Source organism: Gossypium raimondii, chromosome 9, assembly GCF_025698545.1.
Source record: "Gossypium raimondii isolate GPD5lz chromosome 9, ASM2569854v1, whole genome shotgun sequence".
NCBI lineage: Eukaryota > Viridiplantae > Streptophyta > Magnoliopsida > Malvales > Malvaceae > Gossypium > Gossypium raimondii.
In genome coordinates this window covers 45,989,957-46,060,013 of record NC_068573.1, presented here as the reverse complement: position 1 = coordinate 46,060,013, position 70,057 = coordinate 45,989,957, and the positions used below count along the sequence as shown (strand labels likewise).

The window sequence follows — 70,057 nt, the reverse complement described above, 5'->3', positions numbered from 1 at the left end:
AAGACTCGCACCAACGTTCTTCACTTTGTCTTTGAATTCAATACTCTTTGCAACAGTGACACCATCTTTAGTCACTTTTGGAGCACCGTAGCTTTGTTCAATAACCACATTCCGACCCTACAAGTAGGTAACATTATTTCTTCTATCTATCAATATCTCTACCTATAAATATTAAGTCCCTACTTCTTGTTCAATATAGAAGAGAAGGAATAAACAGTTCCAGTGAATGATTAACCTTGAAACAGAACGAGTACATAAAAGAAAATAACTCAAATGAAATGGCGAATATTGGATTTACCTTAGGACCCATGGTTACTCTAACAGCATCAGAAAGCTCTTCAACACCTTTAAGCATCAAAGCTCGAGCTTCAACCCCAAATTTAATATCTTTTGCAGCATAGTTCCTATTCCAACTCAACCTACTACCAATCTAACACGCACCCAAAGAAAAACAGAAATCAATTAAAAAAGATCTAATCAAACATTAATAATAATAACAATAATAAAAAGAATGTAAGTACTGGTCACTAAACTACCTGATATGTAGTGTTCCTAGCAGCCCTGAAGCCAAAGATTGAAAATGAAGAAAGGGGAATAAGTTAGTTAATTCCAAATCGACAAAAATAAAATAAAATGACAAGTAAATGAAGTAATTGCAGTGAACGTAGTACCTAGCTTTAGAAGCAAGGCTTGAAGCAAAACGATACATGGTTATTTTGGGAGGGAAGAAAAGGAGGAAAATCTTGAGTAAAATGTTAACAGTAAAGCTGTTTGTGGGTTGACAAAAGACACTGGGTGGGTTTCAGGGGTGGGTTTTAAAAGAGGGAAAAGGAAACCCAGAAAGAGATGGGAGAGAAGAAGGGTCTAGAAGCAGGAGCAGCAGTTTCTTAACCCTTCTTTAGGGTTTAGGGTTTTATCATTCCAACTTCATTTTTTTAACGTTTCTTTTTCTTTTTTAAAGAAATATTAAAATAAAAAACTCTTCAGTTTTTTTTTTTTAGGAAAATTTATTTGGTGAAATTTAAGTTATAAACTAATTATTAAATTTATCCATTTATAATATTTTAATCATTTGTCTGTTATCGGATGTCGTGTTAATCCTTTGATAAAATGATACCTCAGAATTTATAGGTTAATACTTAATTTAACCCTAAATTATAATTAAAATATCAATTTCATCCTTTTATAATTTTTCTTAACAATAATTTTAAAATTTTAAAGTTATCATTAAAAATTTAAATGAATTCATTTTTCATAGAGATAATTCTAATCTAATGCATGTAGTAACTTAAATTAATAATTAGTGAATAGAGAGAGTTATTCAAATAAAATTTATTATTTACTACCCAAATATTCAAACCAGGTGAATTTTATGGGTGAATAGTTATTGACCACTAAACCAATTACGAGAGTTTAACTATAATGATCTTTGATCAAGTAAATTTGGTTTGTGGCTAACATTAGAAAATAAGGGAATTTTTTGTCGCAATGCCTAAAACTATTCATAGTAGCATTTCTTCAACCCATAAATAGAAAGATAATATACTTTAATACACTTAAACTTACATCCTCGTGCATTAATAATAATACGAATGTTAATTTAACTAAGACTCAAATCCACTCCTTTGACTGAATATTAAATGTTGTATTTTAGAAAGCTAGGTAGCTAAGTTTGGACTATAATCATCTTACTTGAAGCTTCCAATTTCTTTCATTTTCTAACATATTCTAAATAACAAATAATTATAGGACATTACCCATAAAGTTTCAAAATATTAATAATAAGAAAAGTAGGAAACGTCTTCTCAAGCAAATCACGTCTATGTTTTATACGGTAGTGTGGTGTTATACGTCTATGTTGCAGTATTGAATGAAAATTTTAAAATTGGATAAGTTATCAAATAGATTATGAATTAATTTAATTATCTATCTAATAATCATTAAATAAGTAATTTTATCAAAAAACAAGTAATTAAAGATCATAAAATATTTATAAAATCAGTTTACTTATTATTTTATCCTAATATTTTATTTTATCAATTTTCAACAATTCATTCAGAAATTCAGTCCTTTTGCCTGGACTGGTATGTTAGTTGATTTAATCTTATTTGAATAACACTATATTCAAATATGTATATGTATTTTTTATTTCGTCGGATCTATTAATTGTTTATCTATCAATAAAAATATATTATTACATTTCGTAGTAAATTTTATTTTATTTTATAGATTATCCATATAATATTATTAAAATTTTGAAATTAGTAGCACATAAAAATAAAATTTAACTCAAAAAAATAATTAACTTTAAGGTATTATTAAACTTTTGATATCAAGAGATATAATTAATCGGTAAATAATCATAAAAAACGTCACTTATTATCATTTTAAACCTTCTACATTAAAAATTGTCAAATATATTTTTATACATTATAATATAGGTGTGTAATATGATATGTTAATAATAATTTTCAAATATGTACCGAAAATAATTTTAAGAAAAATAATGTTCTTTTAACACTATAAAAATAATGTTAGATTATATAAACAGGTAAAGAAATACTTACGACTTAATATATAATAATTTAACCAATTTTTAAAATATATCCATTGAAATAGTAAAAATACTAGAAATATAAATTACCCTTTTCAAAAATTTTCAAATTTATCCAAAATCCTTTAAAAATAAAATATTGTGTTAATAAGAATAAAACTGCGAAAAGATAAATATTTAATTTATACATAAAATTTGAAAAATATGTAATTTGACATATTAACTTTGTTTTGATGCAATTATTCACATAAAACTTAAATTTTAATTAGTATATACATATACATATAAAATTTTAAATCAAGTATACACTTTAAAAATAAATACATATATTTATTTTCTTATTAAATTAATATAATTATTTTTATATGTAATATATCAGCATAAAAATAGTGCTAATTCAATAATGTTAAGAATTTCTAAAACTCACAATTTCATGTATAAGAATCGCATAAAATCAAAATTTATGTACAATTACACATTAAATTAAATTTCATATATAATTTTAAACAATTTATTTTTAAAATGCATTAGAGTTTAAAGTTGGTGAAAAATTTTATACAACAAATATGTAAAAAATTATAAAAATTGAATGCGACTTCAATTAAATGATGTAACTAAGAAAGTACAAATTATAACTACTTACATGTATTTTGATAATTTTATTTAAAAATATAAAAGATAAAAATACTTTCAAAATGATTTTGTTGTTTTGTAAAACTATCTTTTGATATTTCAAAATAAAATTAGTACCTATCAATAGGTGGTTGAATATAACAGATTTATAAAAAATTGATATAAAATTTAAATGAAACTTAAAGCGAAAATGGAAAAATGAAAAGAATGTTCTATATTCAAATTTAATAATGTTCCATATCAGAATTGTATTTTTCTCTGGATGTTATATATGAAATATAAAATAAAACGAAAATAATATTTGTATTATAAAACTTTAAACAATGTTAAAAGTTAAAAGTTAAATTTGAACATTTAAACCCAAAAATGGGGAAATTAAAATTCAGTATATTTTAGCATAATAACTTAATTGCCCCCCAAGTAAAATTTTCCCACGTTTCCATTAAACATGTTACCACTCAGGTTTTTCACCTCAGGCTGAAGAGAACAAAGCTAAAGCTTTAAATTACACAATGTAAATACCATTTACAGACAATACATATCCGAATAAACAACAATAAACAATAATCAATAATCGGAATATATTCGGAAACCAAAATAACAATGAAAAAATCCAATATGATAGAATTTAAATAAAGTAAAAATTGGACACAATCCAGCACGACAGGAAAGACATCAAAATCCCATCCCAGGACCTCGGCCTCATTGATAGCACTACTTGAATAAGTTTATCTAAACTAATGTTAAACTTTATATTTAAAATGATCATAGCACCGAGCCAAAAAAAAAAAAACCCCATGCTTTGAACACTACAGCATAAGAATAATCAAAAGATTCTTTGCAGAAACTCATATCGATCACAGTCGAAAGTGAAAGTTTTTTTTTTCTTTTCATTTTTTCCATTTATTTCAAGATAAAATGGCCCAATACAAACTAGTTCGTTCTTTCTAGCAACAACAATAAGAGAGTCCTGTTGACCCTTTATCACCAAAACCACCACCAAGTAGCTCTCAATTTATGATTTCATGGAAGCCTTCCAACTTAGACATCGAGACTCGGATATTCTTTTTCTCACAGATGTTGAGGAAATGGAAATAGATTAGATGAAAACACTTACAATCGGTGCACTGTTAGGGGGAATAACCTTAATAATCCATGCCACCCATACCGCCAGGCATTGCCGGAACATCCTTCTCATCCTTTGGAAGTTCGACTACAACAGCTTCGGTAGTTGTCATCAATGATGACACGCTGCATCAGAAAGGAAACATACTCAGCTTGTTACTTTTAAGATTTTAAGTCAGGGCCCAAGCAAAACTACCGATTTACACTTACCTTGCAGCATCGACCAAAGCAGTTCTAATTACTTTCAATGGATCAATGATACCAGCCTTTACCATATCAACATATTCACCTGGTTATATACCAAACATAGGAATATAAGCTGTGTTCATTTCATTAGAACAGGAAAAACTACGATGAAAAAACCTTCCAAGAGATTCACAAACCTTTGGCTGCATCATAGCCAAGATCAGGGTTATCCTGCTCCAACAGCTTACCAACAATGACAGCTCCCTCGACTCCAGCATTTGAAGCAATTGTGTGTACAGGTGTCTGCAATAAATTCAATTATGAGGAAGATTGTAACTTCACACATCAAAATCACCAGCATTTTGAACTGTATAGTGGAAGAGCTGTCTAGACTTTCAACAGTATATCAAGAATAGAATTTTCAGAATTTGAACCTATCTGACATGCAGAAAAGAGTTGCAAACCTTTAGAGCATTCTGGATAATTTGAACGCCAATCTTCTGGTCAAAGTTAGCTGTAGGTAGCTTGTCCAACTCTTTCGATGCATACAACAGAGCGACACCACCACCTAGATGTTTCCATATATTGAATTATATTCCAAGATTAACTGAAACTTAATGAAAAACCATTAAGACTAAAAGTTTTTACCTGGCACAATACCCTCTTCTACAGCTGCTTTTGTTGCATTCAGTGCATCTGTAACTCTATCCTTCTTCTCGCCAACTTCAGCTTCACTAGCTCCTCCGATCTGCAATTTCCAATGAATTCTTCGTTAAATTGCATTCAAACAAAAGCAAATAGGAAAGGAACAGCTATTGCCACTCGAAGTTGACAAGCTAAAAAATGCCAGTAACTGTAAGGAAACTATACCTTCAAAACAGCCACACCGCCAGAAAGTTTTGCCAATCTCTCTTGCAACTTCTCCTTATCATAATCAGAGGTGCTCAATTCAATTGCTGATCTAATCTGTTATCATGAAAGACATTATAATCAGAATTATTAATAAAAATCATGCAGAGTTCAAGAATCATAAGATGGCTAAACAATTGTTTGTAAAAGAACAAGACCTGTTCGCATCTTTCCTCAATGGCTTTCTTGTCACCATTCCCATCAAGAATAACAGTGTCATCCTTCGAGACAGTAACCTTTAACACCCAAAAGGAGAAGAATCATGCATCAAAAAAGAAAACCACACGTAAAAAGGGACTAAATAAAATTGTTTTACCAAACTCGAGAACTTCCTGCTTATATAAGAAAATATCACATTAAGTAAACACTTTCATGTCCAAAATATAGAAATCATACCTTTTTGCAAGTGCCGAGCATGTCCAGATCCACCTTTTCAAGGTTCATGCCAAGTTCTTCTGTTATAACCTACAGTAGAGAAGTAACAGATACCATCATCAAGAGGTCATGAAATTTCATGTCTGAGGAACTGTAGGCTACGAACAAGGAAATATCATATAGCAGAAACACAAAATTGTCCTACCTCTCCTCCTGTGAGGACAGCAAGATCATGCAGACTAGACTTCCTGTTTTCTCCAAAACCGGGGGCTTTGATGGCACAGACCTGCACCATAAATAATCCATATAGATTAGCAAGCATTCCTACAAATGAGGACATTAACATAGGACAACAGTAAAAAGGATTCATATCAGACTGAATATCAAACCTTGATTCCAGCACGAAGCTTGTTAAGAATGAGCGTAGCAAGTGCTTCGCTCTCTACATCTTCAGCTACAATCAGCAAGGGCCTTTGTCTCTGAACAAATATAGCATAGAAGATGTTAATGGTACAAATCAAGTGTAGAAGTTATTTTAAGAAATTTCATACCGTTTACTGAGATAAACAATTGTGATGAATGATGATTAATCAAAATTAATTCAGCCAGAATGTTCATAATGCATGATTTGTTCAAAATTTGCTTACCTTTAAAGCTAACTCTAATACTTTTACAACAGCATTCAAGCTTGATACTTTCTTCTCATGAATTAGGATAAGAGGATCATCTAATTCCTGCCATAACACGGTGAATTGAATCAGAGCCATAGCATGGTCAAGACTCAAGACTCAGAGATTTTCCAGTTTAACCAAAGGAGAAATCAGTTACTTACACATTTTTGGGTTTTAGTGTTGGTGATGAAATATGGGGATATGTAGCCCCTGTCTAGCTTCATGCCCTCAACAACTTCCAACTCATTATATAATGTTTTACCATCCTGCAAAGGTTTAACGTGCAGGAATAACCCACAGTATGACATCAATCAGGTATAAAATAGTTCAAAAATTATATGCCAAGCATGAGCAACAAAAACTAGTAAAATTACAAGAAAACAGGAATATCCTCAAGCTGATATGATATGTCGGTACTGATACCTGAATTGTTATCACCCCTTCTTTGCCAACCTTCTCCATGGCCTTTGCAATCAACTCACCAATTTCCCTCTCTCCATTAGCCGATATTGTTCCAACCTATTGCAAAATATTTAAGATGAAGACTTAATAGATTAAAAGTTTACCAACATTTTGGCTTTTTATTCTAAAGTACTGTATGATTCTGACTGCAATAAGCTTTTGATAGAAAAAGCTCAGATAGTAAAACAACCTGAGCAATCTCTTCAGATGTGCTAATCATCCTTGCCCGGCTTTTCAAGTTTGTTACAACGGCATCAACTGCCATTGTTATGCCACGCCTTAGGTCCATTGCATTCATTCCTGCAGCAACAGACTTGCATCCTTCGGTAAAAATTGCTCGTGTAAGCACCGTTGCACAGGTGGTTCCTGCAAAAATGTCAATGAATTTCACAACTCGGCTTTCTACTAGATTAGAAACAGATCCAAAGGTTTCAAGTGAATCTAGTAGATTAGAAAAGGCGCTTGTGCCTTACCATCACCAGCTACATCATTGGTGGCATTTGCAACTTGTTTCACAAGACTCGCACCAACGTTCTTCACTTTGTCTTTGAATTCAATACTCTTTGCAACAGTGACACCATCTTTAGTCACTTTTGGAGCACCGTAGCTTTGTTCAATAACCACATTCCGCCCCTACAAGTAGGTAATATTATATCTTCCATTGATCAATACTCTACCTCTAAATATTAAATCCGTACTTCTTGTTCAATATAGAAGAAAAGGCATAAACAGTTCCAATGAATGATTAACCTTGAAACAGAACGAGTACATAAAAGAAAATAAGTCAGAAATGAAAATGGTGAATATTGGATTTACCTTAGGACCCATGGTTACTCTAACAGCATCAGCGAGCTCTTCAACACCTTTAAGCATCAATGCTCGAGCTTCAACACCAAATTTAATATCTTTTGCAGCATAGTTCCTATTCCAACTCAATCTGCTACCAATCTAACACGCGCCCAAATAAAAACAGAAAATCAATTAAAAATATCAAATCAAACATTGATAATAACAATAATAATAAAAAAGAATGTAAGTACTGGTCACTAAACTACCTGATATGTAGTGTTCCTAGCAGCCCTGAAACCAAAGATTGAAAATTAAGAAAGGGGAATAAGTTAGATAATTCCAAATTAACAGAAATAAAATAAAATGACAGTTAAATGAAGTAATTGCAATGAACGTAGTACCTAGCTTTAGAAGCAAGGCTTGAAGCAAAACGATACATGGTTAGTTTGGGAGGAAAGAAAATGAGGAAAATCTTGAGTAAAATGTTGACAGCAAAGCTGTTTGTGGGGTGACAAAAGACAATGGGTGGGTTTCAGGGGTGGGTTTTAAAACAGGGGAAAAGAAAACCAGAAAGGGATGGGAGAGAAGAAGGGTCTAGAAGCAGGAATAGCAGTTTCTTCTAGTTTCTTAACTCTTCTTTTGGGGTTTTAGGGTTTTATCATTTCATTTTATTTTTGGGTAAATTATAGAATTAGTCAGCCCTCTATTAGTTTATTGTTTTTGGTCATTTAACTATGAAAACTTTCAATTTAGTCACTAATATTTTATATTATTTCTATTTTGATCACTCTCCAATCTCGATTAAATGGTTATGGGAAATGATGTTGTGAAATTTTTCTAACTGGTATAATAAGACATTCAGTCCTAAATACTTACATATTCTTTTAATTTGATTCTAATTCTAAATAATTCAATAAATTTAACTGCACACATTTACAAATTTCATCATTTTGATCCGTAAACACATATAATCTTAATAAACTTACATGTAAATTTGTGATTTTGATAACCCAAAAACTCAAAACCCCAAAACTCATTAAATTTGTGATTTTTATAAACTTTATTCATGATTGTGTTAATAGCATTCTAATAGAAGAACCCAAACTTTCCTATGAAACCTAACAAATACTTAACAAATAAAATGAAAATGCAAAACTTCCTATAAGCCTTTTTCAAATCATCATCTTTGCATTTTTAACAACTTGAAGAATCACCTAATAATTTATGCCCATCTCTAAGCATAAATTTTATTGTAAAACTTACCTTCATCTATTTTGTTTGCAATTTATTTAGAAAAGGATATAAACTTTTGAGTTTTCGACATTTCTAACTTGAATTTTATATTTTCTTTTATTTTGTAATATTTATATTTTAGATGCATATATTTTATAACTTAAAATTTCTTTTATACTTAAAAAATCATATGATTTTTATATATTTTCTTTTAAAATTTTAAATACTTTTATAAAAATAGATTATGACATCATCAATATTACGTGTCACAATCTAAGAGTGTCATGTATCTTATATTTAACATCGTTACAAAAAAATGTCAAAACCCTTGATGGAATGAAAATTCAAGTACTAACTTGGAACAAAAAATAATAAGTATCGACTTAGGAGAATGTGTCAAGTTCAGGGGGCTAAATGCATTTTTATATAAACATGTATAATTAATATTAGATTTTAGATTTTTTTGTAGTATATAATTTGTATTTAATTATCTGTGTTTGAGGGTTAAATTGGTGGAACTTGTAAGTGTGAAGGGTTAAATTTATTGAATTATTTAAAATTATGATCAATTTGATAGAATTTGTAATTATTGAGGATTGAATGTCTTATTACACCAATTAGAAAAAGCCACATCATCACTTCCAATACTCCAAGAGTGACCAGAATAGAAACAATCTAAAACATTAATGACCATAATAGAAATTATGTAAAATGATAGTAATTAAATTGAAAATTTTCATAGTTGAGTAACAATATCAATAATACACTAATAATGGGATGACCTAATTTTATAGTTTACCTTTTTTCCTAAGATCGTTTTCTAAATTAATATATATACTGTTTATTTATTATATTTATAATACATTTCTTGAATTGATGTCATCTTTAGTCGAGTGTCATCAATTTAATTATTAAAATTATAAAATACCTTCTTTTAAATTATAAATAATATTATTATAATGTCATTCTCGTCTTTTATAATTTTATACAACCTTTATAAAGTTCCAAATGCAAAGGATCCAACACTTATATTAAAATACAAACTTATTAGCACTTCACCTATATTAGAGTGTAACAAAATCTAATTAAAATAACTATTCAGTTTATGTATATATATATATATATGCTTGAAGAAAATTTATTCGGTGAAATATAAGTTTTCAGCCTTGTTTCATATTAAGTTAATTACATAGTAGCATCAAAATCAATTAAATAATCTATAATTAATTATTAGCAAATTTTATTTTAATCATTAAACTATAAAAATTATAAAATAATTATAAAATATATGAATTTATAATATTTTAATAACTTATTTATTAATTGTTGTAGTGTGGATTCCTTGATAAAATGATTATATACGTCAATACTTAATTTAGCCCCTAAATTATATTTTAAATATCAATTTCGTTCATTTATAAAAATAATAAAATAATTCCAAAACATTTTAAAATTACCATTAAATTGTTTTTAAAAATATTTTTAAAATTATAATGAATATTTTTAAAATATCATAATTAAAAAATCGAAAAAAATCACACAATGATTCTAATCCAATGCATGTAATAGCTTAAATAAATAAGGAGATTTTGTATGTGTTTCAATATTAGTTTTAGGGTTTAAACAAAAAATAGGTGGAAGAACAATAATAATGCCATTCATGAATGCATGTACTACGCCTAAAGAATGAGACTTGCTCAAATAAAGATTTATCATTTACTCCTAAAATTTAAACTCAAATGACCTTTGTAAGTAAACAACTTTGATCGAATACCAATCACGAGAATTCAAGTTATAATGCCCTTTGATAAAGTAAATTTACTTAAATTAGTATATACTTGGGGTTTATATTTTTATTGTCATACTTGTCTTTCCTAAAAATTCTCAATAATTAAAAGTAAAATATCATCAACAAAAGATTAAAATAATCATTTAATTTCCTCTCCAAACATTTAAACTAAATTCAATTTTAAAATTATTATTATTGAAAATCTTTTATCCAGCTTGGTAATTTGGCACAAACAAAAAAAAGTTTAATACTATTTTCATTATCTAATTTATTGCTGATATGTTTAACCAAATTGTTAATATTCATAAATTTCAAACTTAGATGAAAAATTATAAAATATTATTATTTTTATTTAAAATCTAAAAAACTATACTTGCATAATAAAAATTGAACCTTTTTTTCAATTTAACCATTTCCTTTGTTAATTTTAGTCATTTCCTTAACCTCTTTATTATTTTTTTAATTTTTTCCTTTGATTATTATTTTTTTAAATCAATCGTAGTCCCTCTTCAATCCATAAATAGGAGAATAATATGCTTCAACACACTGGAATTCACGTATTACTACATTGGTTACAATGCCTAGGAGTGTTAAATCAGTTAATCTAATCGAACTAGCATTAACTAAATTAATTGAACCGAATTTTTTTCAAAACAAATTAACCGAAATGAACTATTTTGGTTTTAACCAATATTTTTATTTTTATTTTAGGCTAAAACAAGTATAAACCATATAAAAAATCGATAATGTTCATTTAACCGAATTATCAAATAAAATTAACCGAATTAACCAAAATTAACCGAATTGGTAATAATATATTGATTTTTGAAAGTTCGGTTAATTCGGTTAATTACTCGATTTAGAACCGAATTAACTAATAATCAAACTTTCAGAAAATCATTAATCGATTTCCGATCGAATTAGATCGAGTAACTGACTGATTAACCGAATTAGTTTAATTAGATCAGTTAATTCGGTTTTAACCGAAATTTTATGACTCAATTAAAGTTAAAATTTCATTTAAGCTAAGATTGATATAACTTGAATTAAACAAATAGATTAATTGATTTTGATAATTATATTTTTTGGCACTTTTTTTATTTATCAAAAAATATATTATTTCACCATCTTTTATTTTTGAAGTATCGAATTTATTTCTTTTTTTTTTAATTTTTATTAAAAGAAAAGAAGAAATAGGGTTTCAATCAAGCAGGAAAAAAAAGGAAAACTGAAGGAAAGGAACTGAAATGGATGGAATTAACAGTTTAATCTTTAAAGTGGTTATAAAATTTGTTGAAGGGTTTTAGAGTAAAAAAAGCATTGGAATTTCAGGAAAAAAATTCAGGTGAAAAATGAGGTGAAAAAAGGGAGAAAGCGATCGAAAAATGAGAAGAAAGTGTCGGATTTGGTGGCCAAAGCAGCTATCTTCTACCCAACCATCTTGCTGTAAATTTCTGTTTGGTTGGTTCGTCACTTGTTCTTCAGATTCTCTTGACATTGTCGTCGCTTTCGCTTCCAATCGGGAGTCTTCTTCGAATCTGCAATCTTGTCTCCAGGTAATGCACTAATTCTGATTTTCATTTTCTATAACAGTTTTTATGAATTGAAATTGCTTAGGGAAAATGGCACTTGGACATTTTAAGAAATGAATATTAGTTGTGTTTTTGAAGTTATTTCTCGCTGAGTTTGTAAAGCTTAGGTAAAGTACTTTTTTCCCATTTTTTTAGAAGTTTATGTATGATTATAATTGCTTAGGATAAACGGTACTTTGAAATTAAAGAAATTTATTATTGTGTTCTGGAACAGTAATCTTGCTGAGCTTGTTTGGCATTTGGGCATGGTTTTAATTATTGGGAGTTCATTTCAAAATGTTTGGATTTTTTTTTCTTGTAAACAGGAGATCCTCCATTCTATCAATGGAAATATGCATGTATCTCTTCAAGATAAATCAAATTTTTCTTTGTTGGGTCAGTATGGAGCTTGTATTAACTATGGTCAAAATGGAGTAGAAGAGGATGATCTGAGAAAAACCTGCACTCACGGTGTAGATAGAGTTTGCAAATGCTATGGACAATGGAGCTGTGGATGCCTTAAATTTGATGGGTTTTTAGGCCAGTGTAGACAGGTATCTATGGAAAGTAATTACTGGATCGAGCTGGCCTATGATTCTCTTCGTCTTCAAGCCAGGGGAATTCATTGGGTTCCTAAATTGCACCATCTTCATTGGAAGAAGGAAATAGTGTCTCAATGTGATGTCCATGTACGAAATTCAGATTGCTTCTACTGTTTGGTTTATCATTTGGGTTGTGTTTGTCAATGGTGATTAATCCATGGCTCTTTGTCTGAACAAGTTTAGGTTATATTATACGAAACTCCAACATACGGTGCTCACCATTTCTCATTGCGATACTGGAATTCTTCTGAGCATGGGAAAGCTTCTCCTAAGAAGCCTCAGTGGGTTGATGAGCTTCAACAAAAGCAACCTTTAAATGACATGGTAAAAATAGTTCACAAGTACCTTCTTGTGGAGCTAGGACAGTTTCTATATATATACTCTTAATTTTAAAATTTTGAAAGCAGGATACAGTTGTTTTGGCGATCAACAGTGCTAGTGCAGCTCAGAAATATTTTGAGAGACATGATAGCTTCAAACAATCCTCTGCAAATATTCCCATAATTTCCATGTAATCTCACTCTAACATGATTTACCTCATGCTTTTTCCATGTATCTCTCTGCATTTTCTGATATACCACTATGTGGCTTTGCAGGTTTTGTACCTTCATGTGGCATATATTGGCCATGTCATTGGCATCATTATCTACTCTTTTTTATATTTTTATTCAGTTTTTCCATAGCTTTTTGAACTTTGAATCACAATCATGGGTATACTCTGCATCAGCAAAGGCATTTAGCAATACCTGGATAAATTTCCGAATTCGTTCTTGTCAGATCTTATATTGGCCAATCTTCCTTCAGGACAATGACCTCAGGTGACAATTTTGTAGAATATAGTGAATTCATTTAGTGATATTTCAAGTCTCAGTCCATATTGAAGTCCCCTCATTATCCTCATAAATAATATAATTTTTTTACTAGGTCTCAAACAAGTGTGGAATGTGCAGAAAAAGTTGCATTACATAAGCATTCCTTGTGGTCAAGTTTGGTTGTTGATATCCTTTTGGGAGATTTGATTGGTTTGGCACTCTTATTTCACGCAGAATCTGTCTGTTCATGGGTTTCAAATATTGCCAGTAATTTAACAAATGAGTTGTTGAGGTCAGGTTCTGTGTGGTTGATGGGTGTTCCAGCTGGTTTCAAGTTGAACATAGAATTGGCTGAAGTTCTTGGCATGATTTCTCTGAATACAATTCAAATTTGGTCTACTCTTTGGATATTTGTGGGTTCTCTCTTCATTTATTTCATCAAAGGACTTGCTATATTAGCTATTCTTTTCGGGGTGACAATACCTGCTGCTTTGGTCATAGACATGATTGTGATAGTAACATTGCATGTGTCAACACTTCATTGGTTAATCTCAATTCTCTATTCACAGCAGTTACATGCGCTAGCCGCTTTGTGGCGTATTTTCAGGTACCACTTCAGCATATCTTATTTTGGATTTGATTGGCTCCTCTAATCCAGTAAATGCGATTATAAACTAAAATCGTGTCGATTGTGTTGTTATAATACAAATATAGTAGTAACATCTGTGTCATAATGGGTTATTGCTACCTTGTCGTAGAACAAAAAACTCAAAGTAGATTGAACATATTTATTAATCATTCCAGGTCCAACAAAAATTGATCTCCACATCTGGTAGTGCTGAAATATGAATGAGATATTGATTCATGGATCCTATTTCAGAGATGGGAAAAAATGTGCTCGTGAGGATTTCTTTTTCATGTTCTGGGAGAATATACCGTACCATCTCATGAGCTCATGACATTCCATTGCAATTAAAGTGTTTCCTCATATCATTAGGTCTAGAATTCTGTTTCAATGTAAATTACTTGGAGAAGGGATCCAATGTTCTTAGAGGCTGTGTTTTTTCTTTGTTATATACCCAGATAATATCAATGTTATTATTTTGTTATGCATCTGTTATTGCTGAGCAGCATTAGCTGATAGAATCTGAAAGGCGTACAAAAGTTATCCTTTTTATTAGAAGTAAACTATTAATAAATTTTTTTAGTTGTTTCTAACTATTCTAAGAGCTGCTGTATTATTGTCAGGGGACGGAAGTGGAATCCTCTTCGTCAAAGATTAGATAGTTTTGACTATACTGTGAAGCAACATGTTGTTGGATCTCTTCTATTTACACCTCTTTTGCTTCTATTGCCAACCACATCTGTTTTTTATATTTTCTTCAGCATTATGAACACAGCCATCAGCCTTAGCTGTATGTTCATTGAAGTCATCATATCCGTTATCCATGCTACTCCTTATATTAAGATCGCCCTTCGGTTGATAAAACCTAGAAGATTTCCATTGGGGATATGGTTTGAAATCATAGCCTGTCACAATAATAGCAGCCATTCTCCCTGGAGTGCTTATATTGATAGAAACAGTTTGCCAGTTGATGAGGCACCACGAAAAGAGGATATAGATAGAACGGTGTCTAGTGTATTGATTTCAATTCTCCACAGCAATTATTTGAGTATAGGTGAGGCCTTGATCAGTTGTTCTTTGAAACTCTTGATATTCTTGGGATGACATCGGTTTCTTAAAAAGTTTGTAGTATACAATATTGTCTGGAAAGAATAAAGGAGCTAATGCATGAGAAGGGCTTATTTTTCCCTCTAGGGTTTCTCTCGGCTTTAGTTGAATGTGTAAAAAAGTTAAATTCTCACATGATGCATTAAGCTAAATCTTTTAACTTCTCCGTTCCATAATTTTTCATCTAGCAACTGAATATGAGACAGTTAATATTCTTTCTAGTCTCATTAATGTTTATATGTTTTTATGTTAGTCACTTGTTTGCTTGGGTTCATTGGAATGCCAGAAAGCTAATCATAGTGGTAAAAACCTTGCAGGACAAATGGTCTTGCCTCATTACAGAAAAGCTTTTTCCGGAGTTTCCCGGTCATATATTGCCACATCAGTTTTTGGACTTCTTAGTGGTAACAAGTAAGTGTATTTAATATCTTTTGGTGTTCTCATTCTTCTGGGCTTTCACGCTGTATTCTAAACTTATTTGTGTACCCCCTGCTCCTTCATCTTTCCAGAGTTGCATCTACTTTGGGAGCCACACTGCCCTCAACGATGCCATGGTTATGTATCCCATACAATGAATATTGGTGCCTCTGTCGTAATTCGATTCTTGCATGTATGGTAGATTGCAACTATTATAGATGTCATGATTCAAGGCCACCTTCATTTGGCCTAACTTGAGTAAATTGGATATTTGTAGCTGTTTTTAAGCGGCTTTTTTACTAGATAGAGAATTTTGGTTGGACATAAGCTGCTGCTTCATTTTTGTTTGGTTCAAACTTAGGCATCGGAGTTAACGAACAGCTTTCTCAAAGAGATGGGGGGTAGAATCAGGGGCTTACCTCAGTTAATGCTTGCAATCCCAACTTCTGCAATTCTTTTTTTTATCTCCAGACTGCCGCTTCCTTTGCACCTAATAAAAAAGGAGCCAGGGAAGTGTCAAAAGGAGATCGGGAGAAAAAAATGAAAAAAAAAAAAATCTAAGGAAAAGGTGGAAATGCGTCTTGGTTATTCATTATTAGAAATCATTTGTATGTTGTTAGAGATTGTGTATAGTAATTATTTAATTCTATTTCTAGTTTTGTTTTTTTGTAGTCCCATATTTTGTGTTTTACCATTTTTGTACCCCGCCTACTCTATATCCATTGCTTCTCATTTCATGGTTTGATGAAAATTGGGCTATATTTTGCCATCTCTAGGACCAGGACTATGTTGAACTTAAATGGTCGGTTATATTTGCACATTATTCTCCTATGATCTGATGGTTTAGATTTTACTATAGGCTGGAAACCGGGCAGATTGTATCAGTTTCAGGTTAGGTCATATTCGGTTTCGGTTCTATTTTTCTGATGAATCTGATCAGGCTAGATTTAAGTTCAATCAATTGTGTCATATTCAATTCAGATTCTTGCTCACAGGTCACTCAAGTTTCAGGTCAATTTAATTGGATTAAGTCGGATTTGGGTCCATACATATATCTATCAAGTCATTCTAAAATGTTGTCAAGGTTGAAAGACGGCAAAAGAAAGCTTAAATGAAATGAGATTTGTGTATTTTATATCAAAGAAATTTTATGTAATATATGTATTTTATTCAAAAATTGTATCTTAAAGGAAAACCTGACTACAGTGTACAAATTAAATAGCCGAAATAGAAAGAAAAAAAAGGAGAGAAAATTAATTGGATTATATATATTCAAGATTGAAATTTGTAAATGGTAAATTTGATGTAAGATGCTTTTACTATAATACCAAGTTATAGTTGAATCTTGAATTTGATAAATACCCCTCTTCTTGGTCAGCTTTTGTCACCTATAGGATTTTCGTATCCACCACCATTATGCATTGCTTTGTAGACCAGCGGCTAAAATTGTTGACAGATCAAAATAGGAAATGGCTAGAGTCCAATTCAAAACCAAACACAGATTAGTGAAAATTTTGAAATGGATCTATGCACTGCATAACAGTTTTATTCCAATGGCAGCTGCAAGATGAATGTCACTCATGGTGCTTAAACAGCTCAATCCCAACTATACATTGATTTCAAAATAAAGACAATCAAGAACCAAAACTCTGTTAAATTGAAACTTCACAGAAAAAGGCTTAATGCAAAGCCAAAGAGGTTTCGAGGTGTGCCTTTTCAATAACTTTGATTTGGTATACAAAAACTAGATGCCAGTTCGATACGTCATTGATCAACATAGGAAGGAACAGGGAGAAAGGGAAATGGAGCAATGGATGCGTATGCCACAGGTGCACGTCGTTGTGGAACAGCAGTGACATACCTCACTTTCTTCTTCTGATCATCTTCTTCACTTTCAGTTACAGCTTCGGGGAATGATGGAAGCTCAATAATTCTGTTGGGATTTTCCGCAAGGCACTGTGGATTGTCTGAGAGACGATGAAATAGGAGGCCAGACATAAATACAGGAAGATACAAAAGGCTGGCATGAAACATCCTTCTTGCTTTTTGAGTAGTCCGGTCACGATAAAATGAAAATGCTGCAGCACTTATTGCAAGGGTGATAACTGATGATTCAACACAAAACCACCCAGAAGCCACACCCCCTACGCAAAGAATTTCACTAGTTTATATATTATGAAATACAAAAGAGAATGCAAGATATGTTCCATATGGACCATACCATATACTGTAGTACTAAGATGGTTCACACAGTTTTCAGAATATCTACCAGGAAATAGATATTTGGTGCATATCCAATGTTTTAAAATAGTGTGGATATATGGTAATCAAATTTTAATAAATATAAATGCATACTAAAATAAAGGTGATAGTGCGATAGTTTTCACGTTTGGAATTAGAACAACTTACAGTCATAGGCTATGAACCCCAAAGGGATAAGATAGAGGCAGTTCCTGAAAGCAACAGCAGCTGTTCTCCGACCTGAAGCATCTGCAAGTGAAAACATCCTGTACCTGAAAATATCACGGAGTGTAGAAAATGAAGGGTTGTAAGACAGTGAAATACATTAAGAACACACAATTCACATGCAATCTTATCCATGAAGAATCATCCCTAATAACTCTTCTGAAAATCTTAACTAAATATATAATTACATCAGAAAAGAGTCACACTTCCATTTTCCAAGTTATATTATCAATAGTTGCTTACAGCAATGGAGATCCTTGAGATACTTTCTCAAAGCTAGAACATTATTTCAACACAAAACTATAAGAGAAGGGCAGAAACAGAAACATTCAATTTCCTGTGCATAAAGAAAAATAAACAGTTGCTATGTTGAAGAGATAGTAAGTTGCGAAAATGCTTACCCTCCTGCAGCATAGTCATCACGGCACAAGTATGCTAGGGCCATGAAATGGGGTATTTGCCAAAAGTAGAGAGCTGCTGGAAGAATTAATCCATTGAGAGAAATCTGACCAGAAGCTGCAGCCCATCTAAGAAGTTGGAACAGAAAATAAGAAGTCTGTCAGTAAAACAGTTAAATTTAAACGAAAACTTAATGCAACACAAAGCAAAGCCTACTTCATGATCATCTTTTTTTTTTAATAAATAAATGACCTCTATAATTTCAGTGAACTTTAATAGGGTCTTCTATAACCCCTCAACATGTGGCATACTTAAACCTACAATAGGGATTCCACATCTATCAAAACAATGCGGGGATCTTCTGTTCTTATTTCCTTTGTTTCAAGGGAGGTTTAACTTTTCCAGTTTCAAAGGTCATAAGAGGCCTTGCTCATAAGCAATTAACAAAGATCTAGAATTCCATCGGAGTCCAGAGACAATAGAAAGAAAACAGTTCTGCAAAATATTGGCCTGTGTTTTCAATAACCCAAGTCAGCTAGGGGCAAATTTCATGTGAAAAAAGTTAAAAGAAAAGCAGAAGCACCAGTTGAAAATAATATGGTAAATTTCGTACGCCATTGATAAATTCCAAACTTTTAGCATGTGAAGCACAAAATTTAACATGCATGAAAACACTTGACATTGTTTAATATCATACCAAACATAGAACACCAAGCAACTAAAATTTCTTAGATAGTCATCACAATAGTTAATAGAATTTAAAGACAAAGTTACCCTAGAAGAGGAGGAATAGCACCAACAACTGCTCCAACCCATGTATTAACAGGGTGAATTTGCTTCAATGGAGTATACACAAATGCATATAAAACAAGATTGGAAGCAGCAAGACCAGCTGCCAACATATTAGCCTGCAATAACCTTGTGGCAGCAGCAACATTAGTTGCTCATCTGACAACGTTTTAAGCGTTTGGCAAAGCTAAAAAAAATCACATTTGAAATTAAAGAAATAATGAGAAGTGAGTGAATCAATCTGGCCACCTTGCATGCCAACAGAGCAGTGCCAGCAAATCCAACAGAAGATGCCCAAGTGACTGCATGTGGTATTGCAATGCGTCCTGAAGGTAGAGGTCTTAGCCTTGTTCTCTTCATTTTGGCATCATTATTTATCTCAAACACCTAGGGACATGAATTCCATGGTTAACTGAGATGTCAGTCGGTCTAGTTACTTCATGAAAAGTAACTTAAAATACAACCACCATGCACAGACACATCCTTGCAAAATCAACAAAATCAAAGGTAACAGAATCATAGCAGAAGGTAAAAGAAAATTACAATTTGCAATTCATGAAGTCAATTCTTAGAATTTCAAAGAATTTATATTGTTTCTTTCCCTATCCCCTTCTGTCACAGGGTACTTATCCATAGCTTCTATCAGGAAAGCAATGTTGACGGATTTAAATCATGCCCAATGAGCTAAAATCCCTATTTTCCTTGATTATAGTGCAATACAACTCATTGTACTTGATTTCAAGCTCACTGACTGAACATTAAGGTATACCCTTAAGTTAATCTTTCAAAACTCACAATGAGTGGCAAGGATGAGAGCACCCTAATAGTTTAATCCATAAAAATTCCAATATGCAAAGTCCTCAAAGGCACTAGGGGAACTAGGACCATTATAGTAGTACCCATGGCGTAGGGCGCTACTTTTTGCAAATTCATTTGTGCGCTTGTAAATCCCTACGTACTAGTTGATCCAGCCCTAGTTTCTACCAAGGTTATAAAAATTAAAACTGAGGTAAAAGGGTCAAAACATCACAAAGGGGCTTCATTGAAGTGCAAGCCTTTGACACCAAAAATGTCTCTTTCCAAATGCATGAGTTAAATGAAAGGAAACCCTCAGGATAATGATGCTTTTCTTCATTTTTTTTCTTATTTCTTAAGAAAAAAAACCATACCTCCAATGATCCAAGAAAGATGATAGCTTTATCATTTTACAAGAAATCTTACACTTGAAGAAATGAAAGAGGGAAACATCGTTAAATGTGACTTTATTATGAAAATAGAGCTATTAGTTAGCATCCTTGGCAAGTATAAATAATACTGAACGCATAATAATTTGATAATTCAATCAGATCAATCAAAACTCGAATTCAGATTTCTCAATACTAAAGTTGTGCTTAACATAGCGTTCAATGAAAGCAATCAAAGACAGAAAAGAGTAAGAAAGGCAACCTGATTCAACGAATTCGCAGATGCAGCAACCATCATGGTTCCAGCACAGGTATAACAAAGACCCGCCAAATCAACGGCGTTTCCACTCCCTAGCACATATCCAGTCCCCGAAGTCGCCACCACCAGCATACTACCAAAACGAATCCAGAAACAAAAAAGTCAAAATTCAAAATTCAAAAATCAAAACTTAAAAAATTGCCTAAATATCTTAATGACAATTGACCTGAGACGAGCCTTGGAGAGCTCCCAGTAACACCGACCGTAGTGACGAGCAAGCTGGACCGCATCTCTAGCTTTCAAACTCAAAGGAAGATAGGCGTCAGATTTGTTAGCGAGAAACCCTAGCTTTATAACGGAACCGGATGAGGGAGACGGTGAAGGCACCGCCGATGAGCAGTAGAAGCGTTGATGAGAAGGAGAAAGTGCCTGATCTACGACGCCGTTTGGACTAAAGATGGAGAAAGCAGATGCGTAATGGAAGTAATTAGGATTGGCGGAGGAAGAAGAATAAGAGAGAAGCTTCGAAGAGAAGCTTACAGTGGCGGAGTTTCGCCACATGGTTTTCTGAGATTTTTCGAACGGAAACTTTTGCAGAAATTTTGGGTATTTACTTTAGCAGTTCCTCAATAAAAAACCAAAAGAGGATTTTCTTTTTTTTCTAAATATTTGTTCTTTTGGGGATGCTGACCGTCGAGAGAGACGTCACAGTGGAAGACTCAAGATGATGAGCTTTATTTCCCTTATCTCCAACAGGTAAATACACTATTTGGTACCTTAGTTTGACTTTAATTTTTAATTTAGTACATGAGTTTTTTTTTAATTTGGTACTTGAATTTGATTTTAGCGTTCAATTTGGTATTCTTACAAAATCACATTGTGTCACCTAGTGATATTTGACACGTGTATTCTAGAAAAAAACATAGGTACTTAATTAGTAATAAAAAATGAAAGTCATGTATCAAATTGAACATTGAATTAAACTCGACACCTTAATTGGGAAAAAATCAATTATTAAATTGAAAAAACCCATACAACAATTTGAATATTGAAGTCAAACTCAAGTATCAAATTAGAACAAAACAAATAAGGTATCAATTTGAATTTTGGAATCAAACTTAGGGTGGGTTTAGAAGGGTGGTGTGTTTACTTGCAGTTAATGTAAAAACAGCGGTGGCGGTGAGATTAGATATTGTAGTGATACTGTAGTGTGAAACAAAAAGTAAGCTAAACGTACTGCACCACCCATGCAAACCCACACTTAGGGCCTCTTTGGATGGACGGTGCGTTTACCTACGGTCAGTGTAAAAACAACGGTGATAGTGAGATTAGATATTGTAGCGATACTGTAGGGTGAGACAATATGAAAACTAAATACACGGCACTAGAGGTAAATTCCCATCCAAAGAGGTTCTTAGGTAGTAAGTAGTTTATTACCATTTTATTTTGGAGAATTCTTGGATAGTTCCACTAAAATGAGGTGAAATTACAATTAAACATTAAACTATGGGTAAAATTTTGTTTTGGTTACTTAACCAAAAAAAAGTTACAATTTGATCATTGAATTATTCAAAAATTTTCATTTAAGTCATTAGACTATTAAAATCGATGCTATATGGCTTCCTCTTTTTGCATTGCTTGAGCCAATTGAAAACTCCCTTTCTCCTTTTCTTTTACAGTTTAATTTTTTTTTCATGAAACAATTTTAGACGTCACAAATCTACGAACTAAAATTGAAACAACTTTTTCTTTGATATTTGACATTGACCATCAAACCGACTCGAATTTAAGGTATGTTTTTATACTCGTCAATAGGTACTGATCCACTATACTAATCATCGAATCGCTACTTGGAGCTCATTGGTGAAACTTTAAAAAAATAACAGTTTAGTGACTTAAATGAAAATTTGCAAATAGTTTAGTGACTTAAATGAAAACTTTTGAATAATTTAGTGACCAAATTATAACTTAAAAAAAAACTTACCCATAATTTAGTGGTTAATGATACACTTTATGTTTAAAAATAGGGTAAATTACACCAACAGTCACCCAACTTTGGGGTAGCTGACAAAACAATCACCTAGGTTTCATTTCAGTCACTCAACTTTTGAAAAGTTACAAACCAAAGTTACAAAATAGTCACTAATGTTATAAAAAAGTGACAAAATAGTCACTGATTAACAGTTTCCGTTAGGGTGTTAACAGGATCGCTGACGTGGCAAGTTAACCAGCTGATGTGGCAAGTTAACTTGCCACGTTGGTGAAGTGGCTGATGGGTCTTGGTTTGGGGCGGGTTTAGGGAAAAATTGAAGGGTTACGGGTTTAGGGGTAAAAAATTAGAAACATATTAGGATTAAGGGGATTTGGGGGGGGATTGATTTGGGGAAATTTTGATTGTGATTTGGGGTTTGTTAAGGTTAAAATTTATTTGAGAATCGATTAAGAAGGGTTTAGGGTTAGAAATCGATTCAATAATTGATTAATAGGGTATAAGGGTTTAGGGTACGATTGGTCTTTTTTGTTTGGGGAGAAAAGAAGACGAAACCAGAAACCATTCAGTGTTTTTGATTCTCAACGACAATGGGCAATAAAAGAAAAGCTACCAATCTTGTTACATCCACTTTAACGGGTAAGCTGTTGCATTTAGTTTTTTATTTTTTGGATTTCAATGTTGTTATTTCGATTTAGGGTTATTTCAATTTCAATTTTAATTTCGATTCTAATTTTGATTTTGATTTTGATTTTGATTTCGATTTTGATTTCAATTTTGAAACACTCACTGATTCTGATTTTAATTTTGATTTCAATTTCAATTTCGATCTCGATTTAGATTTAGATTTAGATTTCTATTTGGATTTCAGTTTGGTTATTAAAATGTATGACATATAATGTGTATTGTATGCCATGTGCATGATGTTTATTGTTTGTATTTGCCATTGTATGAATGCCATTATCAAACTGATGTTTATTGTGTATATCTGCCATTGTTTGTATCCAAGCTGCTATATTGTATGTGGTAATATCAAAATTTGTTATTTACCTTCTTTATTGTACTAGTTATTGTCTGTTATTGTCTGTCATGTGCATGAAAAAAATGGTTGTGTTTGTGTTAAATTATTTTTGTGTTGGTTGTTGTCTACCATGTGCATGATAGAAATGGTTGTGTTTGTATTAAATTATTGGGTATTTTGTATTGGTTATTGTCTGACATAAATGGTTAAAGTGTTTGCCTATGTTGTCTGCCTTTATTATGAGTAATTTTTTTGGCAAGTTTAATTGATGACAATTTTAATGAGAATGAAGAAGAAATATCTAGTAGTGATGTGTCTGGTAGTGATGCATCTGAAAGTGGTGTGTCTAATAAGATAAGAGTTAATTTAGATGGTTTAAACATGGATGGTATAAAGTAGATGAACTGTGTGATAGTGATGATTCTGGGAGATTAAATAATGCACATGAATCTGACTCAGATGGCTAAAATTGGCCTGAGTTCAACCTAGAGAATGACATGAGTAATCCCAGACTTAAGGTTTGAATGTTATTTAAGTTTAAAGGCAGTCTAAAAGAAGCTGCCAAGCAGTATGGTAGGTTGAATAGTTATTTTATTAAGTTTCTCAAAAATGATTTAAAAAGGTTAAAGCCAGTCTGCAGTGAAAAATGTTCTTGGTTCATATGGGCTTTTAGGCTAAACCCTAATAACCCTACTGACCAGACTTGGCAAATTAGGAGTTCAAACCCTAACCATACTTGTTCATAAGTCTACAAAAATAGGAATGTAACCTCAGCTTGGATAGGTGAACATTATAAAGAAAAATTCATTGTTGATCCTGATTATTCTCTGAAATCATTACAACAAGATGTCAAAAGAGATTTGTGTTGCATAGCCTGTAATAGCCCATTTTTGGTAAAATCGGAACAGTGGTTTTGGGACCACAAATTTGATTCTGGAAGGGAGATTTATTTTAATATTATTTTATAATCTACAGTACGATAATAATGTCATATGAAAATTTCGTAAAGAAATTTTACCGATTACATGTTTAATTTGACAAATAACCAAATTATACAAAGTACAAAAGTTGAGTTCTAAAAGCTAAAGAGATTAAATAGCTATAGAACTTTAAAGTGGAGGTCCTTATATGGTAAGTAGACCATTTAAAAATGCTTAGTGGTTAAGGATGATGATTCATCCATGGAAAATAAAATAAAGAAAATGATGAAATTGGAAAGTGAAAAAAATAATAGATGATAATTAATTACATAATGAAAAGATAATATTTTTATCATCTTTCCCAAATTAATTCCATGGAAACCCTAGCGAAGAGAAAGTAGCTCAAGCAAGCTTATTTTGATCAATTAGGTATGTTATCTTGTCTCGTCTTTAATGATTTTTATATTTTCGAGATTGTAATAGCTTAATCTAACTATCATGGGGACTAACTTGTAAAGTTATCAAAGAACTAGGGTTTTGTCATTGATGAACATAGTTGAATTATGAAGTTTTATGGTGGAAAATGAAAGGTTGTTGATAGATAAACAACTTTTGTAAAAGGAAATTTGATGAAAATTTGATTTAGGGACTAAATTATAAAGATGTGAAATTCATGGAAAAATTCTAAATTTTATTAAATACATGGGCTGTAATTTTTACATGTAAAAATCAACTAGGCTTGTAATAAGGATTAAATTGCATGAATTTCATTTTCCGAGCCTAGGGACGAAATCGTTATTAATTAAAAGTTTGGGGGCAAAACGATAATTTTTCCAAAGATGTGAATTGAATTAAAATGAACATAAATTGATGTTAAATTCATTCATATAGGTCTGACTAGACCAAATTTGGAGTTAGAATGAGAAAAAGAGAAAATATCATATTAGTTGATGTTATGTACACGAAGGTAAATTCGTGTAACTAAATTGTGTATTTATATGTTTTAAATTGAATTATATGTATGTGAATTGTATCATTGTCATGAATATGAAATTAATCTTATATCCGACAAAGCCTGATGCATGATAAGTCCCGTTTGAATAATGGAATTCGATGGATACGAGATTTCCTGAATTGTTTGTAGTCCTGCATATGTTGCGGACACACCACAACTCCTATGAGCATCCCGTTATAAGCCCTCTCGAGCTTCCCGTTATACGGTTCCTGCGAGCATCCTGATCGGTAATGATCTTGCATGTGTTGCGGACTACCGCAACACTTTGTGAGCATCCTGTTATATGATCGGTTATGATCCTGCATATATTGTGGACATAAACGCAGCTCTTTGTGAGCATCCTGTTTTATGATCGGTTGTAATCCTACATATGTTGCAGACACAAACGCAGCTCTTTGTGAGCATCTTGATATGGCTCGCTTGAACTTCCCAATATATGGCTATTCAGAGCTCCTGATTAATGGCTCTTCGTGAGCTTCCGTTAAATGGCTCTTTGTAAGCTTCCTGATTAAAAGTTCCATGTGAACTTCCTAATTATGGCTCTATGTGAGCTTTCTGTTATATATCCCAGATAAGTTTCCTGAAAGGCTATTTGTGAGCTTTCAGATTAATGGCTTTTAGTGAGCTTCCTGTTATATGGCTCGAGAGACGATTTTCCTATTATATGCTTTAATGAGCACTCCCGAATATGAATTGACGGATTGCTAATTTGTACACTTCGAGTGTACTACCTAAGTATCTATCGATATTTCAAATAAAATTCAATGAGCAAAATTCTGACATGAGAAGATATGAACATGAAATGAATTATTACATGTATCTGCCTGAAATACATGAAAATGATAATACATGATATATGGAAATATGAGATAATGCTATATGGACATGGAATTTGTTTGATGAATATGTTCATCTATGATTATATATTTGTACACCTCGATCGTATTACCCGTGTAACCATCAACATTTCAATTGATTTAATGGGTAAAGTTCCGACATGAAATAATCTGAAATCGAGACAAATTATTATGAAAATGTACTTGAAATACATGTATATGATTTGTATATGTTATATGAGTACATGATGTGGAAAGCATATTTATATGGAAATATGATTACAGTTGAACCCATGCATATTTCTTGATATTTGAATGAAATATATGACTAACAAGGATGATGAATATATGTGCTAGGGCTTGTGATCAAATTGGTTGAATGTGTCTTGCATGTTTATCTTGAACATGAATGAATGGTAAGTTAATTACCATGTTATACGAACTTACTAAGCATTACGTGCTTACTCCGTTTTATTTTCCCCTGTTCTATAGTAATTCGGAAGCTTGTTGGATTGAAAGCTTGACGGAGATCACTCACACTATCCATTGGCCTATTTCGGTATATACATGGTAAATCAATTATAATTATAAAGGCATGTATAGGTTATTCAGCCAATAATGGCATGTAAATGTTTTGAATGAAACTAGCCATTGGAATGACTTGTGTTTGACATATTTTTGATATGTTTATAAGTGGATCTATCATGTTTGAAGAATGAATGTGATCATGCATATATGCATTTAGTAAATAGGTAAGTATGAGTGATAGATTAACATGATAATAAATTGTCATCTGAGGTACCTAAGGATACATTGGTTGTATGTGATATTATGTCATGTTTAAGACAGGATTTGGGCTTGTTTTAAATGCTTTGATATGGTTTGTAAATGTGTTTAAGTGTTGGTGTAGGTGGAAGACAAGTTGGGTGAGAAATATGGCTTAGAAATAGCCTATTTTCGTCTACACGGACGTTTGTCTCAGCCGTGTGTGAGACAAGGCCTAGCACATAGGGGTGTAACTTGGCCGTGTGTCCCCTACATCTTTAAAATTTCAAAACAGAATGCCCGGGTATTTACACACGACCTAGCACACGGGCGTGTGTCTTGACCGTGTGACCCAAGTTAGAGAGTTATATGGTTTGAGACACGGGCGTGTGACCCCTGCACATTTTAAAAAAAATTTGAGTACTCGATTTAATCCTGACTCGTTTCTAATGCATGTTTTGGACCTCGACGGTTCATATAAGAGACTTTATGTTTGATTTCTGACATGAGTACTTTATAAAATGAAATATCTGTTTACTTGATCTGTAAATTTTGGTAATGTTTCGTAACCCTGTTCCGACGACGGATATAGGTTAAAGGTGTTACATTTATTGGTATCAGAGCTACGATTTAGTCAATTCTTGGACTGAAAGTATCATATGTGAAGTTTAGAAATACATGTTATTATATAACCTGTGATAATGTGATATCTCCCGACTCTGATGAGAATTATTTTACTAATTGACAGAGATGTTTTCCAACCAAGCTAATTCCTATAATGTTGAAAGTGATACTCAAGTATCTGAGTAAAAATGTTGCTTATGATGAGTAGAGACTCATAAAGGTATGAAATAAATGTTTTATAATACATGTTGATGATAAATGTTATGTTATATGCGTGTATATATATAAAAGTCAAATATTGAGGCTTTACAACCTTCACCCCCTCACCAGTATAGTCTTATACAATAAAATTCACAATATTTATATTGATTAAGTTCACAAGTGTGAAACCGAAAAGTTCAGTGGTTAAATGATTAATAATGTGGTCAGAATTGGGAATGGGTTAGCAAGTAAAGACGGTTTTAGAAGAGATATCAAATTATTCTAAATATTATTCGGGATATACAATGTTGTTATTAAGAAAGAAGTTATTCACGAGTAATCGATTTATTCAAGTATGACATGGTTTTTAAAGAATGGGTTAACCGAAACTTATTATGAATTGATTTCTTTAATGATTAGAATAATGTGAGATCATTGATGACTGTAGTAGTCAGTGGGATAGTGTTAAAATTACAAAGATATCTGAAAGCAGCTGTTATAGTTGAGTATTTTACAACGATCTCCTCTGGGTATTCTATATGTTCTATTATTCTCAGAGACATATGTAATTGTTCATGTTCAGATGTGATACTTATCATATAGAAAGGCTAGCTAATTATAACAATAGACAGAATTATTGTAAGTCTAGTTGATTCATGAGTGTTATTGCTCTATTTTTCTTCAGTTTTCTAATCAATTATGTTTGAAAGAAGACTTGATGATAAGATTCATATGATACTATTTTCTACTTCTACTGGTTGAAGCTCTGAATTGTAAATATGAAATTTGTATTGTCTCTATCACAGCTGTTTCTAGTGCGTATGTGCAATATTACTCTTCTGGATTTTCTCTGGGATATCATCAATCTTTTTATTATTCAATGTGGTTTTTATTCTTGGAAAATTCAGTATACCTTCACATTTTGGATTTCATTATCTTGGTTTTCTTGTCATTCTTATGATCTAATCTTATCTATCAAATATGGTTTATCTGTGAAAGATATTCATTGGCCGGAGGTAATTACATTTATTACTGTTATAAATCCTGACTCGATCATGGGAGCTCAGTGATATGAATCTCAGATTATAGAAATTGTATTATGTCACTAGTTGTTATTAGGACTACTTTTGGTTTTCCTCTTCTATTTGTAGAGTACTATTGATGTTGAGGTATTACTCCATCTATATTGTTGAAACGTTGGTCCTATTATGGCACTATCATTTTTAATCTATCTGATGATTGTGGTTTCGGAATAATTCAAAGCTTTGGTCTTAATAAATGAAATAACTTAATTATATAATTTCTTTTCAATTTTCGTAAAAGGGTTTTCTATGATAGCCACGTCAGTGATACAATTATTACAGAGAGATGTAAGAATTGGATGGTTTGATAAATGTCAGCAAAGTTTTGACCAAATGAAAGCTCTGTTGACCGAAGCACCAGTTCTGGTTCAGCCTGAATCGGGTAAGAAATTTGTAATTTACAGTGATGCATCATTGAATGGGTTAGACTGTGTTTTGATGCAATAAGGCAAAGTAATAGCCTATACTTCCAGACAGTTAAAAGTCGTATGAAAGAATTATCCGATACATGATTTATATTTGACAGCTATTGTATTTGCACTGAAAATTACCGACATTATCTGTTTGGTGAAAAATACCATATAGTTATTGATCATAAAAGTTTAAATTATCTAATGTCGCAAAATGATTTGAATTTGAGACAGCGTAAATAACTTGAACTGTTGAAAGATTATGATTTGACAATTGAATATCACTCGAGAAAAGCGAATGTGGTTACATATAGTCTGAGTAGAAAGTCTTTGTTTTCCTTGCAAGACATGGATACCCGGTTGTAATTGTCTGATAATGACTCAATTTTAGCTGAACTTAAAGCTAAACTGATGTTTCTACAACAGATCTGTGAAGATCAGAAAAGTGATAATGAGTTGTAAGTTAAAAGAGTACAGTGTGAATTAACTTCTGACTCAAAATTTCAAATAGGACCTGATGATTGTCTGTTATTCCGAGGTATAGCCTGTGTATCGAAGGATTCAGAGCTTGTACAGAAAATTTTACATGAATGGTCACAATGGTACTATGTTTGTTCATCTGAGGAATAATAGAATACATAATGGTTTAAAACAGATATACTGGTAGTCCGGAATGAAATGTGGTATTTCTGAAATTGTATTTAAATGTTTGATATGTCAGTAAGTTAAAGCTGAACATCGTCTCGATACCTTTGAGACTCATATACCAAGGATGTGATCAAATGGAAATGGGATAATGTTACTATGGATTTTATATAGGGATTACCCCTGTCTCTGAAAAAGAAATATGCTATTGGGTAATCGTCGATCGTTTGGCGAAGTATCTATATTTATTCCTAGTATGAATGGATTTCTCACTTAATAGATTGTCTGAATTATATGTTTCCGAGATTGTCAGATTACATGGTGTGCAAGTTTTTATTATTTCTAATAGAGATCCACGGTTCATATCTCGATTCTGGAATAAGTTGCAAGAAGCTTTAAATACACAATTACATTTCAATACCGCATTCCATCCTCAGAATGATGGACAGTCTGAGCGTGTGATTCAGATTTTAGAAGATATGCTTCGACGCTGTGCATTAGAATTTGAAGGTAACTGGGAAAAGTATTTACCTTTAGTTGAATTTGCATACAATAATAGTTATCAGTCCAGCATTAAAATGGCATCGTACGAGGCTCTGTATGGTCATAAATGTAGAACTCTGTTGTGTTGGACAGAGCTCAACGAGAAAAAAGATACATGAAATTGATCTGATTCGTAAAACTGAAGAAAGGTGAAAGTGATCCGAGACAGTTTAAAAGTAGTATCTGATCATCAGAAATTCTATGTAGATTTAAAATGAAAAGAAATAGAGTTTCAAATTAGCGACAATGTATTCTTGAAAGTTTCGCCTTGGAAGAAAATTCTTCAGCTTGGCCATAAAGGCAAATTAAGCCATCGATTTATTGGGCCATACGAGATTACTGAAAGAATCTGACTTATTGCATACAGATTGGCATTACAGCCAGAACTTGACAGAATCCATAATATTTTTCATAAGTTATGTTACGACGGTATTAATCAGATTCGTCACATGTTATTTCTCCAATAGATATTGAATTTCAGTCTGACATGACTTATAATGAAGAATCGATCAAAATTCTGGCACTTGAAGTGAATGAACTGAGAAATAAAAAAATAGCTTTAGTAAAAGTTTTCTGGCAATGACACGATATTGAAGAAGCTACCAGGGAACCGGAGAAAACTATTAAAAAGCAATATCTGAACCTCTTTATTGGTTAGATTTTCGAGGATAAAAATTCTTAAGGGGGAGAGTAGTAACAGCCCGTTTTTGGTAAAATCAGAATAGTGGTTTTGGGACCACAAATCTGATTCTGAAAGGGAAATTTATTTTAATATTATTTTATGATCTACAGTACAATAATAATGTCATATGAAAATTTCGTAAAGAAGTTTTACCGATTACATGTTTAATTTGATAAAGTACCAATTTGCACAAAGTACAAAAGTTGAGTTCTAATAGCTACTGGGATTAAATAGCTATAGAACTTTAAAGTGGAGGTCCTTATATGGTAAATAAACCATTTAAAAATGCTTAGTGGTTAAGGATGATGATTTATCTATGGAAAATGAAATAAAGAAAATGATGAAATTAGAAAGTGAAAAAAATAAAAGATGATAATTAATTAAATAATAAAAAGATAATCTTTTTCATCATCTTTCCCAAATTAATTCCATGGAAACCCTAGCGAAGAGAAAGTAGTTCAAGCAAGCTTACTTTGATCAATTAGGTATGTTATATTGTCTCGTTTTTAATGATTTTTATATTTTCGAGATCGTAATAGCTTAATCTAGCTATCTCGGGGACTAATTTGTAAAGTTATCAAAGAACTAGGGTTTTTTCATTGATGAACATAGTTGAATTCTGAAGATTTATGGTAGAAAATGAAAGGTTGTTGATAGATAAACAACTTTTGTAAAGGGAAATTTGATGAAAAATTGATTTAGGGGCTAAATTGTAAAGATGTGAAATTCATGGAAAATTTTTGAATTTTATGAAATACATGGGCTATAATTTTTACATGTAAAAATCAGCTAGGCTTGGAATAAAGATTAAATTACATGAATTTCATTTTTTGAGCCTAAGAACAAAATCGTCATTAATTAAAAGTTTAGGGGTAAAACAGTAATTTTTCCAATGATGTGAATTGAATTGAAATGGACATGAATTGATATTAAATTCATTCATATAGATCCGGATAGACCAAATTCGAAGTTAGAACGAGAAAAATAGAAAATATCGGATTAGTAGATATTATGTACACGAACATTTGTCGAGGTAAGTTCGTGTAACTAAATTGTGTACTTATATGTTTTAAATTGAATGATATGTATGTGAATTGTATCATTTTCATGAATATGAAATTAATCTATATCCGACTAATCCCGATGCATGTTAAGTCCCATTTGAATAATATAATTTGATGGATACGAGATTTTCCGAATTGGTTGTAGTCTTGCATATGTTGTAGACACAATACAGCTCCTACGAACATCCCGTTATAAGCCTTCTTGAGCTTCTCGTTATATGGTTCCTGCGTGCATCCTGATCGGTAGTGATATTGCATGTGTTGCGGACTACCGCAACTCTTTGTGAGTGTCCTGTTATATAATCGATTGTGATCCTACATATATTGCAGACACAAACGTAGCTCTTTGTGAGCGTCATGTTTTATGATCGGTTGTGATCCTGCATATGTTGCAGACACAAATGCAGCTCTTTGTGAGCGTCTTGATATGGCTTGCTTGAACTTCCCAAAATATGGCTATCCGGAGCTCTTGATTAATGGCTCTTCGTGAGCTTCCCGTTAAAGGGCTCTCCGTGAGCTTCCTGATTAAAAGTTCTATGTGAACTTCCTGATTATGGATCTGTGTGAGCTTTCCGTTATATAGCCCGGATAAGCTTCCTGAAAGGCTCTTTGTGAGCTTCCCGATTAATGGTTCTTTGTGAGCTTATTGTTATATGGCTCGAGAGAGGATTTCCCGATTATGTGCTTTAATAAGCACTCCTGAATATGAATTGACTGATTGCTAATCTGTACACTTTGAGTGTACTACCTAGGTATCCATCGATATTTCAAATAAAATTCAACGGGCAAAATTTTGATATGAGAATGTATGAACACAAAATGATTTATTACACGTATTTGCCTGAAATACATTAAAATGATAATACATGATATATGGAAATATGAGATAATGCCATATGAACATGGAATTTGTTTGATAAATATGTTTATCTATGTTTATATATTTGTACACCTCGATCATACTACCCGTATAACCATCGACATTTGGATTGATTTAATTGGCAAAGTTTCGACATAAATTAGTCTGAACTCGATACGAATTATTATGAAAGTGTACTTGAAATACATGGATATGATTTGTATATGTTATATGAATACATGATGTGGAAAGCATATTTATATAGAAATATTATTACTGTTGAGCCCATACATATTTCTTGATATTTGAATGAAGTATATGACTAACAAGGATGATGAAGATATGTGCTAGGGCTTGTGATCAAATTGGTTGAATGTGTCTTGCATGTTTATCTTGAACATGAATGAATGGTAAGTTAATTGCCATGTTATACGAACTTACTAAGCATTACATGCTTACTCCGTTTTATTTTCCCCTGTTCTATGGTAATTCGGAAGCTAGTTGGATTAGAAGCTTGGCGGAGATCAGTCACACTATCCATTGGCTTATTTCGGTATATATAGTAAATCAATTATGGTTATAATGGCATGTATAGGTTATTTAGCCAATAATGACATGTAAATGTTTTGAATGAAACTAGCCATTGGAATGACTTGTGTTTGACATATTTTTGATATGTTTATAACTGAATCTATCATGTTTAAATAATGAATGTGATCATGCATATATGCATTTAGTAAATAGGTAAGTATGAATGATAGATTAACATGATAATAAATTGTCATCTGAGGTACCTAATGATACATTGGTTGTATGTGATATTATGTCATGTTTAAGACAGGATTTGAGCTTGTTTTAAATGCTTTGATATGGTTTGTGAATGTGTTTAAGTGTTAGTGTAGGTGGAAGACAAGTTGGGTGAGAAATGTGGCTTGGAAAATAGCCTATTTTCGTCTAGACGGGTAGAGACACGGGTGTGTGTCTTAGCGGTGTGTGACACACGGCCTAGCATATGGGCGTTTGACTTGGCCGTGTGTCTCCTACATCTTTAAAATTTCAAAACAAAATGCCCAGGTATTTATACACGGCCTGGCATACGGGCATGTTTTTTGATCGTGTGACCCAAGTTAGAGAGTTTCACGATCTGAGACACGAGCGTGTCTCTTTGGTCGTGTGAACCACACGACCTGACCACACGGGCGTGTTACCCCTGCACCTTTGAAAATTTTTAAAGTTTTCTGAAAATTTTTTTGAGTGCCCGGTTTAGTCTTGACTCGTTTCTAATGCATGTTTTGGAACTCGAGAGTTCATATAAGGGATTTTATGTTTGATTTCTGACATGAATACTGTATAAAATGAAATATCTATTTACTTGATCTGTAAATTTTGGTAATGCTTCGTAACCCTGATTTGACGACGGATACGGATTAGGGGTGTTACATAGTCTCACTAACCAAATGTAGGAGGGCTAATCTTAGGACTTTGAAATTAACTGAAGGAGCTCATAAGGCTCAATATGAGAAGATTTATAAGTATTTTTTGGAGGTTTGGACCCAAAATGAGGGAGTAACAACAATTTATTATCTGGATAACAGGTTGTTTCAAAGGATTTGTGTCTGTCTGCAGGCATGAAAAGATGGCTATAAGGCTGGTTGTAGGAGGATAGTAGGTTTAGATGGATGTTTCTTGAAGGGCTACTATGGTGGCTACTTGCTTGCAGCTGTTGGGATAGATGCAAATAATGGTATCTATCCTCTTGCATATGCTGCTGTCGAAAGTGAAAACAAAGCATCATGGTTTTGGTTCTTGGAGTTGCTTGCAATAGACTTGGAAATTGTGAACTCGTACCAGATATATTTCATGTCTGACAAACAAAAGGTAAAAATCCATTTATTTTGTTGTTGTTTTTATTTAGGGTTTAGGGTTTGCCAAATAATTAAACTGTATTTGTTCTAATTGCAGGGACTTTTAAAAACAATATGTATGATGTTTCCTAATGCAGAAACAAGACACTGTGTTAGACACCTACATGTCAATTTCAAGAAGGCTGGTTTTCGAACAAATGAATTGAAAGATTTGCTTTGGAAAGCTATCAGAGCGAGCACTACAAGGGATTTTGAGGATGTCATGGAAAAATTGAAGAAAACCAACCAGCATACTTATGATTGGTTGAAGGAAAAGAACCCTACTCACTGGTCAAGGTCTCACTTCTCAATTAGGAGCCATTCTGACATGTTAGTGAATAATCTTTTTGAATCCTTTAACAAGGTAAACCCTTATGTTTTATGTTTTTTACTAATCATTCGCAATTGGCTAATCATTTATGTTTTTTACTGACAGGTGATACTAGAAGCAAGAGGGAAACCTATTCTGACCATGATGGAAACAATAAGGACCAAAATTATGTTGCTTATTTTCAAGAAGAAAGAAGAAACTGACAAATGGAAAGGAATGTTGTGTCCAAAGATCAAGAAAAAGCTGGATGTAAATATAAAAGATTCATTGAGGTAAAGTTACCATTTTTAATCTTTTTGATGCCTTTATTCTGACTTCATGTTGCTGGTTACATGATGTTTTAGTGAGTGTTTTTTAATATGCATGTAGTGATTGTTGGTGTGTTGACTATTTTCTAATATGTATACATTGAGTATTTTTTAATAATATACATGTAGTGACTATTTTTTTAGGGGTGAGTGTATCATTGTTGGTGGGCTGCCTGGACCACATTGTTTTAGTGATTATTTTTTAACCAAGCATAGTGACTGTTTTTTAGGTGTGTTCCATCACATGTTGGTGGGGACAAGTATCAGGTTGAATGTGGTCTAGACAGCCAGCATGTGGTGGACTTAGTTGAGAATTCCTGCTCATGCAAGAATTGGGATCTTACTAGCATCCCTTGTATGCATGTATTGGCTGACATTCGTCTAAAAGATGAGTTCCCAGAGACCTATATACAAACCTGGTACACCAAGCAAACCCAATTTCAAATTTACTCCAACTTTATAAGGCCAGTAAGGGGTCCTAAACAATGGGCCTTTTTTTCAAACATGTTATAAATACTGCCTCCTACACTCAGAAGGCCACCTGACAGACCTACTAAGGTGAGAAGGAAAGAACCTGATGAACCAAAAACAACAGAAAAGTTGAGCAAGAGAGGGGTGGACATGAGGTGCAGTAAATGCAAAAGAATAGGCCACAATAAGAGGAGTTGCAAAGGAGAAATTGGCCAAAACATTTCAGTAAGTCATTTGCCTTAAGTTAAGTTATAGTATTTCTATTTATGAATTTGTTTGACATATTTTACTTGTTCTTGTAGGTAAAAAAACATAAAGTTGGTGTCCCAACTCAGCAACAGGCTACCCCAAATCAGCAATAGTGTACCCCAACTCAACAAGCTGCCCCAACTCAGTTACAAATTGCCCCAACTCATCAACAAGCTGCCCTAAGAGAAAAACTCCCATTTAAGAGAAAACCAACCATTGTTAGGTGGATGCCTCATACTTAAGAGTCATCCATGACAGACCATTGATGATGATGTGAACATACCTTATTTTGTTAACTTTTTGAAGTTGTGTAAATTTGTCTGCTACTGATTTATTAACTTAGGCAGATAATTTTTTGTAAATTTGCCTATGATTGCTACTGTTGATAAACTTAGGCATATAATCACAAATTTTTTTTTGAAAATTTCCCTACAATTCACATCTTTTCAATTGTGTTGAATTGTGAGAAAATTTGACAATATTTTGCCCCTCATTCCTTTTGTAAACAGTTTGGCGTTTTGGCCTTAATATATGAGCATTGATCCATGCTATTTGTGTTATCTCTTTTTTTTCTAACATATGAGTATTGAAAAAACAAATGTGTGAGCATTGAGAAATACAAATGTTTTTTTTTCCATCTGTTATCTTTTTTAGATATATGAGTATTGAGAAATACAAATGAAATGAAGATTAAACATTCTTTCTAACTGTTGTAAGCAACAAAAATATTACAAAACAAATTGTAATCAACAAAAATATCTCATTTCAAGTATTTGTAAACAACAACATGAACTGGTTAGCCATGTATACCAGCAACCATTTATAACAACATAAGCAACAATATACCAACAACCATGTATACCAACATAAGCAACAATATACCAGCAACAATATTACAAAACATAAGCCGGTTTTCAATGCTAACAACAACAACATAAGCTGGTTTTTAAGGTTTAAAAAACAACAAAACAGTTACAAATACAATCACCAAAAACCAGGTTCTTTTCTCCCTCCTCATTGCATCCTCCAATGTATCACTTTTTTCAGAAGAATCAGCTGAAAACCGACATGGTTTTCGAAATCCACTGCCAAATTTCTTACACCCAAAAAACCTCTTACCTGGGTTGTCATTAGACCAAGAAGTGTTTAATTTGGCTGGGTTTCTACAATAGCACACCGGAATCACTTCAGGCATCTCTATTTTTCCTCTTCTCCTTATTATTATTATTATTATTATTATTATTATTATTATTATTATTCTCTAACCCTAAAATTTTACTGGTAGGGCTGTTAAAGTGAGAGTAACAGACTAGCTGGACGGTTTTTTGACACTAGCGACGCCGTCACCTGCCATGTCACTTTGTCGTGACGTTTGTGACAGAAAACAACAAAAAGGACTGTTTTGTAACTTTTCGAAAGTTGAGAGACTGAAATGAAACCTAAGTGACTGTTTTGTCAGCTACCCCGAAATTGGGTAACTGTTGGTGTAATTTACCCTTAAAAATATCAAATTGAGAATGAAAAAAAATTAACTTAAAAATTGGAATCTTTTAATTACAACCAATATAGTACAAAATTGGTTCCAAAGTATTTAAATAAAAAATTAAAATTTAATAAAGCTAGTACTAAAAAAATTATAAATTGATTCAAACAGTTGAGTTATTAACTTTTTGTTTCGATTTTTATTTATTCAGCTTTATGTTTAATATAAGGTCAATTCTTTTGAAAAAAAAATTAAAAGTGTCGTTGATTAGGTAATTGGCTGAGCCTTCGATAATGTTAATGTATTATTATCCTGTCAGAAAGTAGTGAAAATTGATTTTATTAGGAATAAAATATATTTTTGATAATTGTAATTTTATTAGTTTTATTGACATAATTATTTTCCTACTAAAAGTATTTAAATAATTTATTGTTATGTGCTTGGTTCGTGTTGCTCGAGCTCACACTTGACGCAATTTGAGGTACGATAATAGTAGAGAAAATCGTTCGATTGAAAGCCAGGAACGATATAAACCAGTATTGCACAAAGCCCAAATACTTTTCGAAAAAAAAAGTTTATTACTATAAATATCACAAATCGACTTAATTTTTAAAAAAATTAAACTTTAGCTGAAATCATTTTATTAACCGAATTTTTCCAACACAATATAGTAAGTTACACTTATTAGGAATCATTTGTATGCGGGAGAGTCAAACCACCAACTTATCAATATTAAAGACTTAATATCACTTTTGCAAATGATAAAACTTGAGCCTTATTGAAGACCCACACATAAAAAATATGGAGGGTAAAACTCGAGTTTAGTACCTAAAGCTTTTTTGTTGTGTATTAGACCTATTTATAGGTTGGGTTACCTACTCAAGTTTGAAGGCCCGTATAAAATTTAAGAGGTTTTAGACAAACCTATTAGGCCCAATAACTGGAATTGAGCAAAAAAAAAAATTTGTTTAAAGTATAGATTGAGCTCAGATTCTAGACCCAACCCATTTCTTAAAGTTGTAAAGTTTTTTTTAATAATTGGGGGAGGGGATGGGATAAGGGTTGCTTGAGATTGAACTCAATCACTTATGCTTAGAACATAATGCTTTTGTTATTAAATTAAGAAATTGTTGAAAGTTATAATATTTTATATTATGTAATTTATAACACATAAAATTAATTCTATAGTGGTATATAATACAACTATAATCTAAACATAAAAAATATTAAGATAAATATATAAATTTTAACAAATAAATTAAAAATAATATAAATATATATTTTAAAAATTTTAAACCCGGCTAGGCTTGATAAACATACAATATAATAATACGATGCTTATATTATATATATTTTAGGAAAAATTTAAATATTTCCTTTTTTATCCCGACAAAATTTATTTATTAATTATCTGTTTCGACCAAATTTAAATATCAAATTGGTAAAACAAAACGACCAAATTTTAATAATTCCATTCATTTTAAACGTGTTCAGTAACAACTAACAAAATCCAGAAGTAAAAAGCTCAACAACGACATTTGCCTAAAACAGGACCCAAAAAAAGAAAAAAAATTTCCCCCGCTTAAAAAAATAACTTTTTTCTTCCTTCCTGGATCTGACCCGACCTCCCTCATTTTCTTACTTGTTGTTTTCCGATTGGCATTTACTTTGTGAGTTAATGGTGGTGAGAATTTGGAGATAGAATTGTTAAATTGACGAGATTTGGACGGGGGGTTTTGGGGGGAATGGCGTCGGCTGAGGTATTGCCTAGTTCGCGGAAACAAGAGCATTTAGAAGCTGGGAAGCGTCGGGTACGTTTTTTCTTTTTTCCTTTAGTGGTTTTTATTATTGATTCGGTGACTGAATTTGTTATTAATTAAAGTTTTATGTAATTCCTTAGTGGTAAGCAATCCATGTTTCAACGCTTTCATTTGAATTTTAGGCATATCTGGTCCTTAATTTAGGATTTACGTTTTCTGAACAGGACTGGAACTGAGTATATTTTGGTATTTTTCTGAAATGATCGGTGGCGTTTATGTTGTTTAGCAATGTTTGTATGCTTACACGTTTGGGAAGTTTCGCTGTTTTTATGCATTAAAATATAATCTTTGCAATCGTGTAAAGTTTACCATTGACACTAAAAAAGGAATAGGCCAAGGTTTTAGTTATTCTTAATAAATTTGAAAGCTTATTTGTGTAATCACATTTGAATGGAGAGCAATGGTAGTGTTTGTATCCATGCCTGAAAGGGTGAAAAAAGCTTCATGTGACACTATACTAAAGTAAGAACGGCTTGCCTGGAACTTCAGAACAAATTCTGAAAGAAGAGTGTATCTCTGTTCCACGACAGATAGATTTGAGTTTAAAGTTGCTGGTTGCTGTTCCTCCCACGTAATGTATTCTCATTTCTAATTTTTGTTGGGTTGGACCAGTTCTGGTTGTTTAGAAATCTTCTTTTGATTTGTTCTGGTCATGCTTTTATGTGGGTTCTCGGTTACTAATTCATTAGAATTTCATATTGTTTTTGCTAGTTAGGGCTGAAAAACTAAGAGAAATCCCATTATACAGTTTTATCTTTTGCCTCTGAATGTTGCCCATTGTTATGTTGTTTGATAAGTTAAATCCTCCATTCCTCCTAAAAAATTCCTTTGGTTTATTAGATTTTTTATAATTATTAATCTGGATTTATGCCTACAATAAAAGATTCAGTTATATGATTTTGCATAAATGGGATTTTGAAATAACAAAGAATTCTAGAGTGCATGTACCATGTGTTGTTTTAACTCATACCTCTTATCTTGCAGCTTGAAGAATTTCGTAAGAAAAAGGCTGCTGAAAGAGCCAAGAAGGCAGCTTCTACTACTCAATCTTACAATACTGATGTTAGCTTAAATGATAAACATCAATTAGAAACTGAACAAGTGAGAGCCATTAACTCAGATGGTGCCGGTACATCTGAGGGACCTAATCCTTCTTCCTTAAATACAATTAACAACAACAACAACAAAACAACTGAAGTTTCCCGTGAAAATCAGCAAGTTTACTCCAACAATGCCTTTGTGGTCCCATCTTTTCTAGGCAGTGATTATAATTCATCTATTACAGAGATGCAGGCACATGAAAAAAGTCTAGAAAATGAGAAATACGGTGCTCCATGGAATGGTGGACCATTTTCTAATGATAGCCTACACACAGAACGTTTCAGTAATGACTTTCTAGAGCCCAAGTCAAAAGAAGATGATGGTTCTTTGAAGGTTTCTGCAGTTGTAACTCCTATTTCTGAAGATTTTGTTACAAAAAGATCTCAGCAGAATTCACTGCAAAATAAGGCCAGTGAAGGAAGCTTGCTAGGTAGTAACCATGTGCTATCTTCTTTCCATGAAGGTAATCTTCAATTTGTGAATTTTTTTGTTTGAACATCCTTGATATATTTACTGACTAGAATTTCAATTTATCTTATCTTTGTTCCATGGTTTAATTGTAGATTCTACTCAATCAATCTCGGGTATAAGACGGCCTATGATTTCTGATCCTGGAGAAAGAAATTTTAGTAGTTCATCCAGTGATTTTCCAAGGGTGCTTGGTCCATCCACGCAAATATCTGGGTCTTCAGAGTTCAATTTTGATGCCAGAGGTTCCTCAAGTCACATGCCAGTACATTCAGTCACGGATGATACTATTTCTAGGAGATCTCGTCCATCTTTCCTTGATTCTCTTAATGTATCCAAAGCTTCTTCTGGGTCACTTTTTCAACATGATAAAACTACAAACAATGCATTTGCATTCCATAGTTCACAATTTAACAGCTTCGACACCAAAGGATCATCCCTGTTCGAGAAACCATCAACAGAGATTGAAACTATGGGAACTTTCTCCAAGCTAGGGTTCCCTGAGTTTCCTGGTGCTAGGGAGTATCCTGGTCAATATTCGGTTCCTGTTTATAATGATGACCTCTTGAGCCTGAATGTTGCTAATGAGAATGTCTCAGAGAAGAACCATGAGTTCTACTCAACCAAACAGAATGAAGATTTTGCTGCTTTGGAGCAGGTACCGTATCTTTCTTGTTGGGTGTACTACAGAACCATCTTTCTGCACAGTTTTGGCATTCCACTATGAATCTGCAATTTTCTACTAGTATACAGTTTTTATAGAATTTATAAGAGCCATGGAAGTTATCGTTTTCTATATCTTTATAAGGATTTAGGTATTTGTTAACTTCTGACAAGAAATACGTGACAAAAAGGTTTTTGGATCTCTAGAATGCAAAAGAAAAAAGGACTATGGTTTACCTGGCTGATGTGCTTAATTATTTGATTTCACTGTTGGAGGTATCAAATCTTGGTAGGAAGTGAGAGCTTAGTTGAGGGATAAAGCTGAATGTTTTTCAATTTATTGTTCCTTTATGGTGAAACAATGGATAACTGTATTTGCGTACTTGTATGATCTCTGTCTTGTGTTTACCATCTTGTTTTGGGGGATGCATGTGCTGGATTAAGGTTCTGCTAAGTTGGGGCAAGGAAGACTATAAGCTTGAGAAATTTCGTTACGATGCACTGTTTCAGATTTGAAGCATAAAGACATGTTGGTATCTTACGTGTGAACAATATAGCAATAGTTGGTTGAAGCTTTTTAGAAAGCCATGGAAATGAAAACTTCCTTCTATGTTTCGAATTTTTAATATAGATGCATTTTTTTGTTGAAAATTATAATGTTTAATATGTTATTAATCGTGTTGGTTTTGTGTTTTGATGTTCTCCTGGATCTCCATTGTTTTGTCTGACTTTATCTATTTATTTATTCTTATTCTGCAGCATATTGAAGATTTGACTCAGGAGAAGTTTTCATTGCAACGAGCACTTGAGGCCTCACGTACATTAGCAGAATCGTTGGCTGCTGAAAATTCATCCTTGACTGATAGTTACAATCAACAGGTTTGTTTCCAAATATAATATTTTTACGGCATCACTATAATGTCATGGTCGTAGGCAATTGTCTAATGCGCATGCTTAGGCTGTGTGAATATATATAGTTATCTTGTCATTTACATAATTATTAACATATAAATATTTTCAGTGTTATCATGTGTTGGGTTATCCTTGAATAACTTAAATCTGATTTTCTTTGCTTATTCTTTTAATCTTTGAACTTTCTATGCATGAAGGCTTCCTAGCAACCAGCATTATTGGGGTCAGGAAAATAGATGGTAAATTTCAAAATATTTCTGTGTGCTCATGAATGAGATCAAATATCTTGAAACAATAAAGGCAATGACTCCAATTCTCTAGAAACCTTCTTCTGTTTGTCTGGAAGTTGTTTCTTTATTGCAGCTTATATTATGAAATTCTGAAAGGCACTCAATCTATTTTCATTGTCCCATTCACTATTCTGAACCTTTTTAAGTAGCCTCTGCTATCTGTTGACACATTTTTTTTCTCCCAGAGAAGTGTTGTCGACCAGCTAAAATCCGATATGGAGAAGTTGCAGGAAGAAATCAAGGCCCAACTGGTTAGTATCATGTTATATTTAGGGTACTTATGATCAGCTCAAGTTCTTCGTAAAATAATTGAATCTTATGGGACTGCATATTGCTTGATTCATATCATATGGTTAGTCTAGGTGCGTTTGTGTGGTGTATTTCATATGTCCACTTATGCACATAGATTTCAGTCCTATTTCTTGCATCTTTCTTCATACCTGTTAACCAGAAAACTTGGTACAAAAAAAATGAAGTTTATGAGATTCACTCATCATTTTTTGATATGTGCTACCACTCGCAAACTGCTTTTTCCCCCTTTAGCTGAGCTCAAACAGGTTTTTAAGGCTATGATTGCCCAAATAGCAAATAAAGTTTAATGTTCTGCTTGGGCAGGGAGATTTCTGCTGAGAATTTGGGTTTTTGAGTCTAGGAAATTCGAGATATACAGTTTTTATAGGAATTTATGACGGGCATTATTCCTAATTAGAGGAGGAAGAGAAGTAGCATTCTTTTTTTTGAAGATATATGTGTGTATGTATATTTACTTTAGTCTATAAAAATGATCTAGAAAGGTGGAGATTTTTATGATGGCTGAGAATATGATGGAAGTAAAAGCATTATATCGTTGTTGGTGTTATTTTCACAGGGAAATAAGAAAAGGGTGCACTGCTAGTTTGATGTTGTAATCTGCTCATTAGGTGATGCAGTGTGGATAGTTCAGTAAGTCCTTTGTTTGCAGTGGTTCTCTTTGGTAGCAAAAGAATGGTAAATAGGATGCAGCTCTGCTTTGTGCTTTATTGTAAAATCTGGTGCTGTGTGTATGCTGATTTGCGTTTTATCTTCTTGTGTTCTTTGTTTCATGATGTTTGCATGGGTGGAGGAGATTTATGTGTCACAAATATACAAACTTCTGGCATTTTATTTTGCGTATTCTTTTAATGTTTTCTTTCCTTGTCTGATGTTTAATATCTGCAGGCAGAACTTGAGTCTTTTAAAATGGAATACACAAATGCACGATTGGAATGTAATGCTGCTGATGAACGTGCCAATATATTGGCTTCTGAAGTCATTGGTTTGGAGGAGAAGGTAATAAACTTTTTAATTGGTGTGAAGTTTTTCTTCCTTTTCTAATATCATTCTGTTCTCTATAAAACATCTGCCCCTCTAGATAATAATGGTGAGAGATTGGGAAACTTCTGTGCATAATATGCGTGGCTGTAACATGCTAATATGTACTAAACATTAAAGGTGTAATTTAGGCATGTGATAAAAGGCTAGCACTTTTTGGTAGCAAGGGTGAAAAGTGGAAAGACAAAAAAAGTATTAATATAATGATTACAAATATCTTTGTTATAAATTTCTACCATTAGATTAAATAGTTTGCCATCCTTACTGCACAGAACCCAAAGGATTTTAAAGTGTTGATTTAACTCTCTCTCTCTCTTTCTCTCTTATATTTATATGGTTTTGATCTTGTTAATTTTCTTGTTTAGACCATATGATTAGCATTTGGATTATCTTCCATTGAATGTTTTTTTTTGTATAAAGTTATTTATGCTGGCATCTGCTTTTTTCTTTTTAGGCACTTAGATTAAGGTCGAATGAGCTAAAATTGGAGAGGCAATTGGAGAACACAGAGGCTGAAATTTTTTCTTTCAAGTATGCTGTAATTTTTCTTTACCAAAGGGCTTGTGATCTACATTTTCAGGATGAGTTGATTACTTGTTTCTTCAATTATATATGCCTTTTGCCATATGTGTTCAAAAGTAACTGCCTGAATTATAATGCTCATACATAACTCCTTGGTGCAGAATTGAAGGTTACTTTTGTTGTTATTAGTAGAGAAACATTTATTATTGTTACTTATTACAACTAAAGAACCAGAAAGGAAGAAAAAGAATATGTGTGCCTGTGGGGTGGGAGATATTTAATTGTTAGTTATTTGCTTAGTAAGTAGGTTTCCTGTGTGAAATGTTTAATGTTGTTTCCTTCCATTTGCCATATATTATCATGTTTAGACTTTCATTTGGATATATTTTCATGTTGATTCTTCTAATAGTTAATAGGACATCTTATTCATTCTGAATTTTGCAGAAAGAAAATGTCTAGCCTAGAGAAAGAGCGTCAGGATTTTCTATCAACCATTGAAGCACTTAAAGAAGGTAAGTACGCTAATAACTAGGCATTTTAATGATAATAATATTTACTTTACATTTTAAGTTTCTCTCTCTCTATATTCTATAATAGCCATATGTTTGCTATATGTTTTCTCTTATTCATTTAACTCAGAGAAGAAGGTACTTCAGTCTAAGCTACGAAAAGCTTCTGGCAGTGGACAGTCTATTGATGTTATTAAGAATCCTGCTTCTAAGAAGGATATGTCAACTTCAACAGAAAATCTTGGTAATGGTGCTACTTTTCCAATTGCTATATCTTATTGTACCGAATCAAAATCCAGTCAATATGGCAGGCATACATATTATTGGTCAGTCATCAATTTCATGCTAGGCTGAGTTTCTCTTAATACTGATCTACCCTCACAAATCAAGAACACTTACTCATTGAGATGTAGAAACAAAAACCATACTTAGTGGGTCTACTTTTGACTTTGGTTCTCCAGAATGTCTTAGATGGTGCTATGGTGTATGGATTTGTTTTTTTCTTCCATTCATGCCTTGATGCCTTTAAGTTTGAGGTCATTTATTGCTGATGTATTCAAAGCACAAGGGCAGATTTTGAATATACTTGTAAATGCCAAATTTGCGTTGTTGGTTAATTTGTTCAAGGAACCACATATTGACACACAATGTAGGATTTTGCAAACAGTCCTTTGTTTACTTATTGAGACATGAAGAAACTCCCAAGGATAACTTTCAGATATTTATTGTATCAAAGCATAGATAAAATCATAAATTCTTCATTGGAGAATTTGGTGTTGTGGAAGACTTGGAGTAATTTGTTACAATATGATGGATAAGTTACTTCAAGTCCATTATTTCTGTAATGTACTAGTGTCCGACACAAGTCAGATGCTCCAAGATATGCATGGATATAAGCATACCGTCCCATGTAGCCAGAAATATAAGGAGAAACTTAAAGAATACTGAAAGTACCCAGCAACATCCAATCTGAACTCAAGTTTTAAAGCAACAAATGAGAAGTCTGATTAGCAATTATAGTGGTTAAATGCTTTCTTAATGTTTCTTTGAGTTACGTGGCCCTTACATATTTTTTATTTTATTTACTGTACTTTTGCAGCAAGCATGGATCCTTCTTCTGATGACAGGGGAACGAATAACAGCAATGATGCCTCTGGTTTGAGCTTGCTGCATGATGATGGGCAGTTTGAAGCTTCTTCTGTGTATATCCCTCCTGATCAAACGAGAATGATTCAGAACATCAATTCTCTAATTTCAGAGGTAGCTCCTGTTATGTGATTCAAATATTCTTTTGGCCTTTTTTTTGTTTTACTCCTTCGACAAATATGAAATTATGTTGTGGCCACTTTGCCTGTCATGATAATTGGATGGCCTTTCTTTATTGCAGTTAACATTGGAGAAAGAAGAACTGACACAAGCTTTGTCATCTGAGGTATCTCAAAGTTCAAAGCTGAAGGTAATTTACCTGAACTTGACATATTTGGAATTCAAGCTATTTGTATTAGTTCAATTTGGATCTTGTTGCTTGACATCTATAGGGATTTTCTAAAAGATAAAAATATTCAACTAGAAATTGAAGAACATCTTTATTTAACAAGGTTCGTCCTAGAGCCAGCTAATTAGCCACCTGGGATTTTTAAGCATTATCATATTTAACGAGGATTCTCTAAAAACTATATTTCCTTTTTTTTTAGTCATTAGGTCATTTGAATTTCTAATGCGCAATTCATCATTTGCAAACTTTTTGAAGGGCTCATTATATGTTGATTTTTTCTATATTTGAATTTTATATTCTTTTGAGTGATTGTTTATTTATTTATGTTATCCTTGCACTCTCATTAATGAATGAAGGAGTTGAACAACGAGTTGTCTAGGAAACTTGAAGCTCAAACTCAAAGATTAGAGCTTCTGACAGCTCTAAGTATGGCAAGTGAGCATATCCCAGCAAGACAACCCGAGTCTCAAATAATGCATGATAATACTCCATATGCCGACGAGGGTGATGAGGTACCATTTGTTTCTCTCCGTCTCTCTTTCATACCACGACATGATTGTGTATCATTTATTGTTATTCCAATTCTAGCGGTTACTATAAATGCTTTTGGTGTGAACTGTGAAGTTCATAGCACACTTTTGGACTTTAAGCTATCTTATGAGAAAGATTGAGCCTGCTGTATCACTGTCAATCCAACCAGTGCTGAAAATGGAGCACTGAAATGCTTTCTGGATAATAGAGCTTATATCATCTGACTAACTCTAATAGTATATTAATTTCTTTGTAGGTGGTGGAACGGGTGTTAGGATGGATTATGAAGCTCTTTCCTGGTGGGCCATCGAGACGGAGAACCAACAAGCATATTTCATAATGAATCCTGAAATCATGGCAAGAAAGGACTACACTTTCACAAGGTTTAGTTCAAGTTTGCCTTCCCTTACTGTTGTTGATGTGAGGGAGGTTGTCACTTGTAAAATTTGAGTCATGTTATTTTTTAGTTCAGGTTCAAACCCTTATTTTTTAATAGTAAGGAAAATGAGGTTATTGACCGACTATTACTTCTGTTGGCGCCGTTGCTGTACAAACTTTCGGAGGTTGGGGTTTGAGCCTGTCTCAAGTGAGTATAATTAGTTGGGGGGGGGGGTTTGTGGATTAAAGATAGATTAGGAATGCCGAAAGACAAATGAGTTTAACGAGTTAATGTTACCATTTATAGGAAAAAAAAACTAATGCTCAATTTTTTTAGAGAATTAATCTTCACTTTTTTTTTTAATCTTTCGTATCAAGCAAAATTTAGGAGCGCGTAAGTTTGAATCGAGCATTTCCTTATATTTATGATAAAATTTTAAATTGGGAAAATATAGTTTGAATCAGTAAAATTAAATTTTTTGAATATTTTCTTTTAGAAAATTTTGTCATATGTAATAGGATATGAATTTTAAATTCTTGAATTTATCTCTGTACTCTTTGAAAATTAGAATTTTAGTCTTTTGTACTTTTATTTTCATAAATTTAGTTTTACAATTCAGTTTTCAAAATTCATACTAATTCTTTTTGTTAATTTTATTTTTTTAACCACATGACTATTAAGTGAAATTTTTTCTATTTTAATATCAAAATATTATACCAACAAATCTTTTAAAAAAATTAACATATTAAAAATCAAAGTAAAAGGATTAAATTCTAAATATTCAAAAGTACATAAATATATAGTATATTTTAACCTATTAAAATCATCATTCATCATCTAGTTTAAATAATAATTTTTATATTTTTGTTATGTTTTATTTAATATTTAAAACTTTTAATGCAATTTTCCTTCCAATTTAAAATGCATCAAGAAAACAAGTTCAATGCAATTGACCGATTTAATTTGTTTAACTGATGGCTCCAACTGAATTAATAATTGAGGTTTTCCATCAGTTTGACATTAAATCCGTTTTCTTTTAATCAATAATGTAAACTTTAAAAAAATTATTTTACTTGAATTATTATTGCTATATTGAAAATTATATAAATACATAATAGATAATACTGTAAATATAATTTGAAAATTAAACACAATGAATATACGATCTAAGATGATTTCTTGAAAAGATAATTATTTAATACATTAAAATTATTATGCATCTTTAATTGATATTTTAAAAATTTTAAAATAAATAAAAGTTAGTTTTTGAAAAAAAAAGCTCATTTGTTTAATGTATAACTGATTATTTTAATCTATATCAGATAATTTGTATGTCATTTTTTTCAATTGTATAAATTATAAACACTAAGGTTTTAGATATTAATTTTTTTACATAATGCCTAAAACTATTTGCGCCCATTTGTGCTGACAATAATACCAATATCAAAATATCAACTGAGTTAAAGACTTAATATGTATAAAAATAATACTACTTACACTTATCATGTTAATCTTATTTTGTCATATTAATCATATTAGTTGTATTGAAGCATGTTTATGATATTTATCAAACATATCATGCCCATGTCCAAAATTATAAGTCTAATATCTTCACCAGAAAAGTATGAGAAAGAAACATCAGTGCTTTTGCATTCTAATTTATAACTTTGTGTCTATAACGACTATTTAGAAAAAAAAAAAAAGAAAGTAAATACTTATGCTAGTTGTTAATTTGTACAAGATGAAAATTTGGGAATTAAAAAACAGCTTTGAAAAGCTCCACTACATTAATAATCAATCCTCTTCCTCTAGACCATTCAGTACCAAAAAGATGCTGAAGAGAAATGACCAAATTAACTACCTAAAGAACTCTAAGAATTACTTACATTTTGGCAATGGATGTTACAAAGAAAGTATAACATTTGTAGTTAATGTGTGGCAGCACTGCCATGAAGTTGACCTTTTTCTTTTCTGTTCAACTCTAGATGACAAAAAAAATCAAAGAATGCAGTGAATGGAAAAGATGTAACGATGGTAGAACCGGTACCTTAATCCTGTAAAAATTGGAAGGCTGGATCCGTCATAAGTTCTTCGGCGGGTCTTACTGATGCAAACTCTTTTACTTGATGGCAATTAGAAATGTCCTCCATTGTGAATGGAATGCTATATTCAGAAGGGATTAACCAATTAAGACAACAAACCATTATTAACCTTCGATATTGGAGGAACTACGAAGCTACTCTTCGTTTCTCGTTTTCTGACTTTCATACCTGATATCGTCTTCCAACAGGAAGGAGCTACCACCATCATCTTCGGTATCATCTGACATAAGTTCTTTCATGTGGGCAAGAACCTGTGCGAGTGAAGGTGGCATGTCATACCATACTAACAAAACAAGAAAAAAAAGGTTCAGGATGAGAGAAATATCTACAATTTGACGATGACTTACATCTGGTGAAACACTTTGAGTGTTGTAGTTGTCATCCCTATAAAGCGTACATACCCTATAAAGTTGTTGAACACTCAAAGCCTGGTGAAAACAAACAATGTAAGAGAAAGAAGATACCATTCTCGTAACATTTCAGAGAAAAAAAAAGATAAATTGTAAATGTCTTCGACTCCTAGTTTCATGTGATAAGTTTAGGTTGTAACCTTGTCAATCATGTGGACGACAACCTAATAGGTAACTCAAATGCTCTTTATCTCACATAGTTTTGAAATTCTGAAGAATTCCCAAAAAGAAAATTTGTTTTTCACCCTCGCCTTTATCATTTTTCCTTCCCGGAGGAGCATGTTATTTGGATATATTAGATGTGTACCCCTTAATCATGGATTAGTCAGTTTTTGTTCACAAGATTGACGAGTCGAACTAGCTCTTTAAGGGAACTTTCTTATTGATTCATTAAATGGAATGTTCTGTGAATCACATGTTGCACCATGCCCCATTATCAGGGGGATTGCAAGAAGAAAGGAAAAGAGACTTACACTACAAAGGTCTTTTGATATTTCATCAAAGGATATTTTGGATTTCTGATTTATAACCTGACAAAACAAGACCAGGTTTTCCAAAATGGAGAAATAAAAAAAAATTATTAAACCATGAAATCAAGAGCAAGGCATTCACAATCCACAATCTGAACAAATTAAATACAAATATCATTGTTCTTCCAGCAGATAAGATAAAGAATGGCTTAAGAGAAGCCCTTGGTAAGGAAATCAATTAAGGCTTTGTTTGCTCCACTATAATAAAACTTTAAAGTGAACTAGTGTGTGTTCTGGATCTGCTACAAAATTAGGTGCACACATATATTTATATGATGCTGAAAAATCCTAAAGTAGTTGAATATAACTCTTAACTCGTTACATATTTGATCAGGTCTTTTCCAAGTACTAAAAATAACTGCCAAATCTTAATAGCAAGATCGCAAATGTGCAAGTCAATATGGTAGCATAACTGTGACTGTATTACAGACAAAAATCTCTGACCATGAAAGCACTTCAGAATTCAAACTTAGCAGGTTAAGCAACTAATTCCACATTTTCACTCAAGTAAAATGAAATAGCCAAGCAGCAGTCGCCTCTTCTAAACAGCAGAATGCAAAGTCCTATAGTGGGTGCTTAAGGGTCTAATCTAGACTTAACAATGCTATACATGAAACGGTTACATAACAGAAAAAAAAAAAACACTGAAAGAAATAACTGAAACAGGGTATGAAACAAAAACACAAATACATGAACATGTTAAAATCTATATACGAATTGCCAGGTCTAGTCCACTCCTATTCAGTTATACTGAACTCATTCTGGATTGGTGAGGTATATGAGCAATGGTATTCCATCCTATATTACACGAGGAAAGTTAAAAGATATTGACAGATCTAGTTTTCTTCGCGGTCATACCAAACCTCGAAAATTTTGCCAAGCCTTAAAATTCAAGAACGGATAATGTTGAAGTTACTGACTTCTCTCTCTTTCCCTATCTTTCTCATTGTTTCTAGAGAAATATCAACCTTATCATCATCTACACTTATCATTATCCATAATTAAATAATAATGATATAATACAATGTATGCTGACTTAATAAACCGACATACAGAGCCTGTAAATAGGCTAAATCCTTTCCCATTTGTATGCGTGACTTAGAAGGCAATAATAGTGAAGCAAATGCTTAATGTTTTGGTATTAAGCAAATATTATATATATTTTTTTCTTTTTTTTTTTAAATTTAGTCCATCCCTTTTTATTGCTCTGAGTTATTTATATTTGCTCCCTCAATTGCTTCTACAGATAATTGGTTTTTAATTGCACAATGTACCAACCCTCACCTCTATTTTAACATTCAGATTAGTTTGAGGCCCGTTGACATCCTTATAAAGCCACAATTGCAACTACATATTACCAAGTCAAATTGGCATGCATGACCTTATCAAGGAAGGAAAAAAGCAGTCTCAACCAATTTCATGACCCCGTGGTGATTAATTATACCAGGCACACAAGCTTTGAAAAAGAAAAATGAAAGAATCATTGGATAAGAATGACAAAGGGAATGAAAGAGTCATTGGATAAGAATGACAAAGGGCCCCTGCATCAAACCACAGGAGTAAAGCAACATGACGCAACAAAATTCTAACCTACTAAGAAACAACTGAAGAAACATACCAAGAATCCAACAGCTTGCCTTGTGTGTTTGAGTTCATCCCATGATGGGCCTACATACTGTAATTAAACAACAATCAACTCTTAATTCAAATTTATTAGATGCAATAGGGTGCCACAACTAATAAGCAGACAAAAAAACTCCTGTTGAATGCATGTTCAAGCTTCAAATAATGTTTCCTTAACAAAAAACCTTCTTCAAACTATGTGAAAATGACACCTTTGACATTCATCAGTGGGAACTAAAGAAATTACCTCAACGTCTGCTTCGGCACACCATAGTTCCAATTCAGCTAAGCCAGATTTCACATACTCCCCGTTGCTAAATGTGCAGCACTCTCGACGGAGAAGAAGGCTGTAGCAGAATATATTAACATCACATATTTTGGAATTTATTCCTATTATATTATCTAGAGTAACGGGCAAAAACATATTACCTATTAAAGAGCTGTACATTAATATATGCAAACGTTTGAGTGAAAATATTCTGAACAAGTATTGGAGGCACCTGAAAATAAAAAAGTCATAACCTTAAGTTCCATGGCTCATAAAAAAAAGGAACGGAAAGAGTCCACTTTAATATCATCAGAGTTGCAAATTTTATACAAAATTGTCTTTCAATGTGCCCATCATCTTGTTCAGACACTCAATAATGCTCTGCCAGAGACCAGCTGGAGAATGATAGCCTTGTAACCCTTCACACTTTTGAAAAGCAGCTCCTTTTGATATCCTAGGTACCTGCCATATTGGTTGATGCATTAGCGACATAAAGAAATTGCAATTCCAACATAAAACTAGTTGCTACCATGCATATAAGCCAGCATAGGAAGTAATAAAATATGGCATTGTATCATCATTTTAACACAACTTCTAAAAGAAAGAGCAGAAAACTAAAGCTCATGTGAGAATAATCCTAAACTATTGCACAACACAAAAATGCATACCACTTACACAGCAATTCAAACTACTTATACGGAACATAATATCATCAGGTAGAACCTAAACATGTTAAAAGCAAAAAAGAAAGTAAAATAAGCTTGACAAGAAGAAGTGTCTCTCTATAATAAAATTAATAATGAATTAACTTTCCCATGCTCAAACCATAAATCATTCACTTTGAGTATTTCAAACCAAGTAGGCAGCAAAAAAGTAAATTGCAGAGAAGTCAAAGGAGAGGAACTTGTGATAGTTGCACATGTATAGAGAAACCTAAAACAAAACATATGAATTTTTAGAAGAATAATTTAATGTGTAGAAACAGGAAATAGGCTAAAATATTGAATTACAAACTGAAAGCAAGATGAATTTAAGACTTATAACATGCAATGTTGAAATTAACACTTGGAAAAAAATTTCAGTTGATGATACAACAAAGTACATGCTCTACATGTTCAAATGAAGCAACACGGAAAACCTCTATTGTGCAAGGCATTATAGAAGTTAGGGAGATGGTATTAAAAATAAGAATTAGAAAAACCACAGTGCTCTCTCCTGTATATAGCAACTAAATGATCTCAAAAGTTAAAAGAATGTCACTGGAAAGACTCAGTGATCCAAATGCAAGGCTCCTTGTACCTGAATACAACCAGATATAAGTGGTGACAGGTTCTTTTTCAAGTTGTCTCTAATGATTCCATAGATCTTTTCTACATAAGCTGAGAGCTGCTGCTTAAAAAGAAGAGCTGGATACTTGGCCTCAACCTGGCTCAGTACTCCAGCTTGAAGATTGGCAGAAGATGAACGGAAACTCTGAGAAAGAACAACATCATATCACATAATTTTCCGGCATAAGTTCTAGAATCATTCAACAAAACTGATAATGATCATATGACGAGATTTTAGATAAGGAACAAATGTATTGTTCTTTCCTTCTTTTTATGGGATACGTTAAAGAAGATTTCAGAGATATCTAAATCAGGACCGTATCATGCAAACAATTTAAAGACACTGTAAATGAAATATCTCAATACTTTGGTCATCCTTGCAAAGAATGATGCTCCAGCAGGTGGTTTCTGCATTGAACCAGAGGCTTTCAGACTACGTTGAAGCAAAAACAACAATGAAGATGTGTTTGACAGCCAATAAGCCATGTGATCATTGTTGTCCTGATCCTGCAAAACATCAGCACGGATCATGAATATTATATTTGATTTTCCCCTCATCTTTTTGGTTTCTTAAACCTGCTCAATCAGAAAAACATGTTTTAAGAATCAGTTAAAGTAATCTAACATAAGTCCCTAGCAAAGAGAATAATTCCATATTCCCTCCTATTACAGAAATAATTGCTTTTCAACAAAGTAAAAAAAAAAAAATCATAATTGTATCTTCTAAATCCAACAAAATGAAAAAGATAAAAGGCCTCATAGGCTAATTTTTTTGCTAAATATTTCTTTCTCTCAGAAGCAAAAAGCAAAAATGCACCTTGGATCAAATAGAAAAATAATAAAATGATAATAACAACAATAAAACCAATAACATTTTGAACTAACACAAATTCGAGAGTTCTTGGATAACAAAAAGAACATCGATGAAATATTATATTTATATTTGAATCGGAATAACATTTTGCTTATCATATTGCCTTTACTAGAAACTTGCAAAAGTAAAAAACAAGTAGCAAAAGAATAAGTGAAACCTATATTTCACCCCATTTTTCTAAATACAGCTCTGGAGTATTCTTGATCAAACTAAAGGATCAAAATTGCTACCATAGTTTTGATTAAAGAGAATAGTAGTGTTATAGTATCAACAAGAAAAGGGCAGTTTATCTTGAGAATAACGATTTTATCTACAAAGATGAGCTTTCTGTAATAGATAAGTTACCTCTAGTGCAGAGCCCATCACCTCAATAAGACGATCAAAAACACTTGTCTTTTCAGCTTCAAATGACTTCCAGTGGAGAAGGCATTTGTATATGGTAAATGCTGCAACAGGCTTTTCTTGACTGAACCCAAGATTCTGTGCCACACATTTGAGTAGATCATCTACACTCTCCGGCTGAAAAGATGATACATACAACAAAGATTAATCCCTGGAAATTTCATGCAATACAAATACTTGAAAAAAGAAAAAAGGGAAAAATAAATTGTATATCATTTGAATTCATACCTGCTGCTTTTCAGTTTGGGATCTCCTCAATTTACTGTCTTCTCTACCAAGCCTTGTTGATGGACCAGAACTCAGTTGTGCCTGTCAGAAAGAGCTTTCCATCTCAGGATGATAGAGGCAACAATGAACCAAGTATGCAGGTATATCTAATAAACTGAAGTGAAGGGAAATTATACAGTCTCTATATTCTTCACTTACATGATGACCATTTTCCAGAGGCTGCAAAGTTAAATAAAGGCCAGCAAGGAAAAATAAAAAAAGCAAAAAATAATCAGAACCAGCAAACCAACTCAAGAAAAATAAGGAAAGAATGTTGAGATATAGCTTACTGAAGATGTCACCTCTGGCATTTTTCTACTTGGTGTACTCAGCAACGCTTGCTGCTGTGATTTCTGGTCAGTTTCCATGTCCAAAATCTTTTCTTCAAGCCTGGTAAAGATATAAAACAATTATTCAGATGAAAGAAAAGAAACTTTCCATTCATAGAATGAAAAATACAATTAATTAAATGTTCATACTAACATATAAACATCAAACACATATTATAGTAGATCAAAATAGGTATGAACCTTTGCACTGTAGTTTTGAGCTCAATTATCTTTGACTCTGCTTCCAAAGTTTGCTTTAGCCGCTCGTCACTAAGCTTTTTTGTCTCTTCATATTTCCTCTCTGTTTCATTAATTTTCTGTTCTAAGGTACTTACCAGAGCCTACAATGGCATTGTGCCAAACAAGATTCCAAGAAACACAATGGCAGAATAACCAAGTTTAAAAATGACATCAAGAAAGCTTTTAGTCAAAACTAAGATAGTATTCGAAGCAAAAAATGTCTAACAATACCTTCAGCTGCTCATTTTCAGCAGTAAGTCTATTTATTGATTCATCGTCAATAACGGTAGGTTTATTCATTGATTCATTGTCAATAACAGGGATCTCCTGAGCCACAGGAACTTGTTGAGATAAGGAAAGAATTATTCTACTCAATAAAAATAAAAGGAAAGAATGTTGAGATATATCTTACTGCAGATGTCACCTCTGACATGGTTGTACTCAGTGAACTCGGCATGGTCTGCTGCTGTGGTTTCTGGTCCTCAGCTCCCATGTCCAAAATCTTTTTTCCAAATGACATCAAGAAAGCCTTTAGTCAAACCTGAGATAGTATTCAAAGCAACAAATGTCTAACAATACCTTCAGCTGTTCTTTTTCAGCGGTAAGTTTATTCATTGATTCATCGTCAGTAACGGTAGGTTTATTCATTGATTCATTGTCAATGACAGGGATCTCCTGAACCACAGGAACTTGTTGAGATAAGGAAAGAATTATTCTACTCAATAAAAATAAAAGGAAACAATGTTGAGATTTATCTTACTGCAGATGTCACCCCTGACATGGTTGTACTCAGTGAACTCGGCATGGCCTGCTGCTGCGGTTTCTGGTCCTCAGCTCCCATGTCCAAAATCTTTTTTCCAAATGACATCAAGAAAGCCTTTAGTCAAACCTGAGATAGTATTTGAAGCAACAAATGTCTAACAATACCTTCAGCTGTTCATTTTCAGCAGTAAGTTTATTCATTGATTCATCGTCAATAATGGTAGGTTTATTCATTGATTCATCTTCAATAACGGTATGTTTATTCATTGATTCATCTTCAATAACGGTAGGTTTATTCATTGATTCATCATCAACAACGGGGATCTCCTGAACCAAAGGGACTTGTTGAGATAAGGAAAGAATTATTCTAATCAAGAAAAATAAGGAAAGAATGTTGAGATATATCTTACTGCAGATGTCACCTCTGACATGTTTGTACTCAGTGCACTCGGCATGGCCTGCTGCTGCGGTTTTTGGTCCTCAGCTCCCATGTCCAAAATCTTTTTTTTGAGCCTGTTTAAGATATAAACAATCATTCAGATGAAAGAAAAGCAACTTCCCAGTCAGAGAAAGAAAAATACAACTGACTAAATGTTCATTCTAACATATAACCATCAAACACATATTATAGCAGATCAAAATAGGTATAAACCTCTGCATTTCAGTTTTGAGCTCAACTATCTTTGATTCTGCCTCCAAACCTTGCTTTAGTCGCTCTTCACTAAGCTTGTTTGTTTCTTCATATTTCCTCTCTGTTTCATTAATTTTCTGTTCTAAGGAGCTTCCCAGAGCCTACAATAGCATTGTGCCAAACAATATTTCAAGAAACATAAAGGCAGATTAACCAAGTTTAGAAATGACATCAAGAAAGCCTTTAGTCAAACCTAAGTTCTTATTTCAAGCAACAAATGTCTAACAGTACCTTCAGCTGTTCATTTTCAGCAGTAAGTTTGTTTACTAATTCATCGTCAATAACGGGGATCTCCTGAACCGCAGGAACTTGTTCTGCAATTTTCTTTGCAGCTTCACGTTCTTTGATTAGCAACTCTTTTGTTTCTTCAAGCTCAAGTTGCATTTTCTGAAACTCAACTTGCAGTTCCTGAAACTCAAGTTCCTTCTTGTACAAAGTAGATTCAAATGTTGCTCTTTCCTGTTTTTTGGATTCCTGAAACTCAAGTTCCTTCTTGTGCAAAGTAGATTCTAGTGTTTCTCTTTCCTGTTTTTTGGATTCCTCAAACTCAAGTTGCAGTTTCTGCAACTCAAATTGCAGTTGCTGAAACTGAAGTTCCTTTCTGTGCAAAGTAGATTCAAACCTTGCTCTTTCCTGTTTTTTGGATTCCTCAAACTCAAGTTGCATCTTTTGCGTAGTAGATTCAAACCTTTCACTTTCCTGTTTTTTGGATTCCTCAAACTCAACTTGCATCTTGTGGAAAGTAGATTCAAACCTTTCACTTTCCTGTTTCTTGGATTCCTCAAACTCAAGTTGCATCTTGTGCAAAGTAGATTCAAACCTTTCACTTTCCTGTTTTTTGGATTCCTCAAACTCAAGTTCCTTCTTATGCAAAATAGATTCAAACCTTGCACTTTCCTTTTTCTTGGATTCCTCAAACTCAAGTTGCATCTTTTGTAAAGTAGATTCAAACCTTGCACTTTCCTGTTTTTTTGATTCCTCAAGGTCAACCTGCCCTAATAAATGAATGAGTTAGGGGAAAATTTTGCTCTACAGTTTACAAATTAGGTTTAAAAGATAATAGATAATTCTCCTAATGGTTCTTTATCTTTTCTAGCATGTTTTGCTATGGGAAATTAGAAAAAGGTAGAAATGGACTAATTCAAACAATGGTGAAATATTAAAGATGCTAATGAATAGACATAAAGTTATATGACATCATAGCTGGAAATGTTATAAATACATGTACTTATAATAGTAACATTATTATTAAGAAAAGATCTACCCTCGTTCGTTTCTCTAGTTGCAAGCGCCATGTAAGTTCTTCAACTTCCTTTTCCAGCTTAGTTTTGGCTTCTTGAAGAGCACCAGTTTCCCTGGCGGCCTGCAGACAGACAGGAACGATAAGTTGAAACAATCATGCACATACTTTTGGAAAGAATGGTAGAAAACTGAGACTACAAAAGATGATAATTTCAACTGTTGGAAGCAATATAAGCAGAAAGAGAGAATGATTATTCCATTTCTTAATAGATAGCTTTAGTAGGGATTGATTCTAAACATTCCTTCATTATTCTATAATTAATCAAAATTAGAAGAAATAAAATTAATATTAATATAGCAATAGAGCACTTTAGGGAATATTTTCATCTGCGAAGAAATTATTTTTGAAACAAAAATACAAGAATACACCTATGAAAGAGAAGATCATGAGCTTAAACAAATTTGAGAAACGAAAAAATCACCATTCTTAGCTTCCGTAATTCTTTACGTGCAACCCTTGCTCTCCAGGCACATTGTGTAGTAATTGCTGCTTTCTTTAACCTTAGATAACGACGGTTGGCCAAGAATCGTCGACAGTGACTCTGTAAAATACATGAACTCGCATAATATCAATTGTACATAGCAAAAAAAAGCATGAACATTATTAGTTTAGAATTACAACTAGTGAGTGGACAGAGTAGACTTTTTGTACTTTTTAATTTTGTTTACTGGCAAAACCTAGGTCCCAGTTGTGAATGCACTCAGTAAAAATTTATCTAAAACAAATGAAATGGTCGCCTGAAATAACAAGAATTTCAAAACATATTTTTTATAAAGCCTACTAATTGAGATATGGGGAAAGTAAACAGTAACAAAAGATTGAAGAAAAGGGTCAAATGAGAAATAAAAAGAAAGCTACTAGCTGTTAATATGTCAACAACAGAAAGAAAATTTTATTTTTACCTGAATTACAGTTGCAGCTCTTGTCTGCTTTCTGGACAGAAGCTCACTACGAGCAATCATCCCACGCATGCCTGTTTGAATAGAAACAGCTGAGAAGTACAAATTCTTGTACGCTTTCCTTGCAAGAAACTTGCGTAAATGGTTTTGAATATTCAGAGCAGCAGCTTCTCTTCTCATTTCCTCATACTGATGGCGTGCAACTTGTCCTGCAAACAGGTTAAAAAAATGAAAGTGAAATAAATAACGGTAGATGTATGGAAGCAATTCCAATTCCTAATACAATCAGAAATGCACATGGATGAAATGCTCTTTACCTCTACACAAGGCTTGAATTTGTATGGCAGATAACCGCAACAAAATAAAGCGTTTACGACACAAGTACGTACGGACTTTTCTCTGTATCAGACTTGCTGATCTTCCTAAAATCTCAGTTCGCAATGCATCTAGCTCTGCCATCTGACCAGCCCTAAGAAAAACTTTCGTTTTACCAATCTGCAATAGCAGCAAATCTGTAAGGTGCAATATTATTAAATGGTACAAGAGCTCAGTGAAAGCAACAATATGAAATGACTGGGAGCCAAAACTTACAGAATTAGCCAGAAAGCAAGAGATTTTGGCATACATGTCATGCATGAAGTACTTAAAAAATACATGGAATGAAAAAAAAAAAACAGTCCCAAAGTTAACTTTAAGAAAATGTATAAATACAGGATGCACCTGATAACCACTGAGCTTACTCTTCTCCAGAATCTTCTTGCTAGCAGTGACCTCAGTATAGTTATTACTGAATAACAGATAACAGAGTTATGCACCTCACTCGTAAGTCATGGATTCTAGTAACATAATTATAAAGAATAAAAGGTGCATCTAGATAGAAGTAATAATTTTGAACTTCAAGAACATATTTTAGAAATGTTACCGCTTAGAGAGAACCTCCGGAGCCAGAAGGGAAAATCGAGCTACAAATTCACGAAACGACTTTCGAGAGGGAAATCCAGCACAACTAATTCTAATTGCCTCCATCACTCCCTGGATTCAAATATAAACGTCACACATGGACATACAGACAGACTGCTTATCAACAAAAGCAAGGATTGACCAAAATATAGAAACTTACCCCACATCGAAGTTGTTGTAGTACATTTTGGTTCTCAAATATTCCTGGCTTAAGAGCATTATTGGGCTTCACACAACGAATGTAGTGTGGTTCAGTGGCACTCAAAGTCTCAAGCAAAGCTTGGAGTTGTTGCTGTTCAAAGTACATGGCATGCATGAAAATGAATGAAAATAGATGAAGCATGTAATCTCCCTTTAACATATACATTAGAGCAGAAACAGACCTTGAAGGAGGAACCTATTGAGGAGAACTTTGTTGTTTTGGAAGATTCCTCGGGTGAAGGAGGAAACAAGCTTGAAACAAAAGAGCATTCTGAAGCATTCAGCAGAGCTTGATGCTCTGAAACAACATAATCTTTGTTCTTATCCAGGAAGAGCTCAGTCTGGTAAGTAACCTATAGCGGAAATTCCTTCAAGTTAATATAAAGCAGATTTCACAGAAGTATGTTTAAGAATCATGGCAGATGTAACTATTTCTAGTTAACATTGAGACTGGCTTAAGTTTATTTAAGTTCCAATATTACCATTTAAATACTTACAGAAGAAAACAATCATAAAAGTTCATGTTATTTAGGTCTTGTTGATCTATTAAATCAGGGTTATTCAGGAGATTCCGCATTTGTTAAACATGGGTTCTTATGTGTAGTTTGAGTATTATTAGCTAATTAAGACCTTCTTGTCTAATATTAACCAATTTGGAGATAACATATTCTGCAGGCATAGGACTCATAAGAGCAGCCAAATGCATTAGACAATCTAAATTTAGTGGAGAATAACAGAGATATTTGAGCACCCTTATCTTCTAGCACAGAGTTCCTATGGATGCATAGCACAGTAAAAATACTTACATCACCAGCGTAATGACAAATGGTGAAGTCAGTGCGTGACAGCTTAGGCTTACTGAAGCGTTTATTGTCTTTAAAAGTCTGATAAAGCTTTTGAGCAAATGTCTCATGTGTTGATCTGGGAAACATACTATGAACATAACAGGAATAATTGTCACAATTTCAAAGGGTGTTTGAAGCAAGAGAAAGTTAAAAGTAACAGGAGTAATTGTCACAATTTTCACGGGGAGACAAACCAATTTTCTTAAAATAAGAAGAGGTGAATTATCATTGTTGTTATTCTGATACCTACCAAGCCTCATCAAGAAGAGCTATGATGCCACCAGGTTTCTGTAAGCAGGAAAGAAAAACATTAGAAGATAAAAAAGTTCTATACATCATGACAATTTAGTCCCCCTTCTCGGTTTCAAAAAGTTCCTCTCTGGCATTGTTTCAAAAAACAATTAGTAGTTTAAATCATTTTAGTGAAATGAAAAAAAAAATCCTTCAACCTTAAAATCTTCTTCCAAACTCTACAGGATCCTTTTATTCAGTCCTTCCAAAGTTGATATTTGATTAAAAGAAAGTTCAAAAAGGGCAGCGTCTAACATATTGACATGGATGGAGTGTTACTTCCAATGCAATTAATAAATTTCCAATACATGAATGAAAAGATAAAAGAAAATATGTACAGGTGTAGCACTAAGACAAGAAACAAGTGTGTGTGTGTGTGTGTGTGTGTATGTGTATGTCTGCACATATATTGGCAGAGTTAGTCACATTATAGAAAGTGAGATACGGGCATGAAAACAGCAAAGTGAAATAGAAATTTTGATGCACCTTTTCAATAAGATCAAGAATATCTTGATTATCAATAAATTCTATATAACTCCAGTCAATTTCTTCTTTCTTGTATTCTTCCTGCTCCATCTTAAAAACATGCTGGCAAATGACATCACAGTTATGTTAAGATAGCTTTAGAAGCTGACAATATCCTAAATACATTAGAATCAATCTAATGCATAAACCTGATTAAAATGCTGCTGCAGCTTTTCATTTGTCAAATTGATGCAAAATTGCTCAAAACTGCATACAATGAAAATTTCAAAAATTGTGTAAGTATTGATGTAGGGAAACTAAGGAATCCACACTGCAAAACTTGAAAAACTGGCACAAATATGCAGGCAAAATGAGCTTTAAAAGGTATTTAATGCTGCAATCATCCGGGAAGAAAACTAAAGACAAGTGATCACTCTAGCCAAGAAAGAGAAGCAATAATATCCCCAAATTTGATCAGCAACACCCAGCATAGTCATTAAGGGATTTGACACATCATGGCCTTTAAATATTGAATTCCCTTAACTAGACATCCCAATCATAAAAAATATAGAGGGATGTCATGAAAAAAAATTGATTTCTGAATGACGAAAACAAAGCATACCGGTTAAGCACCTGTTTGTCTTGAAACTCTCAAATCCATAAATATCCAGAACACCAATCAACGATTTTGATTCAGGATCCTGACTAATAGAAACATTTATCTTGTCCACAAGCCTGAGGAACCAAAGTACAAAGTGTTAAGAAATAACTATAGATGGATGTTTTGAATCAGTGTATGTGTGTGTCTCTAGAGCGAATCCATCTGGTACATTGAAAGTTACCAGTCAAATAATTTTGAATAAACAATTTTTGCCAAAGCATCTCTGCTGAGAGCTGCTGAAACAGGGTCAAGCGATTTTGTAATGCTCTCATCACGAGTCACCATAACACGTTTGCATAGGGAGTCTTCAAGAGCCTTCTCATTACACCTAAAGAGAGACACATATTTGAGTTTTTCCATTCAATTCTGCATATGAGGACAAAGGCATGGATGTTTAAGGAAAAAAATAGTAATAACAAATTACATTAATAGCTCTGCTGCGGTTTTTAGATGGAACCGAGATTTATCATCCTTAGGTTCAGCAGAATCTATTTCCTGTCCCTTTTTGAACTCAATATTTCCTAAATGAAGAATTGCAGCCACAACTCGGAATATTCCATCCTGACATGGCAGAGATTATAAAGAAAAAAAAAGGTGACATTATTCCAACTAAATAACAAACAAAATGCATTACCTGCTCTCCCTGACTGATACCAACAACATCCATAGCCCTCTTAGTTAAAAGATACTCTTTAGAACTATCTACGCCATCCAGCTCATAACAATTTGACTGGTTTAAATAATGAAAAGTTCGTGGATTTCCCAATTTGTACTTCTCAGCTTCCTGATAGGAAAAAGACCAAAAGAGAGTTAGGTGCCTCTTTGGTAACAAAAAACCAATCAACATAGGCAAAAATGAAACTGTCATGTTACAAGAGGTATTATGAGGACCCAAAAACAATTTTTATTTGCATTAACCACATTTGGAAATGGAAGTCTGAAAATCGGCCCTGCATACTTTGACACAAAAAGAAAATTCTTTGGAAAAAAATAACAAGAATTTGATAACCCAACCCTTAGAGCTTGAGGGTGCTGCAAGCTATATTACCAGAGACCTACTTTCAGCAATTTAAGATCATCCCTTTCCTTCAACACTATGTTTCAGTTTAAAAGAATTGTTAAGTTATGCTATAATTTTTTGCATAAAATTAGGGATTGTAATTATATGATTTAGGCTGCCAATTAGGATTGTAGAGATTTCTTTCCTTATTTTGTATTTGTTTTGAGTGTATAAATACCTCTGTAAGAAAGAAAAATGTTTATGCATTTTATTCAGAATTATTCTCCCATTTCTTTTCTCTCTTTTCTGTTCAACAGCAGCCCCAATTGGCAGCAGCCAGCAGCTTTTTTTCTTCTCTTTTTCTTCTTAAATTAACAAAAGAATTACAATTATTGAGGCAAAATTTGTTTTTCAAGAAAACTAGATCTAAACAACTTAAAAGCTTAAGCTAGAGCAAGACTTCTACTGTGATTTTTTTTTCTGTAATTAGCGTTACAAAATAAACTTGGATTTCTCAGTGAAGCGAAATGCAGAAAAATCAGAGACACCATTACCTCCGGCGGTGCAGCACAAAGCATATAAAAGCAATGATAGTTTCTCTCCGGGTCAGACACCTGACAAACACGAGATCGTTCTAGCAAGTAAGTCCTTATTGCAGCTCCAGAAATTTGGCCCCTTGGATCAAATTGAATTTCCACAAACTTGCCAAAGCGACTGCAATTACATTATAATCAGTCAGGGAAAGTCTTTCACCAATTAAAAGAAGGGACTGGCAAAAAAATCCTCAAGGCATGTGGAATATCCAATGCCCTAAATGTAGATTTCAAACCTTGAATTATTGTTTCTGACAGTCTTTGCATTGCCAAAGGCTTCCAGAACAGGATTAGACTACAAATGAGGATAAAAATCATTAGGAAAAGAAATTATTCAAGCAATCTCATTTTCCAAGAAGGACAATGGAGAACCATACAACCAAGAAAGCAACATCAAATTCATCAATTTCACACAAATAGCAAAACCAAATTATTTAGTTTGAGCTACCTCCAAGACCTTCTGCTCCACAGAGCGTTCCTCTGCCTTGCTAACTCTCCCTCCCATATAGGCTAGATAGCGCATAAGCATCTTTGTACTCTCTGTTTTACCGGCTCCACTTTCCCCACTTACCAAAATTGATTGGCTTATCCCCTCATTGATCATGTGTCTGTTCAGAACACTTATTACATCAATAAGCACATGAAGAATGCAAAAAGAACTTTATGATAAGGGAAGCATAAAAATGCTTTACCTATATGAAGCATCTGCAACAGCAAATGGATGTGGGCTCAGCTCACCAAAAGCTGCCCCTTTGTATTGTTCCATCATATGACTGCTGTATAAATGTGGCAGTCTTCGAAAAGGATTTACAGCAATCAATATATTTCCTGTGTAGGTCTGGAATAAACATCAGCACATTTAGCTTCAAACAACAATACATATCCCTAGAAAAAAAACAAACAGCCACACAACAAATTAAAGCAACCAATATATTTCCCATGTAGGTCTGGAATATACATCGGCACATTTAGCTTCAAACAATAACATGCATCTCTAGAAAAAAAACAGGCACACAACAAATTAAAGCAACATATTCACACTCGACCATCATAAACCATAGTCAAAGGATTGCATTAAGTGACTCATGATGCAAAGTAATTAATCTGGGTAACCAATGCCATAACATCATAATATATCAAACACTAAAAAAAGGTTAAGGGGTGCAAACCTGCTGTTAATACTTACATATATTTCATTGATATCATATCGACATTTTAAATTCTGCAAAACCCCAGGTTCATGCAAATATGCTAGCCTTGTCATATCATCAACACCACATGAAGGAAATTCAGGGTCCTTTGGATAAACATTAGATGTTTTGGCAACAATCTACACAATATGAAAGGAATACAAAAGCCACAAACCTTTCAAAATCCAATTTCATGCACCAAAACAATGACTAAATAAAGAAAGAACTAATACAGACTGGCATATATAGTGAATGAAATTAGAGCTTGAAAAGATAACAGATGCTGTTAGCTGAAGCATCGAACCATGTTAATAATATATAAAGAAAATATGATTTACCATTGAAATATCTACATAGAACATACATAAGCTGAACACGAAGTTTCAAACCAGCAGCTTTGAAAACACAACTTTCGCTAAGGAAGTCAGAAAGTAAAACAAATTTCCATAGCTTCCCTTGCATCATAAAGCTGTTTACTTCAGCATTCAGTTTACCACAACTTTTATCAGACACATCATTCACCTTGAATGCACATGATAACTCTTGCATCCTAAATATAAGAAAAAAAATCCATAATTCACGCCCTTAGTTATCTTTAGCAGATTATGACTTAGAAAAACCTGAGTCCTGAAAATTTCTCAAAGTTATTGTGGTAAGCATCATGAGCTTAGAATCTGACCTAAAAATATCCAATCAACAAGGTCTAAAGAATTCAATATATATGACTAATTCGGAAGTTAGGGATTTTCCTTTCTAGTTTCTCTAAATGAGCATCATGAGCTTATATCACACCTGACCTAAAAATATCCTATCAACAAGGTCAGATTAACCTCAAATTCCACCAGCTTCTCCGATAACGTCTACTATGTTTCTTCAAACCTGACTGGCAACCAAATAGTAAGAGACCATACCATTGCCATCTGTGCTTTTTATAGCAGTATTTTGTTGTTTAGAAAAACGTATGGAAAATTAATCTCTAGATGTGATTAAAATCATCTTATTGTCTCACCTAAGAAATTCAGTAGCAACTTAAATACATTGAAGTTCATTAAAGTATGGCTGCCAATGATGTCATATTCACCGATTCTTTGGTTCTTCGGTTTCAGTTTAAAACACATATACATGTTTCATGAATCACGAATCATGATGCCAAGCACAAAAGAAAGAAAAAAATGTCCTCCATGCAAGAAGTGTGTGTGTTCGGGGGGTGGGGGTGGAGAACAAAAAAGCAAATCACATAAAATCCTGAGAATAAGCACTCACTGTCTTCCCTGATGTAGAATCTACTGTAATCTCTTCCCCCTTAACTTCCTTTACTTCTCCATCTATCCAAGCTACATCTGGGTCCTCCACCCAAACATGAGATCCAACAAGAATACTGGATGGAGCAACCTGCAAGGCCATGTCAAATCTTGAGCATATCAATTTGAAAGAAAAGAGACTCATCTCAAACAATGAAACATGAAACCAAATTGTATTGATTACGCAAGTAGATATGTAGGACCAGCAAAAATGTTGAACGGTGTGTTTAGTCACCACCATCCAATGCCACATTGGAGAAACTAAACTTTGATTTCTATGTATCTCACACAATTCTCTAAAACAAATTTCTAATGTCGTTGCATTAACAAGTCAAAATTTATTTAATATGCGACTTGGAAATAACAAATTCAAGCCACAAAACATGATACCAACAAAGAACAGGGCTAAAGCTGTGAACATCAAACCTTTCTAAACTACCATTAATTTTAGTTAGCTACTTCACAAAAAAAGGGTATATTATTTATTGAATTGCATAAAGTAAATAAAAGAGCTACTTTCTATTCATTTAAAAGAAAAACAATGTACAGATTACTAACTCTAAAAATCTTACAGACAAAGAAAAACAGAAATGCAGCTCTAGTAACTGGAATTACAAACAAAACTATATGTTCTCATAAAAATAAATTAGTCTTGACAAAATAAATAGCAAAAAGAAAAAAAGTAATTCATTTAAATAATAAACATCTCAAAATCTATACAACAACAAAAGGATCACCATTTAGGGGGGGAAAGAGTAACAATAATTTTTAATTTTGATTAGTTCATTTGGAGCTAAATGAGCTATCTTCTTTTTCATGAAACTGAATCTAAAATTAACAGAACAACCACTTTACATTTAACTGTGATGCAAATACATGAAAAGTGAAAAAAAAAAAAAAACTTGAAATCGCAGGGAAAACAAATGCTGACCATTTTTTCTGGTTAGATTCAGATCCGAGGCAGAGCCAATAAACCCTAGATCCTTCCACAAGACAATGCGAAACAAATTGCCATCCCAAGTTTTCCTCCAAATCCCTGCCTCACTTTCACACTCCTAGCTCTTCCCCCTCTCCTCTCTCTCTCTTTCTCTCCCTCGCTCGCTCCTCTCTCTAACCGTACCAAATGTATCTCTCCCTTTTCTCTACAACAGCAGAGAATTTGTTATCAAAATGCCTTTTTTATATAAAATTTAATTCGTTTTTATAGGAAATGAATGGGTGAGGGAAGAGGTCACAATGAAGCAAAACGCCATTGCAGAAGAAAAGCTACACAATGGCAGACCTTTAAACCTTTCCTTCTCGCAATGCAAAGAAATTACATCCAACATTAACAATCACTCCTTCGCCTTTGCAACACTTTTTTTCCTTCGTTTTCTCTCTTGTATTTTTTTTCTTTTTCCTTTTATGTCTCACTCTCGTTTTTTTTGGTTTTCCTCAACGACGTGAACGCATAAAGGCAAAATCTATAATACGAAATTCCTAGTTTGTCCTTAAGTTTAGAGTATATTTGCTGATAATCGCAAAAAAGCAACATTTAATCCTAAATTTGGTAATTTTTTTAATTTAGTCCCTAAATTTGTTATGATGTTGCACAATATTAAAATACCACCAAAACTAAAAAAAATTGTCAAGCTCTAATGATAATGTGGATTAAAAAAGTTTTAAGGATTAAGTAGGAAAAATTGCCAAGTTAAAAGATTAAATAATATCTTATGCCAAATAATAATAGTATTTATAATAACATTTCAAGTTTGCACATTTAAAATTTAGTCACTTTACTTTTATTCAAAGGAATTTGATCTTTCTATTTTTAAATTTAAAAAATGTAAGTTCAATTATTGATATAGTTAAAATTTTCTTCAAATTTAGGTTTAATTTAATATTATTTTTATTACATAGTTATTAAATGAGTATTTCTTTCCTTTAAAAATGTCACAACAGAGAATTTTAACTGGGTTAACTGCGTTAATTATTGGATCTAAAATTTGAAATGTGAAAATAAAAAAATTAAATTCTTGAAAATAAAAATAGAGAAGTTAAATTTCAAATTATATAAATATTACAGGGACTAGGAGCATATTTTAACCTAAATATTGGTTTAGCTTAATTAATTAGAGAAAGG

At 32.9% G+C, this 70,057-nt stretch overlaps 6 protein-coding genes across 10 annotated transcripts in view; 3 read left to right on the top strand and 3 right to left on the bottom strand.

Annotated features, from left to right (window-relative positions):
• LOC105800341 (chaperonin CPN60-2, mitochondrial) overlaps positions 1-8,336 on the bottom strand; it is an 11,713-nt gene extending 3,377 nt beyond the window's left edge. Inside the window, exons 1-18 of one of the 4 annotated variants that reach the window (XM_012631402.2) lie at positions 8,106-8,335; positions 7,971-7,995; positions 7,732-7,863; positions 7,389-7,548; positions 7,106-7,281; positions 6,877-6,972; positions 6,615-6,719; positions 6,430-6,516; positions 6,172-6,261; positions 5,988-6,068; positions 5,804-5,872; positions 5,566-5,643; positions 5,369-5,464; positions 5,147-5,246; positions 4,963-5,066; positions 4,696-4,801; positions 4,523-4,601; positions 4,054-4,438 (exon numbers count right to left, since the gene is read on the bottom strand). In XM_012631402.2, coding sequence (XP_012486856.1) covers positions 4,333-4,438; positions 4,523-4,601; positions 4,696-4,801; positions 4,963-5,066; positions 5,147-5,246; positions 5,369-5,464; positions 5,566-5,643; positions 5,804-5,872; positions 5,988-6,068; positions 6,172-6,261; positions 6,430-6,516; positions 6,615-6,719; positions 6,877-6,972; positions 7,106-7,281; positions 7,389-7,548; positions 7,732-7,863; positions 7,971-7,995; positions 8,106-8,143 — 1,728 coding nt within the window. In that variant the 5' untranslated portion in view covers positions 8,144-8,335 and the 3' untranslated portion in view covers positions 4,054-4,332. Of the gene's footprint in view, positions 118-298; positions 431-536; positions 562-671; positions 908-4,053; positions 4,439-4,522; positions 4,602-4,695; positions 4,802-4,962; positions 5,067-5,146; positions 5,247-5,368; positions 5,465-5,565; positions 5,644-5,803; positions 5,873-5,987; positions 6,069-6,171; positions 6,262-6,429; positions 6,517-6,614; positions 6,720-6,876; positions 6,973-7,105; positions 7,282-7,388; positions 7,549-7,731; positions 7,864-7,970; positions 7,996-8,105 lie in introns of those variants that run through there. The other 3 variants (XM_012631404.2, XM_052620445.1, XM_012631403.2) reach the window with 3 other exon arrangements.
• A 3,578-nt stretch (positions 8,337-11,914) lies between these two features.
• LOC105800339 (uncharacterized) lies at positions 11,915-16,551 on the top strand. Its single transcript, XM_012631400.2, has 9 exons — positions 11,915-12,282; positions 12,624-12,986; positions 13,083-13,223; positions 13,307-13,410; positions 13,496-13,717; positions 13,824-14,318; positions 14,960-15,390; positions 15,761-15,854; positions 15,953-16,551. The coding sequence occupies exons 1-9, from the start codon at positions 12,112-12,114 to the stop codon at positions 16,116-16,118; spliced, it is 2,187 nt and encodes a 728-aa protein (XP_012486854.1). The 5' UTR covers positions 11,915-12,111; the 3' UTR covers positions 16,119-16,551.
• An 811-nt stretch (positions 16,552-17,362) lies between these two features.
• On the bottom strand, positions 17,363-21,672 carry LOC105800340 (protoheme IX farnesyltransferase, mitochondrial). Its single transcript, XM_012631401.2, has 7 exons — positions 21,184-21,672; positions 20,961-21,090; positions 19,764-19,901; positions 19,500-19,633; positions 18,728-18,853; positions 18,270-18,373; positions 17,363-18,004 (listed from the first exon to the last, which is right to left on the bottom strand). Exons 1-7 carry the CDS (start codon positions 21,516-21,518, stop codon positions 17,625-17,627), a joined length of 1,347 nt encoding a protein of 448 aa, XP_012486855.2. The 5' UTR covers positions 21,519-21,672; the 3' UTR covers positions 17,363-17,624.
• A 9,054-nt stretch (positions 21,673-30,726) lies between these two features.
• On the top strand, positions 30,727-36,990 carry LOC105800338 (uncharacterized). The gene is made up of 7 exons (XM_052621295.1): positions 30,727-30,976; positions 35,335-35,492; positions 35,577-35,882; positions 35,955-36,121; positions 36,388-36,576; positions 36,694-36,853; positions 36,931-36,990. The coding sequence occupies exons 1-7, from the start codon at positions 30,727-30,729 to the stop codon at positions 36,988-36,990; spliced, it is 1,290 nt and encodes a 429-aa protein (XP_052477255.1).
• Positions 36,991-39,885: 2,895 nt separating this feature from the next.
• Positions 39,886-48,763, top strand: LOC105800337 (protein BLISTER). 2 transcript variants are annotated; one of them, XM_012631398.2, is made up of 13 exons: positions 39,887-40,171; positions 41,165-41,744; positions 41,845-42,407; positions 43,172-43,291; positions 43,800-43,865; positions 44,812-44,922; positions 45,419-45,495; positions 45,931-45,998; positions 46,126-46,239; positions 47,095-47,255; positions 47,383-47,451; positions 47,847-48,002; positions 48,278-48,763. In XM_012631398.2, exons 1-13 carry the CDS (start codon positions 40,106-40,108, stop codon positions 48,359-48,361), a joined length of 2,235 nt encoding a protein of 744 aa, XP_012486852.1. In that variant the 5' UTR covers positions 39,887-40,105; the 3' UTR covers positions 48,362-48,763. The 2 variants fall into 2 exon arrangements, with proteins under 2 accessions (XP_052477405.1, XP_012486852.1); XM_052621445.1 differs by lacking the exon at positions 45,419-45,495 and having other exon boundaries at positions 39,886-40,171; positions 44,816-44,922.
• Positions 48,764-50,126: 1,363 nt separating this feature from the next.
• LOC105800336 (myosin-8) lies at positions 50,127-68,038 on the bottom strand. The gene is made up of 45 exons (XM_052620555.1): positions 67,898-68,038; positions 66,631-66,774; positions 66,137-66,282; positions 65,893-66,052; positions 65,681-65,739; positions 65,406-65,565; positions 64,486-64,635; positions 64,276-64,412; positions 64,033-64,179; positions 63,824-63,925; positions 63,400-63,457; positions 63,212-63,313; positions 62,685-62,722; positions 62,396-62,522; positions 61,772-61,942; positions 61,549-61,680; positions 61,351-61,460; positions 61,149-61,215; positions 60,746-60,923; positions 60,432-60,637; positions 59,951-60,070; positions 59,491-59,589; positions 58,458-59,216; positions 58,188-58,327; positions 57,946-58,048; positions 57,701-57,862; positions 57,534-57,623; positions 57,353-57,448; positions 57,186-57,275; positions 57,005-57,100; positions 56,735-56,874; positions 56,495-56,594; positions 56,364-56,384; positions 56,166-56,246; positions 55,881-56,054; positions 55,028-55,168; positions 54,633-54,806; positions 53,664-53,795; positions 53,495-53,565; positions 53,313-53,412; positions 53,061-53,117; positions 51,386-51,442; positions 50,850-50,930; positions 50,671-50,753; positions 50,127-50,563 (listed from the first exon to the last, which is right to left on the bottom strand). The coding sequence occupies exons 1-45, from the start codon at positions 68,036-68,038 to the stop codon at positions 50,449-50,451; spliced, it is 5,817 nt and encodes a 1,938-aa protein (XP_052476515.1). The 3' UTR covers positions 50,127-50,448.
• Positions 68,039-70,057: the final 2,019 nt, after the last annotated feature.

What these genes read in the sequence shown, in the direction of transcription:
- LOC105800339 (XM_012631400.2), top strand. Translation starts at nt 12,112, where the DNA reads ATGAGAAGAAAGTGTCGGATTTGGTGGCCAAAGCAGCTATCTTCTACC. An exon ending in ATCTGCAATCTTGTCTCCAG is followed by an intron (nt 12,283 to 12,623) that starts GTAATGCACTAA and finishes TCTTGTAAACAG; the next exon opens with GAGATCCTCCATTCTATCAA. An exon ending in AATATTCCCATAATTTCCAT is followed by an intron (nt 13,411 to 13,495) that starts GTAATCTCACTC and finishes GTGGCTTTGCAG; the next exon opens with GTTTTGTACCTTCATGTGGC.
- LOC105800340 (XM_012631401.2), bottom strand. Translation starts at nt 21,518, where the DNA reads ATGTGGCGAAACTCCGCCACTGTAAGCTTCTCTTCGAAGCTTCTCTCT. An exon ending in CTGCTCTGTTGGCATGCAAG is followed by an intron (nt 19,634 to 19,763) that starts GTGGCCAGATTG and finishes AGGTTATTGCAG; the next exon opens with GCTAATATGTTGGCAGCTGG. An exon ending in GCTATTCCTCCTCTTCTAGG is followed by an intron (nt 18,854 to 19,499) that starts GTAACTTTGTCT and finishes CCAACTTCTTAG; the next exon opens with ATGGGCTGCAGCTTCTGGTC.
- LOC105800338 (XM_052621295.1), top strand. Translation starts at nt 30,727, where the DNA reads ATGGATTTCTCACTTAATAGATTGTCTGAATTATATGTTTCCGAGATT. An exon ending in CTGTGCATTAGAATTTGAAG is followed by an intron (nt 30,977 to 35,334) that starts GTAACTGGGAAA and finishes ACTTGCTTGCAG; the next exon opens with CTGTTGGGATAGATGCAAAT. An exon ending in GAGACCTATATACAAACCTG is followed by an intron (nt 36,577 to 36,693) that starts GTACACCAAGCA and finishes TACACTCAGAAG; the next exon opens with GCCACCTGACAGACCTACTA.
- LOC105800337 (XM_012631398.2), top strand. Translation starts at nt 40,106, where the DNA reads ATGGCGTCGGCTGAGGTATTGCCTAGTTCGCGGAAACAAGAGCATTTA. An exon ending in GCTATCTTCTTTCCATGAAG is followed by an intron (nt 41,745 to 41,844) that starts GTAATCTTCAAT and finishes GTTTAATTGTAG; the next exon opens with ATTCTACTCAATCAATCTCG. An exon ending in ATGCCGACGAGGGTGATGAG is followed by an intron (nt 48,003 to 48,277) that starts GTACCATTTGTT and finishes ATTTCTTTGTAG; the next exon opens with GTGGTGGAACGGGTGTTAGG.
- LOC105800336 (XM_052620555.1), bottom strand. Translation starts at nt 68,038, where the DNA reads ATGGCCTTGCAGGTTGCTCCATCCAGTATTCTTGTTGGATCTCATGTT. An exon ending in GCTCTTCTTGATGAGGCTTG is followed by an intron (nt 62,523 to 62,684) that starts GTAGGTATCAGA and finishes TTATGTTCATAG; the next exon opens with TATGTTTCCCAGATCAACAC. An exon ending in CTGAAAATGAGCAGCTGAAG is followed by an intron (nt 56,875 to 57,004) that starts GTATTGTTAGAC and finishes ATGCCATTGTAG; the next exon opens with GCTCTGGTAAGTACCTTAGA.